The 72,089-nt window shown below is 41.9% G+C and overlaps 4 protein-coding genes across 4 annotated transcripts; 2 read left to right on the top strand and 2 right to left on the bottom strand.

Annotated features, from left to right (window-relative positions):
• Positions 1–5,482: 5,482 nt before the first annotated feature.
• On the bottom strand, positions 5,483–7,637 carry LOC140198424 (probable G-protein coupled receptor 139). Its single transcript, XM_072259514.1, has 2 exons — positions 7,481–7,637; positions 5,483–6,360 (listed from the first exon to the last, which is right to left on the bottom strand). Exons 1-2 carry the CDS (start codon positions 7,635–7,637, stop codon positions 5,483–5,485), a joined length of 1,035 nt encoding a protein of 344 aa, XP_072115615.1.
• A 14,835-nt stretch (positions 7,638–22,472) lies between these two features.
• On the top strand, positions 22,473–23,411 carry LOC140198425 (probable G-protein coupled receptor 139). Its single transcript, XM_072259515.1, has one exon. The coding sequence runs from the start codon at positions 22,473–22,475 to the stop codon at positions 23,409–23,411; it is 939 nt and encodes a 312-aa protein (XP_072115616.1).
• A 21,531-nt stretch (positions 23,412–44,942) lies between these two features.
• LOC140198426 (probable G-protein coupled receptor 139) lies at positions 44,943–47,097 on the bottom strand. Its single transcript, XM_072259516.1, has 2 exons — positions 46,941–47,097; positions 44,943–45,820 (listed from the first exon to the last, which is right to left on the bottom strand). Exons 1-2 carry the CDS (start codon positions 47,095–47,097, stop codon positions 44,943–44,945), a joined length of 1,035 nt encoding a protein of 344 aa, XP_072115617.1.
• A 14,834-nt stretch (positions 47,098–61,931) lies between these two features.
• On the top strand, positions 61,932–62,870 carry LOC140198427 (probable G-protein coupled receptor 139). Its single transcript, XM_072259517.1, has one exon. The coding sequence runs from the start codon at positions 61,932–61,934 to the stop codon at positions 62,868–62,870; it is 939 nt and encodes a 312-aa protein (XP_072115618.1).
• Positions 62,871–72,089: the final 9,219 nt, after the last annotated feature.

The raw sequence follows: 72,089 nt of genomic DNA on the forward strand, positions 1-72,089 counted from the left end.
TGATTGGAGAAAGGGTAACTTTGAGGAGATGCGAAAGGATTTAAAAGGAGTGGATTGGGACAATTTGTTTTATAGGAAGGATGTGATAGAGAAATGGAGGTCTTTTCAAGGTGAAATTTTGAGGGTACAGAATCTTTATGTTCCTGTTAGGTTGAAAGGAAAGGTTAAAACGTTTGAGAGAGTCATGGTTTCCAGGGGATATTGGAAACTTGGTTCGGAAAAAGAGAGAGATCTACAACAGAAATACGCAGCTTGGAGTAAATGACGTGCTCGAGGAATATAAAGAGTGTAAAACGAATCTGAAGAAAGAATTAGAAATGCTAAAAGAAGCCATGAGGTTGCTTTGTCAAATAAGGTGAAAATGAATCCAAAGGGTTTCTACTGTTATATTAATAGCAAAAGGGTAGTGAGGAATAAAATTGGTCCCTTAGAAAGTCAGAGTGGACGGCTATGTGCGGAGCCAAAAGAGATGGGGGAGTTTTTGAACAATTTCTTTTCTTTGGTTTTCACTGAGGAGAAGGATATTGAATTCTATAAGGTAATGGAAACAGGCAGAGAAGTTATACAAACTAGGATGATTGAGGAAGAGGGAGTACTGGCGCTTTTAAGGAATATAAACGTGCATTAGTATCCGGGTCCTGTCAGGATATTCACTTGGAACTTGGGGGAAGTCAATGTGGAAAATAGCAGGGAGTCTGACAGACATGTTTCAAATGTCATTAGAAACTGGATGGTGCCAGAGAATTGGCGTATTGCTCATGTTGTTCCATTCTTCAAAAAGTGTTCTAAGAGTAAACCTAGCAATTATCGGCCTGTGACTTTGACATCAGTGGTGGGTAAATTGATAGAAAGTATTCGTAGACATGGTATGTATAATTATCTGAATAGACAGGGTCTGATTAGGAACAGTCAACATGGATTTGTTTCGTGGAAAATCATATTTGACAAATCTTATTGAATTCTTTTGAAGAGGTTACCAGGTAAATTGGCGAGGGTAAAGCGGTAAACGTTGTCTATATGGACTTCATTAGGGCCTTTGACAAGGTCCCACATAGAAGTATAGTTAGGAAGGTTCAATCATTAGGTATTAATATTGAAGTAGTAAAATGGATTCAGCAGTGGCTGGATGCGAAACGCCAGAGAGCAGCAGTGGATAACTGTTTGTCAGACTGGAGGCTGGTGACTAGTGGTGTGTCTTAGGAATCTGTACTGGTTCAATATTGTTTGTCATATATATTAATGATCTGGATGATATGGTGGTAAATTGGATTGATAAGTATGCAGATGGTACGATGATAGATGGAGCTGTGGATAATGACTTAGGTTTTCAAAGCTTGCAGAAAGATTTAGTCCAGTTAGAAGAATGGGCTGAAAGATGGCAGATGGAGTTTAATGCTACTAAATGTGAGGTGCTACATTTCGGTAGGACTAATCAAAATAGGACATACCTGGTAAATGGCAGGGCTTTGAAGAATGCAGTAGAACAGAGGGATCTAGGAAAAATGGTGCATAGTTCCCTGAAGGTGGAATCTCATGTGCATAGGGTATTGAAGAAAGCTTTTGGTATGCTGGCCTTCATAAATCAGAGCATTGAGTATGGTAGTTGGGAGGTAATGTTGAAATTGTATAAGGCATTGGTAAAGCCAAATTTGGAGTATTGTGTACAGTTCTGTTCACCGAATTATAAGGAAGCCGTCAACAAAATGGAGAGAGTGCAGAGAAGGCTTACTAAAATGTTACCTGGGTTTCATCTCCTAAGTTACAGAGAAAGGTTGAACAAGTTGCGTCTTTATTCTTAGGAGCCCAGAAGGTTGATAGGGGACTTGTTAGACGTACTTAAAATTATGAGAGGGATAGATAGAGTTGCCGTGGATAGGATTTTTCCATTGAGAGTAGGGGAGATTCTAACAAGAGGACATGAGTTGCGAGTTAAAGGGCAAAAGTTTAGGAGTAACAGGAGGGGGGACTTATTTACTCAGAGAGTGGTAGCTGTGTCGAACGAGCTTCCAGCAGGAGTGGTTGAGGCAGGTTCGATGTTGTTATTTAAAGTTAACTTGGATAGCTATATGGACTGGAAAGGAATGCAGGGTTATGGGCTGAGTGCAGGTCCGTGGGACTAGGTGAGAGTAAGAGTTCGGCACGGATTAGAAGAGCCGAGATGGTCTGTTTCCGTACTGTAATTGTTATATGTTATATGGTTATATGGTAACGGAGACGCATCTTTTTTCCCTTATTATGGAGAAAGAGAGCCTGTGGTATGTCGAATAACGGATGAACGAGCAGTTTTTGGAGTGCTGCAAGTCTGCGTCTTTGCTGTTGCTTTGGTCACGTTTGAGTACTCGGTGGCGGGTACCGATTTTTTGTTTTGCCGGTAGGGGGAGGTATGATCGTTGAATGCTGCCGCTTATACGCGGGAGAGAGTGGAGTTTGCGGCATTTTAGGTTTCCAATTAACTGTCATTCATTCTGTGGGCATTACCCTGCTTTCGTGGATGGTTGTGAAGAAAAACCACTTCAGGATGTACATTGTAGACAATTGTCTGACTTTAAATATACCTTTGAAAACCTTGAAAATAATTAATGAGGCTCAGTCATTGGATGATATATACATGGACGATTGGCAAAGTGCCTATTACAAGGGACTATCATAATGCGTTCATTTGAAAATTCACAGATTCGATTCAGAGTCTGTTTTTCCATAATGACAACGGATAATGGTGGAAGAGTATTATTCTGACTAAGTGTTCCGTCATGATCAGCGTTGTGGCCTCTGTAATTTGTGATGCATGTACGTCGCATGGACGAAATTTTAATTTGGGTTGATTCGTAAGTTTGAAGAAAGTATGGTTAGTAAGAAATGAATTGTCTGTAATGATTTGCTTCAGAGTGCTACCGTAAAGCCCCATCTAAGATGCCTCCAGTGTGCTTAAAAACATGGTGCACATACCGAGGATGGAGGGTTAAACCGAAATAACGGAAGGTTGATGACAATACCTTCAATATGCAGATAAAATCAGGCTGCTGTTGAATCCCAAGGGAGGAATTTCTAGACCTAGGAGATGTCTTTTAGAGAACCTTCAGGTTGAGCCCAGCAGGGGATTCCCGATTCTGGATTGAGTGTTGTGCAATGGACCAGAATTTATTAAAGAGTTTACGGTAAAAGAACCTTTAGGGCAAGTGATCCTTAATCGAATTCACACTTAAATCTCAGAAGGACGTATCAGATTTACGGTGGAATAAATAGAATCACGGAGGTATGAGAGAGGGGGTGGCCAAAATTAGTTCCAAATGGACAATGACAGTGATTACAGCTGAGCAATAATGGTTGGAATTTCTGGATGCAATTCGGAAGGCACAGGATGTGTACACCGCAAAGAGAAAGAAGACCGTTAAAGGCAATGTGACACAATGCTCACTAGCAAGAGCAGTCAAAGCCAACATATAAACCAAAGAGATGGCATAAAATAAAGAAAATGTTCATGGGAAGTTAGAGGATTGGAAAGGTTTTTAAAAAACAACAAAGAGAAAGTAAAAAGGCATTAAGAAGAAAAAATGGAAAACGAAATTAAGCGAGATAATACTACGACAAAGGATATCAAACGCTCCTTCAGAAAAATAGAATGTAAAAGAGAGGCGAGGGGATATATCTGGCCACTTGAAAATGGTGCTCGAGGGCTAGTAATGGGGGTGGAAGAAACGAGCAGATTGGTCAACGTTATAGAGTGTCACGGGTAAACAGAGTGTGAAGCTGCCATTACTCGGGAGAAGGTGACAGGGAACTTGAAAGGTCAGAATGTAGATAGGTCACCAGGACCATAGGTGTACATCGCAGGGTTCTGAAAGCGTTTGCAGAAGAGATTGAGGAGGCATCAGTAATAATCTTTCAATAATAACTAGATTCCTCAATGGTACCGGAAGAGTGAAAGATTGTAAATGTCTCCCCACACTCTAAGACGGGAAAGAGACAGAAGAAAGTTAATTGCAAACCAATTGGTCTGCCCTCAGCTGTGCAGAACATGGTGGAGTTGAATGTTAAGGATATAGTTTCGGGGTACCTAGAGACACACAATAAATTTGACCATAGTCAGCATTGTTGACTGACTGGAAACTCTTGCCTGACAAACTTGTGGGAATATTTTGAAAAAAAAGTAACGACCAGGATAGACAAAGGAGGATTGCCTGATGGTGTGTACTTCTATTTTCAGAAGACACTTCACAAAGTGGCACATATGAGTGCGTTTAAGAAGTTAAGAGCCAATTTTATTACAGGAAAGATAACAGCGTGGATAAAGGTAGTGACTGAATGGCAGGAGGGAATAAAGGGAACATTTTCTGAGTGGGAATCAAGGGGTCCTTTTCTGATTGGCTGCTGATGACTAGTGGTGAACCACTAGTCTCACTGTGAGTACCTTTCGCCTTTATCTTAGGAAGGATGTGCAGACACTAGAGACGGTTCAAAGGATGCTCAGGAAAATGATGCCTGGCTTGAGTTGCTTGTCATATGAAGAGCTAATAGTGGCACTGTTCCTGTATTCACTGCAGTTCAGCAGAATGAGAGGTGTCTTCACTGGAAACTATCGAATGCTGAAAGGCCTTGATCGGGTGGATATGGAGAGTATGTTTACTATGGTGGGATGGTGTAAGTTAGAAGTTCACATTGCAGTGCTAATTGTGGGGAATATTCCAGTGCTGCAGGGAGAGGAGGTTCTGAGTCAGTAAGGGAATGAATCTGTCGATCTAGGCAGAACACAATGCATGAGTGATCCCAGCAAAGACTATTATTTAGGCCTGTAATTAGTGTGAAGGATATTGAAGTAAATGTTTGCAGCAATCCCGAAGATGGGTATAGTAATTGTAATCGGCGAATTTATTAATATAAACATGCGATCTGACGGCAGTAACATCTGGTGCAATAAGGGGGAGACTCTGTAATGTGTTCCGGATAAAAAAAAACCTTGATTATCATTTCTTTCTTCAACGTGCAAGTGAAGATTACTACGCTGTTTTTCTGGCAAATGATCCAAGCCACGAAGATTCAATGTGAATGGGAGCACCTGGAAACAGGGGTGAATTTCTCAAGAAGTGCTGAGATTATTATAAGGTGGGTAAAGAAATAACCGATTTAGTCTTGTAATAGACACATCGAAGATTGGGACAATCCAGTTAAATGCGATGAGCCAATTGCAGACATGTCAGATTCATCGCGAACAGGTTTAGAAAAGAAAGGTGCACGGCACCTATCTTTTAATTTATTGCAACATATAAAACACCAATAACGAAATAATGCTTTCAGGTGTTGAATAACAAAGAGGAAGAAGGTCCAAAACGTGTAAGATCTGTTTCCACGAAGAATCCTCTTCAATTCATGGTCTGTGCTACGACGAAAAGCGCAGACTGGCGGCAACTTGTGAAGCATTTATGCGAACGACAACGTCATATTCGTCCTCCGGTTCAAGCTCCACTGCCACGTCCGTGGCATCGGATCAGCAACAAACAAGATTTAAGCAAGTAAGCGTGTTCTTCACCTCCTGCCTGAACTTGCTCTGGGTCATTCCATAGATCCACGTGTTTGCGCAGGAGCTGAAGAGCATCAGTAAGACCCCTACCTCATTGGCGATGAAAGAGGGGCTTGTGAGATCCTTGTCCGAGAAATTGACTGTGACTCGAGTGCAGATGAAGGTTACAGTTTGCGTTGTCCACATCAGTATGTAAGTACCGGACACGGTGAAGAGTAAGATGATGGACTTACGCCGACTCTCCATCTCACTGTCATTTCCATCATGTCCCTTCAGGCGCCGTCGAACCCTACTGAACACTACAATGTTCCGGACCGTCAGCCCGTTCAGGACTACGATCAGTACGAATGGAATTAAGGACAGAGAGCTGCTACAAATCCAGGAGTAAACCACCCACCAAATGTAGGTGAAATACGCGACTATAGGCTGACACCCATAGTTCACGTTATCCATAACGTAGCGTGGCTCGTACATGAAGTGAAAAGGGATGTATTTTAAGCAGCTCAGCACGCATAACAACACAACAACCACGACGGCCGTCCTCTCCGTATAATATCTGAGTCTCAGTTTCGGACAGGAAATGCTGACAAAGCGGTCAAAGGTAAAAGAAACGGTTAACCAGACGGAATAATCCAACGTAACGATTCGCAGGTAAATATCAGATGGACACACTGTGCTGCGGGTCAGGAAGGAATGAGGGTGATAGCACGTGTAGATCTTTTGCAGTAACACGTGGAGTATGAGAACGAACAGGTCGGAGATCGTCATCGCCATCATGTAACGCGTCATTCCTCCAGTCAGACCACACTTTCCCCGGTACAGAATCGTTGCGGTGAGCAGACCTACTGTTCAATACAGAAAGACACAGGAAATTAATGTGTAGACAGAAGTACCATATACATTAAGGCTGGATATTCTGTTGGCAGTGATGGAGACATACCACATTATTTAGACAGATAATGATTAAATAGAATTCAAAGAGCTCAGCCCCTCCATCACACTGGCCTACCGGTTCTATTAGCAGAGTCGTGCTCAGTTCAACGGATTATATAAGGATTTCATACTTGGAAATATGAATTTATGATTCAAATTGTTCTTTCTGTAACATTAAAGATAATTCTGTTCCCTACAAAAACGTGACTGGTACGTCCTGGAAAAACGCATCAAGCAAGGCAGCATCCATGCAATGTTTTCATGTTTCAGGATCATTAGTTTCCAACAAAGTTGATGATGAACTTCAAAGACTCCATAAGCGATCCTAGTCCTGAAACAACTTCCATATATAGCGTTTGATTGTGTTTTGGAATATGTTTCAGTTATCACAATTAGAGCATTAGTAAGAAATATTTCGTATTGATTCAATTCAAAAACGATCGTGCAATGTTCTAAGTGTCCATTAATCTTATCGGTTCAGGGTAAGATTCCCTCTAACTCCCACAGCTGGCCCCATCATTTTCGTGTTCTTCAGTCTCGTATGGCAGCTACCACCTCCCTGATCATCCCGTCCCCACCTCTGCAACGAATATATGCCTGATACATAGTAGTTTTCTCTCTGTTATTGAAAAATCCCTCTTTATCTTTAACTATCTCCATCATTTCCCCCGACGCTGCTGATATCAGATCCCCATTCTTTCAATATAGTATCGCCATTATCAAACTAATTTAATTACATTAATATTCATTACTCATTTCACAATGACCAATATTAATTCCTCCTTTTCAATGCTTTTTAAAATTCCATTTAATTCCACCTATAGTTACCCAAACTTCGGCATCTATGTAAATTACCTTCAAATTTGTTTCCTGTCAGTTTAGTTGTGTATTGTCACGTTCCCGTAATGGATTTTGAATATTCTTGCATTATTAATTGCAATTCACGTTGCTGCTAGAAGAAAGAGAAAGAAATCACCATCGCAAAGAATTGTTGGAACTGATCAAAAAGACATTAGTCTAATTAAGACTTACCGGGGATACCAAACGCCGCCAGAATCGGATAAATCATTTCATTGACATACAGAATTGGAGCACGTCCCATGCTTGAAAAGCCGCAGTACTGACAACAAACTGTCAGTCCGAGTGGAGTTTGAGCAAGCAGCCCGACTCGGATCACATTAATACCCATGCCTATCCTCCTGTGGGTTCATATTAGTCACGGTGTTTTTAAAAACAATTTTTAGTACTGCAAAGTGAAGTGGTTACACCTATTTCTCCACGGAATACTCGTGGCAAAAATATGAAAAGTTGTAGTTCCGTTGCTGCATCTGAATCCGAGCTGCAGTTTTCTGGGCTTCATAATGCCAGCGAGTGGTTTCACAGACACAGCGGTCGACATAGATGAACTTTATGAATTTAACACAGGGAAATCTGAAATAGAATCTTTTAATCACATTTGCATGAACAGATAGGGGATTGCGACATTTCGCAGTGATTTGTTTAAATGCTGTTTCGATTTCAAAGGCGAATTTTTAACGTCAACTCAATGGGGTAAACTGTGCACTACTAGTGATGGGCGCGGGGTTGCTCAATTCTATGTCATCTTTCGGTGATATCTCTCAAGTATTCAGCTGAGCAATAACTTCTGTATAGTCGCTTTACTACACTTATATCCCGCGTATATTTGTTCAAAAAAGCAAAATTTAAGAACTGTGATATTGGAGCAACAGAGAAAAAAAGTCAAAAATAGTCAACAGATCAGGTGGCGTCTCTGAAAATGATGAGATTTTAAGTGTATAACGGTCCATTCGATAGAATAGAAAGTACAAGTACTGGATTTTCAATTACAGATAACGTGGAACAACGTAAAACGTGTGAGGATTTGGAGATGAAATAAATCTGAATGATACACGCGGTGTGGTGTCAGTGAAGAGAATGCTGCAAGGCACTGTTCAGCTCAGATGCATAATCGTTTGATCGATCACTGAGGAAGTCGAAGCTCTGCAGAGGGTATTTTTGATGCAAGAGTTCAGGACATTAAGTGTTTTTTAAAAATATCCTACAGGCATTTAAAATGTTGGTTCCATTTATAGTAGAATCGAAGATATTTTAAATATCATATCAATGTTCTTTGTTGGTTAATTAGTTAAAGTTGACGAAAGTAAAAGTATCGCTGAGCGCCCCTTGCAATAAAAAAAGGCATGTCACTTAGCACGACAAGCAAAATGCTGTCTCCGGACACTCCCGGGCAATTTATCCGGCGCTTTACATGTTGCACATTTAGATGGACCAAAGTGACCTGCTTCCAAACTTTTTCACCTGCCACCACTGATATGTTATAGTCATAGTCATATTTTATTGAGCCCGGGGGAAACTGGTTTTCCCCATAAATAATAAATAAATAGTTGCACCATAAATAATAAATAGTAATAGAACCATAAATAGTTAAATAGTAATATGTAAATTATGCCAGTAAATTATGAAATAACTCCAGGACCAGCCTATCGGCTCAAGGTGACTGACCCTCCAAGGGAGGAGTTGTAAAGTTTGATGGCCACAGGCAGGAATGACTTCCTATGATGCTCTGTGCTGCATCTCGGTGGACTGAGTCTCTGGCTGAATGTACTCCTGTGCCCACCCAGTACATTATGTATTGGATGGGAGGCATTGACCAAGATGGGATGCAACTTAGACAGCATCCTCTTTTCAGACACCACCGTCAGAGAGTCTAGTTCCATCCCAACAACATCACAGGCCTTACGAATGAGTTTGTTGATTCTGTTGGTGTCTGCTACACTCAGCCTGCTGCCCCAGCACACAACAGCAAACATAATAGCACTGGCCACCACAGACTCATAGAACTTTCTCAGCATCATTCGGCAGATGTTAAAGGACCTCAGTCCCTCAGGAAATAGAGTCGGTTCCGACCCTTCCTGTAGACAGCCGCAGTGTTTTTTGACCAGTCCAGTTTATTGTCAATTCGTATCCACAGGTATTTGTAATCCTCCACCACGTCCACACTGACCCCCTGGATGGAAACAGGGATCACCGATACCTTAGCTCTCCTCAGGTCTACCACCAGCTCCTTAGCCTTTTTCACATTAAGCAGCAGATAATTCTGCTCACACCATGTTGCACCTGCATTGGATTCTCTGATCAGTAACTCTGGTTTATTTGTTTCTCAACGAAATATTGCCTTCACGATTGTCACTGCTTGAACTCTGACGAAGGACAATCCTACCTCGTCCGTACTTTTCCTGAACTACACTGGTCTGGTATCCGTGCCTATTAGATCAAAGCTTCTTTTCATTAAAAATTTGAAGAGCAAATCCATTTCTCTCGCACAACTTCCCCCATTTCTCACCTGTCCAAGGCTAAGTCAGATTATTTATTACATGAACGCCGTGTCTGCCCCAGAGAAAACATATCAGGATTTGCGGCCTATTACCCATTGCTCAATATGTTTCGATATATGATATCTAAATGATAACTTCTTGTGAGACATAGAGACCATCGGCTAGGTGCAGAAAGATACTTGAAAGGTGTAGAGGCGACAGGGTTATATCGTGTATAATGTTTAAATTCTCAATGTGATTGCGACTCCTTTCGTGGAAAGGGTCTCAATGGGGAAGAATTTGACTGGTATATCCAGAAGCCTTACTTGCTACAATATGGAAATAGTCCAGCCAAGACTAATGATACAAACACTTATGTGTGGAAATGAACATTTGCAGTTGATCAAAATTTTCATTGATGGAACACACAGGTCTCGCAAGACTAACGGATGCCTTAAAAAAATTGAACTGTTGTGTTCAACTCTGGTCGTCTCATTACCGGAAAGAAGTGCAAAATTTAGAGAGGGTACAGACTTGTTTTATCAGGCCACTGCCTATAGATCATGTCTTTTGTGGTAAGGGTCAGCAACCTGTTGCTTTTTTTTGGAGCAAAAAGGGTGAGAGGCAACTGAATAAAGGTGAATAAGATGGTAAGATGCACATATTAGGTAAACAACGTCTTTTACAATTGCAGCAATAGATAATACAAGAGGGCATACTTTTATGACAGTGGTGGAAGGTATACGGTGATTTTAGATTGGCAAAATCGATTAAAGGAAATCGTCGGGCTGAGTGGCTAGGAACTTAAAATTTAGACATAACAACGAAGGTTGAAGCGCCTGTACTCTGCTATCTTGCTCTGTGTTCTATTTTTATATAGAGTGGATATTGCGATTCACTTTTGCACAGCATCTAAACGACGTATATTATTTAATTCAAATACTTAAGTACAAACTAACAGGACAGATGACAAGCAACATTGACAGAAAGTTTCTGAAATGTTTTCATGAGACCGCACCTGATTAGTATGAGTCAGGTAACGGATAATGCTGTATTTTCACAAAGATCTTTTGAAGTCATGCTAAGAGGCATGCTCCCTTCTAAGTAGAGTAGCACGTAGTAACTGAAATGGTCTTACGCGCCTTGCCTTTCTTCCGATGCAGCTGGAATCTTCTTGCATATAAATTTAATATACTTTGAAATTATGTTAGTGTAATGTGGAAATATAGCTAACCCATCAGTTGGTTAAATTATACTTTACACAACGTTTCAATTGAAGCATCTTAGAGCTTCAGCGTATTTACTTTTTCAGAGCTTCAAGTTACAGCTCTATTACAAATTGTAGCAATAAACACAGAGATGGAAATCGGTAACTCATTAGTAATCAACCAGACTTAATCAGACACTCGATAACTTGTCGTTGGGCATTGTTCCACACCATCGGCATTGCGCATGGCCCATATGCACAGCACACCTCTCCTTCACCCCCGAGAAACAGGACGTCCCTTCTATGTAAGTAGACATGATATTAACCATGTTTCCTATAGCTCCTGTACAATTGCACACCAAATTTTTTCGCATCAACACAGAGCAAACCTGAGTTCCAGCCATCGGCCACTCCATCCGCCAACATATCCAAGGTCAGCCATCATAATAAGCACCGTTTGTCATCAGAATTCGCCAAAAGACTCAACTTTCATTTCCTCTCCGATCAGCTTTACAAGGAGACTTAGTTCTTTGTCATTCCGTATTCGGCCCTGCCATCAACAGCATCCATAACGCCATAAACCATACGATAAGGGAGTTGGGTAGGAGGCTCAAAAGCAGGACCTCCAAGGTAGTAGGCCTTGCTGCGTTTGCCACGTAATAACGAGAGCAAGAATCGCATGATCAGAGCTTCGGGTTCCTGGATCATTGGAGCCTCTTTTGAGAGAGGAACCACCTGTACAAAAAGGTCAGGTTACACCTGAAACCAAAGGAGTCTAATATCCAAGCAAGCAGGTTTAATAGAGCTGTTCTGGAGGGTTTAAACTAATTTGGCAGGGAGACGGGAACAGGAGTGATGGGGCCGAGGAAGGTGAAGGCAGCAGTAGATCAAAGATAGCGTGCAACAGAAATGATAGAAATGACAGGCTGGAGAGTAGGCATAGTCACAGCTAGTAGGATGATTTACAAGACAATAGAGGCGTGGTGCAGCAAGAACAGAAAGCACCAAATACTGGACTGAAAATGTTATATCGGAATGCACGCAGCATTAGAAATAAAAAGGACGACCTTAAAATTCAGCTACAGATTGGCAAGTATGACGCTGTGGCCATCTCTGAATCCTGGCTAAAAGATGGCTGTCATAGGGAGTAGAACGTCGAAGAATGTACGGTGTATCGAAAAGATAGCTTTGTAGGCAGTGGGTTGTTGTGTCCCTGTGTGTAAGAAATACTATTAGACCATAAGACCATAAGACAAAGGAGCAGAAGTAGGCCATTCGGCCCATCGAGTCCGCTCCGCCTTTTTATCATGAGCTGATCCATTCTCCTATTTAGTCCCACTCCCCCGCCTTCTCACCATAACTGTTGATTCCCTGGCTACTCAGATACCTATCAATCTCTGCCTTAAATACACCCAATGGCTTGGCCTCCACTGCTGCCCGTGGCAACAAATTCCATAGATTCACCACCCTCTGGCTAAAAAAATTTCTTTGCATCTCTGTTCTGAAAGGGTGCCCTTCAATCCTTTAGTCATGCCCTCTCGTACCAGACTCCCCCATCATGGGAAACAACTTTGCCACATCCACTCTGTCCATACCTTTTAAAATTCGAAATGTTTCTATGAGGTCTCCCCTCATTCTTCTGAACTCCAAGGAATACAGTCCAAGAGCGGACAAGCGTTCCTCATATGTTAACCCTCTTCCTCCCGGAATTATTCTAGTGAATCTTCTCTGTACCCTCTCCAACGTTAGCACATCCTTTCTTAAATAAGATCAAAACTGCCCACAGTATTCCAAGTGAGGTCTCACCATCGCCTTATAGAGCCTCAGCATCACATCCCTGCTCCTATACTCTATTCCTCTAGAAATGAATGCCAACATTGCATTGGCCTTCTTCACTACTGACTCAACCTGGAGGTTAACTTTAACGGTATCCTGTACGAGGACTCCCAAGTCCCGTTGCATCTCAGAACTTTGAATTCTTTCCCTATTTAAATAATAGTCTGAAAGCATTAGAAAGGCTTGACATAAGATCGGGAGGTGTAGAGTCTCGATGTATTACGTTAAGAAAAGACAAGGGTAAAAGGACTCCAAAGGCAGCTCTATACAGACCTCTAAATAGCATCCCAGATGTGGTTTGCAAATTAAAGAATGATATAGAAAAGTCATGTCAGAAGGGCAATGTCATGATAATTGTTGGGGATTTTAACATTAAAGTGAATTGGGAAAACTAGGTCAGTCCTGGACCTTCAAGAGAGAGAACTTGTAGAAAGTCTAACGGATAGCTTTTCAGACATATTGTTGCTGAGCCCACTAAGGGATCGGCTGTGCTGGATTGCGTGTTGTCCAATAATTCGGAGGTGATAAGTGAGCTTAAGGTTAAGAAAGCCTTAGGCAACAGTGATCACAATATGATCGAGTTTACTTTGAAATTTGAGAAGGAGGAACTAAATTCCAATGTGTCGATATTTCCCTGGAGTAAAGGACATTACAATGGCATGAGATGGGATCTGGCCAAGGTTGAATAGAAAGAAACACTAGCAGGAAGCACAGCGCAGCAGCAATGGCAAGAGTTTCTGCGAAAAATGAGGGAAGTGCAAGACAGATATATCCTAAATAAGGAGAAATTTTAGAACGGATGGACACTGCCGTGGCTGACAATTGAAATCAGAGCCAAAGTAAAAGCTGAAGAGAGTGCAGACAAAGAAGGCAACACTAGTAGGAAGATGGAAAATTGCGGAGCTTTTAAAAACTTGCAGAAGGATACTAAGGAGGTCATTTGGAAGGAAAGATGAATTGTGAAAGGAAACTAGCAAGGGACCAATATTAAAGAAGATACTAAAAGCTTTTTGAAATGGTGGTGGCTTCCGTTAGTCTCGCGAGACCATGAATCTGCAACTGGAAAGTCTTGCTTCAGTCTGTGTTAGAGCAGCGTCTGCTTTGGCTGTAGAGTCCTACACGGGAGTGACAGTCTTGGCTGCAGCGAATGCACTTGAGGGCACTGTCCTCCAGTGTTGTCTTGGTCCTGTTTTTCCGATGAGTGCCCTTTTCATCAGCAGCAAGCCTCACTTTTTCTTCTCCTCTTTTTTAGATCTCTGCGTAGTTCTAGCCTCCAGTGAGAGCGATCGCTTGCGATGTCCTCCCACAGCTCGACGTTCATTTTCAGTGACTTCATGTCTCTCTTGCAAACGTCATTCCAACGAAGATGGGGCCACCCTTGTGCTCCCTTGCCGGAGGGCAGTTCCCCGTACAGCAGGTCTTTCGGGATCCTCCCGTCTGACATGCGGTGTACGTAACCCAGCCAGCGGAGACGGCATTGTTGGAGCAGGGTGAAGAGGCTGGGTATCCGGGCGCGGGCCAGGACCTCATTGTTGGTGACTCGATCAGTCCACGTGATATCCATGATGCGTCTCAGGCTGCGAAGGTGGAAAGCGTTGAGACACCGCTCTTGTCTGTAGTAGAGGCTCCAGGTCTATCTGCCGTAAAGCAGTGTGCTGAGAAGGCAGGCCCTGTAGACTGCAACTCTGTTGACAGTCGTCAGTTCTCTGTTCTCCCAGGCTCTCTCTGAGGCTGCCCGTCCGATCCTTCTATTGATCTCGGGGTCTAGGGAGAGGCTGTCCGTGATGGTGGAGCCAAAGTATGTAAACTCGTGAACTACCTCCAGCTCGTAGTTGTTGATGGTAATGGCAGGGGAGTGCACAACGCTTTGGCCCAACACGTTGGTTTTCTTCAGGCTAATGGTCAAGCTGAGGTCCTGGTAGGCTCCTGAGCAGCTGTCTATGAGGCGTTGAAGTAATTCAACTGTAAAAGAGAGTTAGGGGTAGAAATAGGACAAATAGAATATTGCTACGAGATATTGTAATCAGAGACGCAGAGATGGCAAAGGAAATGAATGCGTATTTTTCATCAGTCTTCACAAACGAAAGCATCTGCCGTATACCGGATATTTAGGAGTGTGAGAGAAGTGAAGTATGTGCAGTGAAAATTACGACTGAGAAGGATTTTGAGAAGCTTAATGGTCTAAGTGTGGATAAATCTCCTGGACCTGATGGAACGCACCCTCGGGTTCTGAAGGAAGTTGCTGGGGAGACTGCGAAAGCATTAACAATGATCTTTCAAGAATCAGTAGATTCTGGCATTGTATTGGATGGTTGGAAAGTTGTAAATGCTGCTCCGCTATTTAGAATTTGTGGCAGCAGAAAGAAAACTGTAGACCTGTTAGTCTGACATCAGTGGTTCGGAAGTTGTTGGAATCGACTGTACGGGATGAGGTTTCGGAGTATCTGGAGGCATATGACAATAAAGGCCAAAGCCAGCATGGTTTCCTGAAAGGGAGATCCTAACTGACTAACCCATTGCAATTTTTTTGAGGAACTTACAAGCAGGATAGACGAAAGAGATGTTATAGATGTGGTGTACTTGGATTTTCAGAATTTGACAAGGTGCTGCACGTCAGGTGGTTAGCATGATAAGGTCCCGTGGAATTACTGAATAATTATCGGAATGGATGCAGCATTGGTTGTTCGGCACAAAACAGAGTGGGAATAAATGGATCCTATCCTGGCTGGCTGTCAGTTACCAGTGGAGTTCCACAGAGGTCGGTGATGGGAATGCTGCTTTTTACGATGTATTTCAATCATTTGGAGTACGGGATCAAAGGGTTTGTGGCTGAATTTGACGATGCTACAAAGATAGTTGGAGGAGCGGATAGTGTTCAGGAAACGGAGAGTCTGCAGTGAGACTTAGATAGTTCAGGAGAATGGGCAAAGAAGTGGCAAATGAAATAAAATGTTGGAAGATGTATGACATGTACTCTGGTGGAAGAAATAAACGAGCATGCTATTACTTAGATGGGGAGAGAATTCAAAATGCAGAGATGCAAAGAGACTTGGGACCCCTTGTGCATGGTAAAACGGTTTTCTCCAGGTTGCATCAGTAGATAAGAAGACAAATGTAATGTTGCTATTCATTTCTAGATGTACAGAATATAAGATCAGGGATGTGATGTTGAGGCTCTATAAGGCACACGTGAGACTACACTTAGAATATTGTGTGCAGGTTTGGGCTCATTATTTTAGAAAGGAAATACTGACATTGGAGAGGGCTCAGAGAAGATTCACGAAAATGATTCCAAGAATGAAAGGGTTACCGTTTGAGAAATCTGGCGGCTCTTGGGCTGTATTCCCTGTAGTTCAAAAGAATGAGGTGGGTGGGGAGGATTCTCATAGAAGCATTCAGAATGTTAAAAGGCCTGAACAAATTAGATATGGCAAAGTTATTTCCCATGGTATGGGACTCCAGGACGAGAACCGCTTTTAAGACGAAGAAGAGAATTCAGACAAGCTGAAACCATTCATTTCAACTGTTCATATGCTTTAAAATGGAACTTCAAAGAATCCTGCTGCATGCCGAAAAATGAGTGCTCCAGAAGTTGATGAACGTTAAGTGACTCTCATTTGTATACTGAACTCTGTATACTTACTTACTCAGCAACAGGTTGAAAGGTGAAGGCGGGTGCTGTACGGAGTCAAACTGACCAAAACAGCACCAAGCTGCACACGTAGCTTACATTGATTCAGATGTTCTCTACCCGGGTTGAAAGGATCCCGCCAAGACGATGGGCTCTAAGGCAAAAAACAACTTGCTTGTCGTGATCAGGGATTATAATGCCCGTAATTGCGTTTCCTGAGGGGTAAAACGCAGGTGAATTGGTGGAGGGTCAGGTGGTGTTGAAGGACTTAAACAAATCAAAAGAACGGGCAAGAAATTGGTAAATGAAATACAATGTTCGAAAATGCATGATCATGCACTTTGGTAGTAGAAATAAATTTCCAGACTATTTGCTAAACGTGGAGAAAATCCAAATACCAAAAGAACTTGGAAATCTTTATGCAGAATACGGTAAAATGCGACTTGCAGTTGAGTGCGAGATGAGGAAGGCAGATGTAATGTCGGCATTCATTTCAAGAAGTTTTAAATGCAAGAGCGAGGATGTAATGCTGAGGGTTTATAAGGCACTGATGAGGCCGCACCGTGAGTATTTTCATCAGTTATTGCCTCCTCATCTAAGATAAGGTAGGCTGGCATTGCAGAGACTCTAGAGGCGGTTTATAGGGATGATTCTGGAAACGAACAGGTTTTCATACGAGGAACGATTGATGGCTCTGTGACTCTACTTACTGGAATTTACAAATATGATGAGAATAGGATGTTTCCCATGGCCGGTGAGTCTAATACAAGAGGGCACAGACTCAGGATAGAGGGGCGATCATTTCAGAGTGAAGCGGAGAAATCTTTATTTAGCCAGAGTCTGGTATATTTGTGGTATTTGATACGACAGGCAGCTGTGGAAGCCAGGTCGTTGAGTGTATTTAAGGCAGAGATTGATTAGTTCTTGTTTGGACATGGTATCCAAGGTGAGGGGGAGACGGCCGAGAAATGGTGTTGAGGACAGGAAGAAAAGGATCAGACATGATTAAGTGTCATTGCAGACACGATGGACCCAATGGCCTAATTCTGCTCCGATGTTTTATGGTCCTCTGAATACCTATGAGAATAATGAAGAAATGAGCTAATATAATTGATAGAGTGTCTATGTAACTAGGATAATGCATGGGAAAGGCGAGGAGAAAAGAGAGAAAGACTATCTACTGTAACGTGATCGGCAACAATGAATTATCAATTGAAGCAGGTTTTATAAACAAACATAAACGTTTATTAAACTCTGCTCAACAAATAGCGAAAAGTATTCCGTGATTAACTTCCCATTCCTCACTTGCAGGAACTGTAGGTGATCGCCACTTCCTCATTAATAATTCCTTTTCAAAATAATATCCTAATGGCACCTTCTCAATTTCACTATCTGGAAGAGCTTGGTCGTTTAATTTGATAATATCGGGGTATCTACTCTGATCTGCTATAATATCCTTCCGAGATAAAGATAAATCTTCATGTCAGACTTACTACAATAATCTTGTTCAAACAATGAAGGTAAGAAAGTTTCTGACACATCCTTAAAATTTGAACCCCGAGTTGAACAGTCATGGGTAACAGACCCATCCTGCACATCAATCTTTTTAACCATAGATTGGGTTACAACACAGGAAGAAATTGTGTTAGAATCCATCTTTGTTTTCTCGGAAATGGGCTTTATTGTCAAATGCACTGCAGGAAAAACGTGTCCATCTGCTATGTTATTTCCTAACAACAGAAAAACATCATTCACGGGCAAACTGGGTTGTAGTCCTACTTTAACAGGCCCTGTAATTAACCCTGACCTTAAATTTACTTTATGCCAATGTACCGGCATAAGGGCACTCCCAACTGCTCGTATATAGCTTACCGCACCAATGTCAGACTCATCACTAAACTTTAGAACACTGTCTAATATTTGTGATTGAGAAGCTCCAGTATCTCTGAGTATTTTTATTGACACAGGAGTGGATCCCTCTTGCAAGGATACAAATCCCTCCATTATAAAATGTTCATATGCCCTCTTAACCTGGTCAGACTCTAACGAAACTTCATTTGTATTTATCGAACTCTGTGGATTTACAGGAGTTTCAATCTGCTGCACACAAGCATCCGGGTCTGCTTCCTTCTCTTTGTTTTTCAATCAATAGCAGTTAGCTATTACATGCCCAGGTTTATTACAATAATTACAAATAGGACCAGAATATCTTTCCTTCACGTGACTCCCTTCATTCCTACCTTTCTCACTAATTTCTGATCTAATTTCTGGTTTACCTTGACTCTCTGTGCTATTATTCCTTTTAAAAGTTCTACCTGGAGAATATTTACTCTTATGAATTCAAGCATACTCATCAGCTAATTTAGCAGACTCCTGTAATGTATCAGTGTCCCTCTCATTTAAGTATGCCCTTACTTCAGCAGGATTGTTCCTTTTAAATTCCTCCAGTAAAATCAACTCTTTTAATTTATTATACTCCCCATTCACATTTTTAGAGGAAACCCATCTCTCAAAACGCACAGATTTATCGTAGGTAAATTCCACGTAAGTTTTGTCCACGGATTTCTTCAAATTTCTAAATCTTTCTCTATAAGCTTCTGAACCAGTTCATACCCTTTCCGTATATGCTGCTTCACAATATCATAATCAAGTGCCTGTTCAGCAGTTAAAGCTGTACACACTTGTTGTGCCTTACCTCTAATTATACTTTGTAACATCACTGGCCGTTGATCTTTCGGCCACCCTGAACTCAAAGCATCAATTTCAAAATGTTGGAAATATTTGTCTACTTCTATCTCATTAAACGGAGGAGGCAAAATAACTTCTCGACAAGCAAAAAACTGTTTGATAGAAACAGAGGACTGATTTTCCATCCTTAATTTCTCCACCTCCAACTCAAAATTCCTCTGCTTATTAGCTTCTGTTTCTTTAAATTCCGTTACTTTATTTGCCTCTCTTTCGGCAATTTCCGCTTTAAATTGTTCAAAATTTATCTGTTCAAGATGTAACTGCATTTCCAGTTTACTCATTGGAAACCTCCCTAAGACCTCATCCTCAACCTTTCCCGAAATTTCCCTTGCTCCGCGATTTTCTCTGAATTTCGGGTTTCGTTGTAACCTTCGTATTTACTTTAAGATTCCAACTTTCTAGCAATCTCGGATACATCACTCTTTCTCGCCTTCGCACATAACTCGGGGTCCGGAGATTCCATAAAGTCGTCAATATTCATTGCTGCCGAATATCACCCACAGACCAATCAAACAAAAGAACTGGGTATTTCCCTTTTCCAAATCAAATGATAATTAAACAAGCACTTAAGCTCAAAATCGGAAGATCCCGGGCGAGCTCCCAGTTTATGTCACTTGATCGGAATCAATGAATATAAATTGAGGCATGTTTTATAAACAAACATAAACATTTATTAAACTCTGTTCAACAAATAGGGAAAAGTATTCAAGCGACTAACTTAACCGGAAGTTAACTGCTATACAGAAACTCTCGAACAGCTCTTTAAAGGGTAAATACGAAAACAGTTCTTAAAGTGGTAAATTCGAATGTCCAAGCAATCCACACAGTCAATAAGGATGGACTTCTCTGGAAACAGATTTATTCAAACACGTGACGTTACTGCTGATTCTCCAAAGGATTCATGATGAAGGAAATAATACGTGTTAAAGGAACTGACCTTTTCCTGGCAAGCAGACACTGCAGAACTTCCCTGCTCTTGCAGGAGGTATCTCAGATGCAGGTCGCTATATTGTGAACGAATCCTCAATAAGGTCGATCCTTTATAAAGACGCCGAACGACTCAAACTTTATTCCGATCCTTCAGGTTCCCGTCCTTTAATAAAGTCTTCTCTCTCCAATACTACAGTCAAGGGAAGATTATAGATGCAACACGCAAACCTGGCAGCAATTGGCGAACTGCCAGCACCAATCTTTGCACCTTAAAATAGAAAAGAAAGCTCCGTTTCAAAACGAAACTGCGTCATAACAAATACGCAGCATAACGGTGTAGCTAACGAAGCAAACAACAACTCAACTGAAACCAGACTAAATACTAACTGCGTCACACCAGGGGTCTCTGTTATATACCTGTTATGAACAGGTCATCATGTGACCTCACACTGGCGGGAAAATTACATCATGCGACCTCCACAGGACTATTACATCATGCTCATAAGACAGTCACAAGATACCCACGGGGAATCTAACACTACGCATTGATGGGAGACAGAAAGGATGACAGATTGTTTGGATTACGTGACATTGGAAAACGATATCTTCATACCAGAGAGTAGTTGGCCACGCAACTGGAATATGAGGGGTTATGGAATTATTATTTTTTTAAAACATCCTTGCACTTTTGCTCATTCTGATTCCTGGACTGCTTACTGAACTGCGAGGAAACACAATATCGGAATGAACAGCAATCCACATTTGAGAGGCAACGTTAACGTTCCCGTGACCTTGCAGTTAAATTAAGAATTTCGCAATTCCATTTTTCTTCTCCTTTTGTTTTCATCCCAGCAACATCTTTTTCTGCTTCAGATTTCCAGCGGTTCTTCTTTGGTCTAACAGAGGGATCTCATGGCCACAGCAAAGCTTTCGTTTTCCCTCCTCCTATTTTCAGTTACCTCATACTAAAATATCTGCGATCAACTATTTAATTTCTCTTAATTCTGAAGAATACAATCAATATGAAATATTAATTGTTCCTCTCTCCATAGAGGCACAGCACTAGATGTATTTTAACTATTCTTTCACTTCCAAATTTTTCTTTTTTTCTTTTAGCTAAATATAGTAGTCTTTATCTTAACATAACCTAAATATCTAATGACAGCATTGGTGGGAGAGTTACTTTGTTCCCTGGACTGAGAAACAAGACTTTCATCAGAAGCGTCAAGCTGACACCCACCACATTTGCTTAAAAACCATCACGGTGAATACAAATTTTGATAATTCACCATAGAATTAGAAATATCAGTAATAATTGAATCGAATAAATATGCTATCGCTACCTGTTCTGTGTGCATGCAGTATTCCTGAGTCATAAGTGAATTTTTTCAATTCTGTGAAAACAAAAATGTTTGTTCAAGAAGCTATGAATAATTTTGTTGTTCTCTCACTCGCCGAATTCACTAGAGGATTCGGTTTGCGCGTGTTTTAATGAAAATTTGTGCAGAGCTACTTGCTCATACTCTCCCAGGTTTGCAGCCCTTACTGCGATTCTTCTGGAATGGGAAGGCCTCTAATTCTATACGTGAAGGAGATTTGCTATCCGATACTAGCGACGTTTGGCATCCCGGGTAAATTTGCCTATACCTTTCATTGGGTTGCTGCACTGTATCAAGGTTATCAAGGGCTCTGTGATCTGAGGTTTCTTTTTCATCTCTCTCTATCTCTCTCTCTCTCTCTGTCTGTCTCTGTGTCTGTCTCTGTCTCTCTCTCTCTCTCTCTGTCTCTCTCTCTCTCTCCCTCTCTCTCTCTCTCTCTCTCAAACTGGTTAAAGGGCGGGAGCGGTAAGGTTTAATAGAAACCTGATCAGCATATGCGAATAGATTGTTGCTGGATTCTTCTGAAGGGAGCCGAGTTTTTGCCTCGTATTAGAAGGCGGAAGGATATGTTTCTGCGCTGCATGACATTATTTTTGGCAATGAATTTCTCACAATGCAGCCTGCTATGTTGTTATCAGAAGCCCTTTTATTAAGCTTTATTAGCTTTATTTGTTACGTGCATCGAATCATACAGTGCATAGTGTCCTTTGAGTCAACGACCAACACAGTGCATGCAGAATGCTGCCCACAAGCGCTGCCATGCTTATTGCGCTCATAAGAGCTCATAACTTACTAATCCTAACCCTTAATTCTTTTTCATGCTGCCTCATAATGAATGTTGTTACTTTCTTGAAAAACACTTCGACAGAATGCCTGCAGTAATTTGTCTCCATATTTGTTAACGTGAAGCTAGCCTCGTTCACCACTGACACATTTGGCGGTTGTTTAATTGGTCATTATGTTGCTTACTTTCTTTCTGGTTCTTTCAGCGAACGTGGTGACGGCTGTGATACTCTACCGGGGAAAGTGCGGTCTCTCCAAAGGAATCACGCGGTACATGATGGCGATGGCGATCTCAGACCTGTTCGTGCTCATTGTTCACGTGTTACTCCGAGAAATCTACACTTACTATACACCTGGTTCTTTCCCCTCCCTCAGCGCAGTGTGCCGTTCATATGTACACTTGCGACTCCACAGCCTAGACTATTCCGTCTGGCTAACTGTGTCCTTTACCTTTGACCGTTTTGTCAGCATTTGCTGTCCAAAAGTGAGGCACAGATATTGCACGGAGAGGACGGCCACCGTGGTGATTGTGCTTTTGTGCATGCTGAGCTGCTTAAAATACATTCCCTTTCACTTCATGTACGAGCCTAGTTACACCATTGACAACGTGAACTGGGGGTGTCGGCCGAAATCCGTATACTTCACCTCCAACTGGTGGGTGGCTTTCACCTGGATGTGCAGCATATCTGTGTCGTTACTCCCCTTCGCTATCATTCTTCTCCTTAACGGACTGACGGTCAGACACATCATAGTAACCAGCAGGGTCCGACGTCGCCTAAAGGGCCAGGATGGTAAAGACAGCGAGACAGAAAGTCGGCGCAAGTCCATAGTTTTACTCTTCACAGTTTGCGGCACTTCAGTACTACTCTGGGCGACGGCATCGGTAACTAACATCTGTACTCGAGTCACAATTAACTTTCAGGGCAAGGATCTCACAAGTCCCTCTACTGTAGCCAATGAAGTGGGAATACTGCTTATGCGTGTAGGCGTAGGAGCCAACACGTGTATCTACGCAATGACCCAAAGTAAATTCAGACAGGAGCTGAAGAACGGGATTAAAAGTCTAAATTGTTTCAGCATTATACCTATGTATCGGACATGGCAGTCAGCCTAAAGCTGGAGACCGACTAGAAGACTGACACAGTTTATCGTATTTCAAAGTCAAATAAATTGATTATCGAAGTACGTATGTCACCATATACCGCCCTGCGATACATTTTCTTGCAGTCAGTCACAATGGATCAAAGAAATACAGTGGAATTAATGAGAAACTGCACATAAAGAAAAACTGATAAACTCTGTAAATCCAAAAAAAGAAACAAGTATTAGTAATAATAAATAAATTTTAAAGAATGATATCGAGAACGTAAGTTGTAGAGACCTTGAAAATTAGTCCATAAGTTGCATTCAATGATTATTCTAGTGTTGTGGTGTGTGAGAATGTCTGTGCTGGTCCAGGGCTCTTTCTGTTCCTATAGTTTGTGGTGTGGTATCTAAGGCTCGTATACATTCCTCCTGATGGTAGCAGCAAGAAAGGAGTTTAACCCAGATGCCGGGTGTTTTTGATGAGCACTTGCTTGCTTGTGGCAGCACTCTTTGATCAACTGTGGTCATAGCTGTTTCCTGTGATGAATTGGCCTGCACCACCCAATTGCTGTATTTTGTTTCTCTTTAGGCATTGGTGTTTCCATATTAGAGAATGTTGCAACCAGTTAGGATGCTCTGTCCAGGAACCTTCCCCAGCCCTGACGAAGGGTCTCCGCCCGAAACATCGATTATACTCTTTTCCATAGATGCTACCTGCTGAGCTCCGCTAGAGTTTAAGTATGCTGCTTGGATTTTGAGCATCTACAGATTTTCTCTTGCTTGCAAGTTCATCTACCTTTTTTTATATGTTGTGTGCATTCAGATGGGACACCTTTAGTCCTGTATTCACCCTTTTCTATTTTGACTGCCTTGTAACTCTTCGCAATTTCTTCTGTTGACTGCAATGTTGCACTATCAACTTTCTTCCTCACTTCACATTGCTCTGTTTGTAAACCAGCTACCTAATCTTCAGCGCTATGATCTGCCTTTCCTATGATACTTTTTGATTTGAATATACAGATTTTAATGGTAGATTTTTAATTATTAAAGGAGTAATCTGTAACAGAAAAGTTGTTCTGGTCAATTTGTACGGTCCTAACTTAGATGATCCTTCTATTTTACGAAATGTATTTGCATTACTGCCTGATTTAAATGAATATATGTTGATAATGGGCGGAGATTTTAACTGTTGTTTAAATGCTTTGATTGACAAGAGCTCAACCAAATCAGCGACTTCCAAATCGCTCCGCATCACTTATTAACTCCTTTTTAACCGATATTGGATTGATTGAACATGGAGATATTTATACCCTGATGACAGGGAATATTCTTTTTTTCACATGTTTGTAAAAATATTCGAGGATCGATATATTATAGTCGATCCTCGCTTCTTGCCTAGTGTTAAGAACTGTGAATATGACGCTATTGCAATATCTGATCATGCACCTCTGTGTTTGTCTTTCGAATTTGATGATGTCATTCTTGCCCGCCCACCATGGCGTCTGTGTCAGACACTACTGCAGAACACCGACTCTGTCAGCTTCATTGAAACCAAGATAAAAGTTTTTTTTCTTTCTAATGATATAGGGGGGACGTCTAACTTAATTATATGGGATATTTTTAAAGCATTTTTACGTGGTCAGATCATTTTTTATTTCTCTAAGCTTAAAAAACAGACTAAAGTAGAATTAGATAAGATTTCAAAACAAATTAAAGACTTAGATAATATTAATACGAACCCCCCCCCCCAATAATGATTTATTCAAACAAAGGTTGGAACACCAATCACAATATAAGTTACTAAGCTAAAGAGACAATTTTATATGTTTGGAGATAAAAATTAACAAACTGATTCCACTTCAATTAAAAACGGCCAGAGCCAAAAGACAAATTTTGAAAATCCGTAGGAAAGATGGTACCCTGCTTTGGAAATATGAAGAAATTAATAGGGTTTTTCAAGATTTTTATAATGAACATTATAAATCTCAATTTCCAGTAGATTCTTCTAAAATGAATGCTATCTTACGAAAGATTGCTTTTCCTCACGTTTCGGTTGAATATCAATAAAATATTGATGTCCAAATTACTGAAGCCGAAATTCATAAAGCTTTTTTTTCAATGCAATCTGTTAAGGCCCCTGGACTTGATGGCCACCCTGTAGAAATTTATAAAAAATTTGGAAAAATGCTTTCTTCGTATACGTTGGAAAAGTGTAAGGACTCTTTTGAGAAAGGTGATTTACCCTCTACTTTTTATGAGGCTTCTATTTCTTTAATTCCTAAAAAGGAAAAGGATCCTACGTGCTACGTGCCAGTGAGGGTAGGAATAGGATGCTCTGGAGGATGAACAAGTGGCTGAGGAACTGGTGTAGGGAGCAGGGTTTCAGATTTCAGGATAATTGGGACTTCTTCTGGGGCAGGTGGGACCTATACAAGAGAGACGGGTTACACTTGAACTACAGGGGGACCAATATCCTTTCAGAGAAGTTTGTTAATGCTATTGGGGGGGCTTTAAACCAGATTTGCAGGGGGATGGGAACCACAGTACCAGAGATGACAGTGTGGCTGGGGTGAAAATAAATGATGTTAAAAGTTCAAGCAAATCCGCTAATAGAAAGGTTGTGACTGGTGGTAAAATTCTTCTGAGGTGTATATATTTCAATGCAAGCAGTATTGCGGGGAAGGCGGATGAGTTGAGCGCGTGGATTGACACGTGGAATTATGACGTTGTAGCAATTAGTGAAACTTGGCTACAGGAGGGGCAGGACTGGCAGCTTAATATTCCAGGCTTCCGATGTTTCAGATGTGATCGAGGCAGAGGAATGAAAGGTGGGGGAGTGGCATTGCTTGTTAGGGAAAATATTACAGCAGTGCTCAGGCAGGACAGATTAGAGGGCTCGTCTACTGAGTCCTTGTGGGTGGAGCTGAGAAACAGGAAAGGTATGGCCACAGTAGTGGGATTGTATTACAGACCACCCATTAGTCAAAGAGGATTGGAAGTGCAAATCTGCAGAGAGATAGCAGGCAACTGCAGGAAACATAAAGTTGTGGTGGTAGGGTATTTTAATTTTCCATACATTGATTGGGTCTTCCATACTGTTAGGGGCCTAGATGGTTTAGAGTTTGTAAAATGTGTTCAGGAAAGTTTTCTAAATCAATATATAGAGGGAACAACTAGAGGGGATGCAATATTGGATCTCCTGTTAGGAAATGAGTTAGGACAAGTGACAGAAGTCTGTGTAAGGGAGCACTTTGGTTCCAGTGATCATAACACCATTAGTTTCAACTTGATCATGGACACCGATAGATCTGGTCCTAGGGTTGGAAAAAGGCCATTTTTGAAGAAATGAGAAAGGATCTAAAAAGCATGGATTGGGACAGGTTGTTCTCTGGTATGGATGTGATCGGTAGGTGGGAAGCCTTCAAAGCAGAAATTTTGAGAGTGCAGAATTTGTATGTTCCTGTCAGGATTAAAGGCAAGGTGAAGAGGAATAAGGAACCTTGGTTCTCAAGGGATATTGCAACTCTGATAAAGAAGAAGAGGGAGTTGTATAATTTGTATAGGAAGCAGGGAGTAAATAAGGTGCTTGAGGAGTATAAGAAGTGCAAGAAAATACTTAAGGAAGAAATCAGGAGGGCTAAAAGAAGACATGACGTTGCCTTGGCAGTCAAAGTGAAGGATAATCCAAAGAGCTTTTACAGGTATATTAAGAGCAAAAGGATTGGAAGGGAGAAAATTGGTCCTCTTGAAGATCAGAGTGGTCGGCTATGTGCGGAACCAAAGGAAATGGGGGAGATCTTAAATAAGTTTTTTGCGTCTGTGTTTACTAAGGAAACTGGCATGAAGTCCATGGAATTAAGGGAAACAATTAGTCAGATCATGGAAACTGTACAGATCGAAAAGGAGGAGGTCCTTGCTGTCTTGAGGAAAATTAAAGTGGATAAATCCCCGGGACCTGACAGGGTGGTCCCTCGGACCTTGAAGGAGACTAGTGCTGAAATTGCAGGGGCCCTTGCTGAAATATTTAAAATGTCGCTGTCTACAGGTGAGGTGCCGGAGGATTGGAGAGTGGCTCATATTGTTCTGTTGTTTAAAAAATGATCGAAAAGTAATCCGGGAATTTATAGGCCAGTAAGTTTAACGTCGGTAGTAGGTAAGTTATTGGAGGGAGTACTAAGAGACAGAAGCTACAAGCATTTGGATAGACTGCGACCTATTAGGGAGAGTCAACATGGTTTTGTGCGTGGTAGGTCATGTTTGACCAATCTATTGGAGTTTTTCGAGGAGGTTACCAGGAAAGTGGATGAAGGGAAGGCAGTGGATATTGTCTACATGGACTTCAGTAAGGCCTTTGACAAGGTCCCGCATGGGAGGTTAGTTACGAAAATGCAGTCGCTAGGTATACATGGAGAGGTGGTAAATTGGATTAGACATTGGCTCAATGGAAGAAACCAGAGAGTGGGGGTAGAGAATTGCTTCTCTGAGTGGAGGCCTGTGACTAGTGGTGTGCCACAGAGATCAGTGCTGGGTCCATTGTTATTTATCATCTATATCAATGATCTGGATGTTAATGTGGTAAATTGGATCAGCAAATTTGCTGATGATACAAAGATTGGAGGTGTAGTAGACAGTGAGGAAGGTTTTCAGAGCCTGCAGAGGGACTTGCACCAGCTGGGAAAATGGGCTGCAAAATGCAAATGGAGTTTAATACAGACGAGTGTGAGATATTGCACGTTGGAAGGACAAACCAAGGTAAAACATACAGGGTTAATAGTAAGGCACTGAGGAGTGCAGTAGAACAGAGGGATCTGAGAATACAGATACAAAATTCCCTAAAAGTGGCGTCACAGGTAGATAGAGTCGTAAAGAGAGCTTTTGGTACATTGGCCTTTATTTATCAAAGTATTGAGTATAAGAGCTGGAATGTTATGATGAAGTTATATAAGGCATTGGTGAGGCCGAAACCAGAGTATTGTGTTCAGTTTTGGTCACCAAATTACAGGAAAGATATAAATAAGGTTGAAAGAGTGCAGAGAAGATCTACAAGGATGTTACCGGGACTTTAGAAACTCAGTTACAGAGAAAGGTTGAATAGGTTAGGACTTTATTCCCTGGAGCGTAGAAGAATGAGGGGAGATTTGATAGAGGTATATAAAACTATGATGGGTATAGATAGAGTGAATGCAAGCAGGCTATTTCCACTGAGGCAAGGGGAGAAAAAAACCAGAGGACATGGGTTAAGGGTGGGTGGGGGGAAAGTTTAAAGGAAATATTACGGGGGGCTTCTTCACACAGAGAGTGGTGGGAGTGTGGAATGAGCTGCCAGACATGGTGGTAAATGCGGGTTCTTTTTTTAACATTTAAGAATAAATTGGACAGATACATGGATGGGAGGTGTATGGAGGAATATGGTCCGTGTGCAGGTCAGGTGGACTAGGCAGAAAACGGTTCGGCACAGCCAAGAAGGGCCAAAAGGCCTGTTTCTGTGCTGTAGTTTTTCTATGGTTTCTATGGTCTCTAACCTTTCATTTGAAGCATCTTAACTTCAGCGTATTTATTTTTCAAGGCCTCAAGTTGTAGCAGTGTTACAAACTGTAACAATAAACACAGAAGCGGAAATCGATAACTCATTATTAATGAACCAGACTTAAATCAGACACTCGGTACCTTGTCGTTGGGCATTGGTTCCACACCATCGGCATTGCACATGGCCCATAGGCAGAGTATACCTCTCCTTAACCGCCCAGAAACATGACGTCCCTTCTATATAAGTGGACACGATATTAACTCTGTTTCCTATATTTCCTGTACAATTGCCCGCCAAGTACTTTAGCAGGAATGACAGAGGAACCCTGGAGTAAAGCCATCGACCATTCCATCCACCTTCAGATCGAATAGATCATCCATCACAATAACCGCTGTTTGCAATCAAAATCCGCCAACAAACAAAACTTTCTATTTTCTCTCGGATCAGCCTTACAAGGAGATTTATTTCTTTGTCATTTCGTGTTCGGCCCTGCCAGCTACAACATGCATAATGCCATAGATTTCCGTAGGTTCACCACCATCCGGCTAAAGAAACCCACCCTCATCTCCGATCTAAAATGACGCACATCTATGTTGACGCTCCGTCCACTGGTCCTCGTTTTCTTTCCATAAGAATTATCCTCTCCACATCCACTCTATCAAGGTCGTTTACCTGGTGTTCTTCTGAATGCAGTCGCGGAGCTACCAAAAGGTCTTCATATGACAAGTCATTCTCACTTGGAATCATTTTCCTGAACCTCCTTTGAAACATCTCCGGTTTCAGCACATTGTTTCTAAAATAAGTAACTTAAAATTGCTCTCAATACTCCAGGTGTGGCATCGTCTGTGCTTTATGAAGTCTCAACATTACGTCCTTGCTTTTGGATTCTATTCCTCTTGAACTCAACGGTAACATTGCATATACCCTCCTCACCACAGACTGAACCTGCATATTAACGTTTAGGAAATCCTACGCAAAGCCTCCCGTGTCCCGTTGCTCCTCGTTGTTTTCTGCATTTTCTCTCCATTTGGAAAATAATGAACCCTTGAATTTCTTCTACCAAAGTGCATGACCATACACGCCCAACAATGTATTCCATATGCCTTCTTTGCTCATTCTCCCGAAATGTCTACGTCCTTCTGTAACCTGTATACGACATCATATTTACCGCCTACTCCACCTATCTTATAGTCTGCACACATGCAATAAAGTCATCAATTCCATCATCCAATAAGTGGCATACAACGTAAAAAGAACCGGCCTCAACACAAACCCAACTGAATCACCACCAGTCACAGGTAGCCAACCGGAAGTGGCTCCCTTTATTACCATTCTTTGCCACTTTCCAGTCAGATTGCAACTGGTTTATCATGCTGGAATCTTTCCTGTAAGAGCATGGGCCGTAGCTTGTTAAGCAGCCCCATGTGTGGCACCTTGTCAAAGACCTTCTGAAAATCCAAGTACACGACATCAACTGATTCTCCTTTGTCTATCCTGGGTCTTATTTCTTCAAAGAATTCCAGCTGATTTCTCAGGTAAAATTTTTCCAAAGAGAAACTATACTGACTCTGACCTATTTAATATGTGGTTCTAAGTACCCTGAGACTTCATCTGCAATAACTGAATCGAACATCTTCCTTACCATCCAATCATCGACTACAGTCGTTATTACTCTTCCTTCGCACTTTGTCATGTCACAGGCAAGACAGAATATTTCGCTGCACCATCTCACCATCAATGACCCAAGCAGTACATAGATGAAGCAACGACTCACGTGTGTCTTTTCCAATATGTGTCAATGCAGTGGTTATTTACTTAGCGATCTCCACTACACAAGACAAAACAAGTACAGATTAAGGACTACTTAACAGATCACATTTGTGCCGTATACAGTTCCAAACAGGAGGACTGATGCACATCCCATCATTTCGCTTTAATTTCAAAAAAATTTCATTTCTTTCTCGGTTTGGAAGAACCCGGTGGTGGACCGTGATTCGAAGGAGCAAAATGCCGCAGTCGGCTGCGGATCGGTGAATATTACTTTCGGAAGAGTTGAACTCCAACTTGACCACATTTGGCTGTTCAAATATAATGGAATATTTTTGGGTCTTTTGGTCTTTCTATGAATAAGATAAAATCTGCAGATGCTGGAAATACAAGCGTCACACACAAAATGCTGGAGGAACTCAGTAGGCCAAGGCAGCATTGTACTGCCGACGGGTTTCTGCCCGAAACATCCACAATACTTTGTTCCATAGATGCTGCCTGGCCTGCTGAGTTCCTCCAGTACTTTCTGTCTGTTGCTTGCTATTTTTTTTTACCTTTTGTTCCTTTACAAACCCTTCAGTTAAGTTCAAATTCATGAATATAATTCCTTTAATCATATGCAGTGTGATGCCTCTTATTTCATGGCACTGATTTGTAACAGGGTAGCAAATGAAATGGTATCCACACAAACGGAGGATTGGGGTGGAGGAACCGTTTCAATCTCACGGTTTTAGCAGAACCGGAGTGTGTATTCCCTGGACATGCGCAGCCAGGGACACCACCGGGGTTTCACCCAGATTGGATGGGAGGAGTAAATTGCTAAATGTGGAAACGTACTATTTGTCCATTGTGTGACTGTCAACAAGTGTCAGGTATTTATGAACACTTGTAAAGCATTATGAGCGGAGGCGGTTTACCTTCAAATTTAGACCATTCTTAAATGCTGTCAGCGACTGCTTCCACCGCACGGTCGATTTGGGCATTCTGCTTACGCAGCACTGTCTGGATGAAAACCCCACAGTTATATCCAAACGATATCGCGTAACACTAATCCTAAATATGTGTCCTCCATCTGTATAAACCCACAACGAAATATATCGTACATTCCACACTGTCTATAACCTTACTGAATGTACAGTATACAACGTAGTCATGCCTTCTGAATGTTATTTCTTTTTCTGCTGTATTGCTCTGAAAAGAGAAAGGGTGTCAGCTTAGATTAAATTAAAGCCAACGACACGATGCTGTGTGAGGTCTATTGGTTTACCTCCAGTACATAGTCTTCTGTGTGCTCAGTAAGGTTTTGGGAAATTACTGGAGGACCGAGTAGGGGAAGGTGAGCGGAGCTAAACACAGAAATACTTTTTTCAAGATCGGGAACAGATATATTTTACCCGAGTATCGGTGAGTGTGACATGCAAGGTCGCCTCGGAAATGGACTGGTATTTATGTTTCATGCGCCATGTTAACAATTTTCTAGTCGGGAGGGATATTTTTTATTACAACATATTCATTGATTTCTGAGAATAAAATCAGGCCTATGAGGTGTTATGTAGTTAAACCAGTTTTCCCAGTCTGAATCAAATTGTTCCAGTTTATGGTTAACAGATGCTGTTATCTTCTGCATTTTGTAAATGTCCATTTGAATTCCCATCCATGCATTTAAAGTTGGGCTCTCCTGTGATAGCCATTTCCTGGAAAGAGTCTTTTTTGCTGGTCACCAGCCACATATTCATTGCTTATTTATCACTTTTCAGCTATTCTTGAGGTACTGCATATACCCAAAATATATGGTCTTACTTTCTAAGGGCATTTTACACTTAAAGATATCTTGATAGGGCATTGTGTATCCCACTCCAATAATCTTTGATAACGGGGAATTCCCAGAAAATATGATAATCGTTTGCATTTTGATTTCCACAATTACTCCAGCAAACAGGGAGCTTACTATCATCCAAGTTGCTGGTGAACGCAGCAGGCCAGGCAGCATCTCTAGGAAGAGGTACAGTCGACGTTTCGGGCCGAGACCCTTCGTCAGGACTAACTGAAGGAAGAGCTAATAAGAGATTTGAAAGTGGGAGCAGGAGGGGGAGATCCAAAACGATAGGAGTAGACAGGAGGGGGAGGGATGGAGCCAAGAGCTGGACAGGCGATTGGCAAAAGGGATATGACAGGATCATGGGACAGGAGGCCCAGGAAGAAGGAACAGCGGGAGTGGGGGAAACACAGAGGATTGGCAAGTGGTATAGTCAGAGGGACAGAGGGAGAAAAAGGAGAGAGAAAGAGAGAGAATGTGTGTATATAAAGAAATAACGGATGGGGTATGAGGGGGAGGTGGGGTATTAGCGGAAGTTAGTGAAGAATGTTCATGCCATCAGGTTTGAGGCTACCCAGACGGAATATGAGGTGTCGTTCCTCCAACCTGAGTGTGGCTTCATCGTTACAGTAGAGGAGGCCGTGAATAGACATATCAGAATGGGAATGGGATGTGGAATTAAAATGTGTGGCCGCTGGAAGATTCTCCTTTCTCTGTTGGAGAGAGCGTAGGTGCACAGCGAAACGATCTCCCAGTCTGCGTCGGGTCTAGCCAATATATATAAGGCCACATCGGGAACACCGGACGCAGTATATCACCCCAGCCAACTCACAGATGAAGTGTCGCCTCACCTGGAAGGACCGTCCGGGGCCCTGAATGGCGGTAAGGGAGGAAGTGTAAGGGCATGTGTAGCACTTGTTCCGCTTACAAGGATAAGTGCCAGGAGGGAGATCAGTGGGGAGGGATGGGGGGGACGAATGGACAAGGGAGTCTCGTACGGAGCGATCCCTGCGGAAAGCGGGGGTGCGGGGAGGGAAAGATGTGCTTAGTGGTAGGATCCCGTTGGACGAGGCGGAAATTACGGAGAATAATATGTTGGACCCGGAGGCTGGTGGGGTGGTAGGTGAGGACAAGGGGAACCCTATTCCTAGTGGGGTGACGGGAGGATGGAGTGAGAGCAGATGTGTGTGAAATGGGGGAGATGCGTTGAGAGCAGAGTTGATGGTGGAGGAAGGGAAGCCCCTTTCTTTAAAAAAGGAGGACATCTCCCACGTCCTGGAATGAAAAGTCTGCTCCTGAGAGCAGATGCGGCGGAGACGGAGGCATTGCGAGAAGGGGATGGCATTTTTGCAAGAGACACGGTGAGAAGAGGAATAGTCCAGATAGCTGCAAAGAGTCAGTAGGCTTATAGTAGACATCAGTAGATAAGCTGTCTCCAGAGATAGAGACAGAAAGATCTAGAAAGGGGAGGGAGGTGTCGGAAATGAACCAGGTAAACTTGCGAGCAGGGTGAAAGTTGGAGGCAAAGTTAACAAAGTCAACGAGATCAGCATGCGTGCAGGAAGCAGCGCCAATGCAGTCGTCGAGGAAGCGAAGGAAAAGTGGGGCACCGATACCAGAATAGGTTTGGAACATAGATTGTTCCACAAAGCCAACAAAAAGACAGGCATAGCTAGGACACATACGGGTGCCCATAGCTACACCTTTAGTTTGGAGGAAGTGGGAGGAGCCAAAGGAGAAATTATTAAGAGTAAGGACTAATTCTGCTAGACGGAGCAGAGTGGTGGTAGAGAGGAACTGATTAGGTGTGGAATCCAAAAAGTAGCCGAAAGCTTTGAGACCTTCCTGATGGGGGATGGAAGTATATAGGGACTGGACATACATGGTTATAATAAAGCGGTGGGGGCCAGGGAACTTAAAATCATCAAAAACTTTAACAGCGTGAGAAGTGTCACTTTCTCTCTCACTCCTTTTTCTCCCTCTGTCCCTCTCACTATCCCCCTTGGCCATCCTCTGGGTCCCCCCACCCCCAACTTTTCCTTCTCCCTGGGCCTCCTGTCCCATGATCCATGATCCGCACATATCCCTTTTGCCAATCACCTGTCCAGCTCTTGGCTCCATCCCTCCCCTTCCTCTCTTCTCCTATCATTTTGGAACCCTACTTCCCCCTCCCACTTTCAAATCTCTTACTAGCTCTTCTTTCAGTTAGTCCTGACGAAGGGTCTCGTCTTGAAACGTCGACTGTACCTCTTCCTAGAAATGCTGCCTGGCCTACTGCGTTCACCAGCAACTTTGATGTGTGTTGCTGGAATTTCCAGCATCTGCAGAATTCCTCCTGTTTAGATTACTATCATAATGGGATTTCTGACAGGGTGCAATAAAATACCTTATCAAGTTTTTCCATCCGAACTCCCTCTATTTCTGTGAGCTGGTAAACTTCCATTGATACTTCCATATTATTTTCCATTCTTCCTCAGATATAATTATTCCTCCTTCCTTCTCCCATTTTGTTTTAATGTATGAAGACGAACATATTTTAAGATTTGACCAACCCTTATACACGCTTGAAATGATTCTACTACCGTTATCTGAATTATATACTTTTCTAAATAATGCTATCAAACATGTACTTGCCTTGGTTACATTTTAATCGTCCTACTAACATACTGTCGCAACTGTAAAAACCGATAAAAGTCTTGTTTTCCTAATAAGTGTTTCTCTTTAAGCATTTTAAAACTGAACAGTGTTCCATCTTTCATTATATTGCAAGAGCTGTTATTCCATTGGCTGCCCAGTCTTTAAATATAGCATCCAGCTTATTCGGCGTAAAAACCGAGTCATAAGCACACCATTTAAGAATTACAATATCTCCCTCTAGTATATAATCTTTTATAACAATTTCCCATATTTTAACAGTCCATTTGACCCATGGGTTATCAATGGTATTTGTGTACTTTTGTAGATTGTTATCAGCCAACATTGTCTGTATGAGGATGGAAGTATCCCCTCATCAATGGTATTCCATTGAGCCTCATGTGATGGGTTGCACCAACGTATAACAGCTCTCAACTGTGCTGCAAAATAGTAATCTCTAAGAGAAGGTAGGTCCCATCCCCCCACCCCTGTCCCTGGCAAATTGGAATGTTTTGAGCCGTACTCTAGGCCTTTTTTCTTGCCATATATAACTTAATAACATTTTGTTCCATTCATTGAATTGATTTTGATTAATCTCTATTAGTAGGGTCTGAAAAAGATATAATAGTCTGGGAAGTTTATTCATTTTAATTGATTCAATCCTTGAACTGAGACTAAAAAAGATTAGGTTCCATCTTGTTATATCTTCCTTAATTTTCTTATATATATGCTGGTAATTGCATTCTGATTATTTTGCCAAATCTTTAGGTATAATGATGCCCAAATTTTTAAAAGACTCTGTCATGCCCAGGGATATCTACTTTCAATTTCTGTACAACTAGGGTTTGTCTCCAGTTGCTACCGGGTAAGGTTATGGAATACTAAAAATAGAAAGACTGCTGCCTCTATTTTAGGATTTCTACCCGCGCTGACTCAATAGACAATCGCTCCAAGACGACCTCTCTGTCTGCATTTCTCTTTATCCCTTATTAGCAACGGCTGCCTCTTCATCTTTTGATCCTTTCCCCAACCGTATGGGAACATTAACACTCTGGAAAATCAAGAAGCCAATCCAAAACTTCCGACGACCGCGACAACCATATCCTTGTAATAGAAATAACATCGTAATTTCTTGCAATGATCCATGCTCTGTGTACATCATCCTCATTCGTAATACTGCTCAAATTGATGCAAACATACTTCCATCCATCTGACTGACGAACGTTCTACCCTATCCTGTCCCAAAAGTCACTCTGCACATTGTCTCTACCTTTGCACCAACTTCAACGTCATCGAACTTAACACTCATCGTCCCATCTTTCTGCCAACCAAGAGTAAGCCTTCCCCATCATCTCTAGCAAACGTGTCCTTAAGGGCAGTGGTCGCTCGGGAGATTAGTAGTAAGGGATCTATTTTATGCAGAACATACCTTACTCACAAGAGGCCGCAAATGATTAACAAATCTGAAAAACTACCTGTGGCTCTCACTTCTGCAACACCATGTTTCCAACACTGCCACCGCCTTCACTTATGAGCCAGTAACCTTTCAAGTAACAGAAAATCAATCTCACCTAACAGCTATTAGAGAAGTTCCTGCAGTTCTTGACCAGAGCCAGGAAAGTAAAATGCCGGAAGTTGTATCTGTCTGAGAAGGTCCGTTGTATATTAGGATAAGAACATATAGGTGCCTTGTGCGAAGCAAGAGTAGGAAGTAAAATGAAAGGTCTGTGGATGAACATTGCTGGATATTTCAACGGGCAGTTCGAAAACAGAATTAAAATATGTTCAGTCCCAGATATGCATCAGAGGTATGGAAATTATTGAATAGGATGCTAATGGAAGGTATCAATTCGCATCTGGAAAGAAAACCAGCACGGCATGGTGTAGCGGAAGACTTAACAGAAAACTCCGTTTGAGTTCTTTGAAAAACTAATGGAGGAGGAAGAGGATCGTAGGAGGATCAATGGCGCCTGATGACGACTCCTTTACTTGCTTCTTCGCAAACAGCTTGATTTCCATTTTTACTATCTCTATTTTTCTCTTTCAGGGCTCTTTTCAAAACCCTGACCTGGAGTTACACTCTGACTACGGTTCTTTGCGGAAGTAGGACTAGCTCTCGGGGTTACAGGACTGGGTGTTATTCGGCACGCCAAGTGCGCGGGCTAAGAGCCAGCTCGCCTTCGGAAGGCCGAGAGCTCATGGCTCTGCAGACGGGCGGATCGAAGGCCGTTATCCAGGCAGAAGATCGGTGTGTCATGGGAGATGGAAAATCTAAGTTTGTGTGCCCAGCGACCCGAGATCTTTGGGCACAGCGCTCGGAAAAAGCGACGCTACGGACTTCTAACATCATAAACCAGTGAGTTGTCTGTTATGTTTCCCCTCTCGCTGTGTAACAGAGGAGAAAGGAGTCTGAGAATCGGAGCCGGAGTGCGGCGGGAGCCATTTTGATTTTTTCTACTTATCATCTGAGTTAACAAAGGCGGCACCGCGCAGGCGTGTGACGTCTGGCAGTGAAGCGCGAAAGATTTAAAAGGAACACAGCCTTATACAGCGGGCAGCGCAATGAGCCGGGAGCAGAGAGAAGGCTTATGGACGTTGGCTCAACGGGATTAGGAGGAGACGGGAGAGGCAAAGTAGGCTTAGTTTTCTTTTTTTTCTGTTATTTGAAGAAAGGGGGAGAAATGATTATGAGCATTTAAACCCTGCCTTGACTAGCATTCTCTGCCAGTTCGTCCCAGATTCTGACCTGTGTCGTTGAACCCTATCATTGTGACTTCTGCCACCCGATTTTTGCCTGATTCTGCGTTTTGGATTTTGCCTGTTCCTGGACCTGATTTTTGCCTGCGCGCTCTGGATTGTCTGCCCTGGCCTAACTGCTTTTCCTGGTAAGACCTCAGCCTGCCATTTCGGATTCGTGTCTGCCTTCTGCTTTTGAATGACTGTTGTCTTTGTGCTCCCTAAAATACCCTGGTGAAAAAGTATTCGTTGCTCTGCACTTGAGTCCTGCCGAAACCCGACAGTTTCTGATTGCGTCCAAGGTATCCTGAAGTGGGAGGGTGAGCAGTCAGAGGCCGTGGTACATATAGGTACTAATGACATAGATAAGAAAAGGGAAGAGGTCCTGAAAGGAGAACATAGGGAGTTAGGAAAGAAGTTGAGAAGAAGGACCGCAAAGGTAGTAATCTCGGGATTACTGCCTGTGCCACACTACAGTGAGAGTAGGAATGCAATGAGGTGGAGGATAAATGCGTGGCTGACGGATTGGAGCAGGAGACAGAGATTCAAGTTTCTGGATCATTGGGAAGTCTTTTGGCGCAGGTCTGACCTGTACAAAAAGGACGGGTTGCACTTGAATCCTAGGGGGGCAAATATCCTGGCGGGGAGATTTGCGAAGGCTGCTGGAGAGACTTTAAACTACAATGGCTGGCGGGGAGGGTCGGTGGGAATCAAATTGAAGAAACTAGGATACAGGAGGTTAGTTCACAAATAGAGAAAGCTAGCAGACCGTGTTTGAGGGAGGATAGGCAGGGGATGGAGAACGGGAGCGCTCAGACCGATGATGTAGGGGAGAAGGAAGAAAAAGTTAACAAAGTTCTTTGCAACATTAGAGATAATCAAAGAGTAAAAGGTGGAGAGTTTCTTAAATGCATCTATTTTAATGCTGGGAGCATTGTAAGAAAGGTGGACGAGCTTAGAGCGTGGATTGATACCTGGAAATATGATGTTGTAGCTATTAGTGAAACATGGTTGCAGGAGGGGTGTGATCGGCAACTAAATATTCCTGGATTTAGTTGTGTCAGCTATGATAGAATCGAAGGGGCAAGCAAGAGCGGGAGGTGCTGCATTGCTTGTGAGAGAAAATATTACAACGGTGCTTTGGCAGGACAGATTAGTGGACTCGTCTAGGGAGGCTATTTGGGTGTAATTAATGAATGGGAAAAGTGTAGAAACGCTTATAGGGGTGTATTATAGACCACCTAATGGGGAGCGAGAACTGGAGGAGCAAATTTGTAAGGAGATAGCAGATGATTGTAGTGAGCACAAGGTTGTGATTGTGGGAGATTTTAATTTTCCACACATAGACTGGGAAACCCAATTTGTAAAAGAGCTGGATGGATTGGAGTTTGTAAAATGTGTGAAAAATAGTTTTTTTGCAGCAATACATAGAGGTACCAGCAAGAGAATTGGCAGTGTTGGATCAACTGTTAGGGAATGAGATAGGTCAGGTGACGGAGGTATGTGTTGGGGAGCACTTCGGGTCCAGTCAACACAATGCCATTAGTTTCAATATAATTATGGACAAGGATAGGACTGGACCCAAGTTTGGGATTTTTGATTGGAGAAAGGGTAACTTTGAGGAGATGCGAAAGGATTTAAAAGGAGTGGATTGGGACAATTTGTTTTATAGGAAGGATGTGATAGAGAAATGGAGGTCTTTTCAAGGTGAAATTTTGAGGGTACAGAATCTTTATGTTCCTGTTAGGTTGAAAGGAAAGGTTAAAACGTTTGAGAGAGTCATGGTTTCCAGGGGATATTGGAAACTTGGTTCGGAAAAAGAGAGAGATCTACAACAGAAATACGCAGCTTGGAGTAAATGACGTGCTCGAGGAATATAAAGAGTGTAAAACGAATCTGAAGAAAGAATTAGAAATGCTAAAAGAAGCCATGAGGTTGCTTTGTCAAATAAGGTGAAAATGAATCCAAAGGGTTTCTACTGTTATATTAATAGCAAAAGGGTAGTGAGGAATAAAATTGGTCCCTTAGAAAGTCAGAGTGGACGGCTATGTGCGGAGCCAAAAGAGATGGGGGAGTTTTTGAACAATTTCTTTTCTTTGGTTTTCACTGAGGAGAAGGATATTGAATTCTATAAGGTAATGGAAACAGGCAGAGAAGTTATACAAACTAGGATGATTGAGGAAGAGGGAGTACTGGCGCTTTTAAGGAATATAAACGTGCATTAGTATCCGGGTCCTGTCAGGATATTCACTTGGAACTTGGGGGAAGTCAATGTGGAAAATAGCAGGGAGTCTGACAGACATGTTTCAAATGTCATTAGAAACTGGATGGTGCCAGAGAATTGGCGTATTGCTCATGTTGTTCCATTCTTCAAAAAGTGTTCTAAGAGTAAACCTAGCAATTATCGGCCTGTGACTTTGACATCAGTGGTGGGTAAATTGATAGAAAGTATTCGTAGACATGGTATGTATAATTATCTGAATAGACAGGGTCTGATTAGGAACAGTCAACATGGATTTGTTTCGTGGAAAATCATATTTGACAAATCTTATTGAATTCTTTTGAAGAGGTTACCAGGTAAATTGGCGAGGGTAAAGCGGTAAACGTTGTCTATATGGACTTCATTAGGGCCTTTGACAAGGTCCCACATAGAAGTATAGTTAGGAAGGTTCAATCATTAGGTATTAATATTGAAGTAGTAAAATGGATTCAGCAGTGGCTGGATGCGAAACGCCAGACAGCAGCAGTGGATAACTGTTTGTCAGACTGGAGGCTGGTGACTAGTGGTGTGTCTTAGGAATCTGTACTGGTTCAATATTGTTTGTCATATATATTAATGATCTGGATGATATGGTGGTAAATTGGATTGATAAGTATGCAGATGGTACGATGATAGATGGAGCTGTGGATAATGACTTAGGTTTTCAAAGCTTGCAGAAAGATTTAGTCCAGTTAGAAGAATGGACTGAAAGATGGCAGATGGAGTTTAATGCTACTAAATGTGAGGTGCTACATTTCGGTAGGACTAATCAAAATAGGACATACCTGGTAAATGGCAGGGCTTTGAAGAATGCAGTAGAACAGAGGGATCTAGGAAAAATGGTGCATAGTTCCCTGAAGGTGGAATCTCATGTGCATAGGGTATTGAAGAAAGCTTTTGGTATGCTGGCCTTCATAAATCAGAGCATTGAGTATGGTAGTTGGGAGGTAATGTTGAAATTGTATAAGGCATTGGTAAAGCCAAATTTGGAGTATTGTGTACAGTTCTGTTCACCGAATTATAAGGAAGCCGTCAACAAAATGGAGAGAGTGCAGAGAAGGCTTACTAAAATGTTACCTGGGTTTCATCTCCTAAGTTACAGAGAAAGGTTGAACAAGTTGCGTCTTTATTCTTAGGAGCCCAGAAGGTTGATAGGGGACTTGTTAGACGTACTTAAAATTATGAGAGGGATAGATAGAGTTGCCGTGGATAGGATTTTTCCATTGAGAGTAGGGGAGATTCTAACAAGAGGACATGAGTTGCGAGTTAAAGGGCAAAAGTTTAGGAGTAACAGGAGGGGGGACTTATTTACTCAGAGAGTGGTAGCTGTGTCGAACGAGCTTCCAGCAGGAGTGGTTGAGGCAGGTTCGATGTTGTTATTTAAAGTTAACTTGGATAGCTATATGGACTGGAAAGGAATGCAGGGTTATGGGCTGAGTGCAGGTCCGTGGGACTAGGTGAGAGTAAGAGTTCGGCACGGATTAGAAGAGCCGAGATGGTCTGTTTCCGTACTGTAATTGTTATATGTTATATGGTTATATGGTAACGGAGACGCATCTTTTTTCCCTTATTATGGAGAAAGAGAGCCTGTGGTATGTCGAATAACGGATGAACGAGCAGTTTTTGGAGTGCTGCAAGTCTGCGTCTTTGCTGTTGCTTTGGTCACGTTTGAGTACTCGGTGGCGGGTACCGATTTTTTGTTTTGCCGGTAGGGGGAGGTATGATCGTTGAATGCTGCCGCTTATACGCGGGAGAGAGTGGAGTTTGCGGCATTTTAGGTTTCCAATTAACTGTCATTCATTCTGTGGGCATTACCCTGCTTTCGTGGATGGTTGTGAAGAAAAACCACTTCAGGATGTACATTGTAGACAATTGTCTGACTTTAAATATACCTTTGAAAACCTTGAAAATAATTAATGAGGCTCAGTCATTGGATGATATATACATGGACGATTGGCAAAGTGCCTATTACAAGGGACTATCATAATGCGTTCATTTGAAAATTCACAGATTCGATTCAGAGTCTGTTTTTCCATAATGACAACGGATAATGGTGGAAGAGTATTATTCTGACTAAGTGTTCCGTCATGATCAGCGTTGTGGCCTCTGTAATTTGTGATGCATGTACGTCGCATGGACGAAATTTTAATTTGGGTTGATTCGTAAGTTTGAAGAAAGTATGGTTAGTAAGAAATGAATTGTCTGTAATGATTTGCTTCAGAGTGCTACCGTAAAGCCCCATCTAAGATGCCTCCAGTGTGCTTAAAAACATGGTGCACATACCGAGGATGGAGGGTTAAACCGAAATAACGGAAGGTTGATGACAATACCTTCAATATGCAGATAAAATCAGGCTGCTGTTGAATCCCAAGGGAGGAATTTCTAGACCTAGGAGATGTCTTTTAGAGAACCTTCAGGTTGAGCCCAGCAGGGGATTCCCGATTCTGGATTGAGTGTTGTGCAATGGACCAGAATTTATTAAAGAGTTTACGGTAAAAGAACCTTTAGGGCAAGTGATCCTTAATCGAATTCACACTTAAATCTCAGAAGGACGTATCAGATTTACGGTGGAATAAATAGAATCACGGAGGTATGAGAGAGGGGGTGGCCAAAATTAGTTCCAAATGGACAATGACAGTGATTACAGCTGAGCAATAATGGTTGGAATTTCTGGATGCAATTCGGAAGGCACAGGATGTGTACACCGCAAAGAGAAAGAAGACCGTTAAAGGCAATGTGACACAATGCTCACTAGCAAGAGCAGTCAAAGCCAACATATAAACCAAAGAGATGGCATAAAATAAAGAAAATGTTCATGGGAAGTTAGAGGATTGGAAAGGTTTTTAAAAAACAACAAAGAGAAAGTAAAAAGGCATTAAGAAGAAAAAATGGAAAACGAAATTAAGCGAGATAATACTACGACAAAGGATATCAAACGCTCCTTCAGAAAAATAGAATGTAAAAGAGAGGCGAGGGGATATATCTGGCCACTTGAAAATGGTGCTCGAGGGCTAGTAATGGGGGTGGAAGAAACGAGCAGATTGGTCAACGTTATAGAGTGTCACGGGTAAACAGAGTGTGAAGCTGCCATTACTCGGGAGAAGGTGACAGGGAACTTGAAAGGTCAGAATGTAGATAGGTCACCAGGACCATAGGTGTACATCGCAGGGTTCTGAAAGCGTTTGCAGAAGAGATTGAGGAGGCATCAGTAATAATCTTTCAATAATAACTAGATTCCTCAATGGTACCGGAAGAGTGAAAGATTGTAAATGTCTCCCCACACTCTAAGACGGGAAAGAGACAGAAGAAAGTTAATTGCAAACCAATTGGTCTGCCCTCAGCTGTGCAGAACATGGTGGAGTTGAATGTTAAGGATATAGTTTCGGGGTACCTAGAGACACACAATAAATTTGACCATAGTCAGCATTGTTGACTGACTGGAAACTCTTGCCTGACAAACTTGTGGGAATATTTTGAAAAAAAAGTAACAACCAGGATAGACAAAGGAGGATTGCCTGATGGTGTGTACTTCTATTTTCAGAAGACACTTCACAAAGTGGCACATATGAGTGCGTTTAAGAAGTTAAGAGCCAATTTTATTACAGGAAAGATAACAGCGTGGATAAAGGTAGTGACTGAATGGCAGGAGGGAATAAAGGGAACATTTTCTGAGTGGGAATCAAGGGGTCCTTTTCTGATTGGCTGCTGATGACTAGTGGTGAACCACTAGTCTCACTGTGAGTACCTTTCGCCTTTATCTTAGGAAGGATGTGCAGACACTAGAGACGGTTCAAAGGATGCTCAGGAAAATGATGCCTGGCTTGAGTTGCTTGTCATATGAAGAGCTAATAGTGGCACTGTTCCTGTATTCACTGCAGTTCAGCAGAATGAGAGGTGTCTTCACTGGAAACTATCGAATGCTGAAAGGCCTTGATCGGGTGGATATGGAGAGTATGTTTACTATGGTGGGATGGTGTAAGTTAGAAGTTCACATTGCAGTGCTAATTGTGGGGAATATTCCAGTGCTGCAGGGAGAGGAGGTTCTGAGTCAGTAAGGGAATGAATCTGTCGATCTAGGCAGAACACAATGCATGAGTGATCCCAGCAAAGACTATTATTTAGGCCTGTAATTAGTGTGAAGGATATTGAAGTAAATGTTTGCAGCAATCCCGAAGATGGGTATAGTAATTGTAATCGGCGAATTTATTAATATAAACATGCGATCTGACGGCAGTAACATCTGGTGCAATAAGGGGGAGACTCTGTAATGTGTTCCGGATAAAAAAAAACCTTGATTATCATTTCTTTCTTCAACGTGCAAGTGAAGATTACTACGCTGTTTTTCTGGCAAATGATCCAAGCCACGAAGATTCAATGTGAATGGGAGCACCTGGAAACAGGGGTGAATTTCTCAAGAAGTGCTGAGATTATTATAAGGTGGGTAAAGAAATAACCGATTTAGTCTTGTAATAGACACATCGAAGATTGGGACAATCCAGTTAAATGCGATGAGCCAATTGCAGACATGTCAGATTCATCGCGAACAGGTTTAGAAAAGAAAGGTGCACGGCACCTATCTTTTAATTTATTGCAACATATAAAACACCAATAACGAAATAATGCTTTCAGGTGTTGAATAACAAAGAGGAAGAAGGTCCAAAACGTGTAAGATCTGTTTCCACGAAGAATCCTCTTCAATTCATGGTCTGTGCTACGACGAAAAGCGCAGACTGGCGGCAACTTGTGAAGCATTTATGCGAACGACAACGTCATATTCGTCCTCCGGTTCAAGCTCCACTGCCACGTCCGTGGCATCGGATCAGCAACAAACAAGATTTAAGCAAGTAAGCGTGTTCTTCACCTCCTGCCTGAACTTGCTCTGGGTCATTCCATAGATCCACGTGTTTGCGCAGGAGCTGAAGAGCATCAGTAAGACCCCTACCTCATTGGCGATGAAAGAGGGGCTTGTGAGATCCTTGTCCGAGAAATTGACTGTGACTCGAGTGCAGATGAAGGTTACAGTTTGCGTTGTCCACATCAGTATGTAAGTACCGGACACGGTGAAGAGTAAGATGATGGACTTACGCCGACTCTCCATCTCACTGTCATTTCCATCATGTCCCTTCAGGCGCCGTCGAACCCTACTGAACACTACAATGTTCCGGACCGTCAGCCCGTTCAGGACTACGATCAGTACGAATGGAATTAAGGACAGAGAGCTGCTACAAATCCAGGAGTAAACCACCCACCAAATGTAGGTGAAATACGCGACTATAGGCTGACACCCATAGTTCACGTTATCCATAACGTAGCGTGGCTCGTACATGAAGTGAAAAGGGATGTATTTTAAGCAGCTCAGCACGCATAACAACACAACAACCACGACGGCCGTCCTCTCCGTACAATATCTGAGTCTCAGTTTCGGACAGGAAATGCTGACAAAGCGGTCAAAGGTAAAAGAAACGGTTAACCAGACGGAATAATCCAACGTAACGATTCGCAGGTAAATATCAGATGGACACACTGTGCTGCGGGTCAGGAAGGAATGAGGGTGATAGCAAGTGTAGATCTTTTGCAGTAACACGTGGAGTATGAGAACGAACAGGTCGGAGATCGTCATCGCCATCATGTAACGCGTCATTCCTCCAGTCAGACCACACTTTCCCCGGTACAGAATCGTTGCGGTGAGCAGACCTACTGTTCAATACAGAAAGACACAGGAAATTAATGTGTAGACAGAAGTACCATATACATTAAGGCTGGATATTCTGTTGGCAGTGATGGAGACATACCACATTATTTAGACAGATAATGATTAAATAGAATTCAAAGAGCTCAGCCCCTCCATCACACTGGCCTACCGGTTCTATTAGCAGAGTCGTGCTCAGTTCAACGGATTATATAAGGATTTCATACTTGGAAATATGAATTTATGATTCAAATTGTTCTTTCTGTAACATTAAAGATAATTCTGTTCCCTACAAAAACGTGACTGGTACGTCCTGGAAAAACGCATCAAGCAAGGCAGCATCCATGCAATGTTTTCATGTTTCAGGATCATTAGTTTCCAACAAAGTTGATGATGAACTTCAAAGACTCCATAAGCGATCCTAGTCCTGAAACAACTTCCATATATACCGTTTGATTGTGTTTTGGAATATGTTTCAGTTATCACAATTAGAGCATTAGTAAGAAATATTTCGTATTGATTCAATTCAAAAACGATCGTGCAATGTTCTAAGTGTCCATTAATCTTATCGGTTCAGGGTAAGATTCCCTCTAACTCCCACAGCTGGCCCCATCATTTTCGTGTTCTTCAGTCTCGTATGGCAGCAACCACCTCCCTGATCATCCCGTCCCCACCTCTGCAACGAATATATGCCTGATACATAGTAGTTTTCTCTCTGTTATTGAAAAATCCCTCTTTATCTTTAACTATCTCCATCATTTCCCCCGACGCTGCTGATATCAGATCCCCATTCTTTCAATATAGTATCGCCATTATCAAACTAATTTAATTACATTAATATTCATTACTCATTTCACAATGACCAATATTAATTCCTCCTTTTCAATGCTTTTTAAAATTCCATTTAATTCCACCTATAGTTACCCAAACTTCGGCATCTATGTAAATTACCTTCAAATTTGTTTCCTGTCAGTTTAGTTGTGTATTGTCACGTTCCCGTAATGGATTTTGAATATTCTTGCATTATTAATTGCAATTCACGTTGCTGCTAGAAGAAAGAGAAAGAAATCACCATCGCAAAGAATTGTTGGAACTGATCAAAAAGACATTAGTCTAATTAAGACTTACCGGGGATACCAAACGCCGCCAGAATCGGATAAATCATTTCATTGACATACAGAATTGGAGCACGTCCCATGCTTGAAAAGCCGCAGTACTGACAACAAACTGTCAGTCCGAGTGGAGTTTGAGCAAGCAGCCCGACTCGGATCACATTAATACCCATGCCTATCCTCCTGTGGGTTCATATTAGTCACGGTGTTTTTAAAAACAATTTTTAGTACTGCAAAGTGAAGTGGTTACACCTATTTCTCCACGGAATACTCGTGGCAAAAATATGAAAAGTTGTAGTTCCGTTGCTGCATCTGAATCCGAGCTGCAGTTTTCTGGGCTTCATAATGCCAGCGAGTGGTTTCACAGACACAGCGGTCGACATAGATGAACTTTATGAATTTAACACAGGGAAATCTGAAATAGAATCTTTTAATCACATTTGCATGAACAGATAGGGGATTGCGACATTTCGCAGTGATTTGTTTAAATGCTGTTTCGATTTCAAAGGCGAATTTTTAACGTCAACTCAATGGGGTAAACTGTGCACTACTAGTGATGGGCGCGGGGTTGCTCAATTCTATGTCATCTTTCGGTGATATCTCTCAAGTATTCAGCTGAGCAATAACTTCTGTATAGTCGCTTTACTACACTTATATCCCGCGTATATTTGTTCAAAAAAGCAAAATTTAAGAACTGTGATATTGGAGCAACAGAGAAAAAAAGTCAAAAATAGTCAACAGATCAGGTGGCGTCTCTGAAAATGATGAGGTTTTAAGTGTATAACGGTCCATTCGATAGAATAGAAAGTACAAGTACTGGATTTTCAATTACAGATAACGTGGAACAACGTAAAACGTGTGAGGATTTGGAGATGAAATAAATCTGAATGATACACGCGGTGTGGTGTCAGTGAAGAGAATGCTGCAAGGCACTGTTCAGCTCAGATGCATAATCGGTTTAATCGATCACTGAGGAAGTCGAAGCTCTGCAGAGGGTATTTTTGATGCAAGAGTTCAGGACATTAAGTGTTTTTTAAAAATATCCTACAGGCATTTAAAATGTTGGTTCCATTTATAGTAGAATCGAAGATATTTTAAATATCATATCAATGTTCTTTGTTGGTTAATTAGTTAAAGTTGACGAAAGTAAAAGTATCGCTGAGCGCCCCTTGCAATAAAAAAAGGCATGTCACTTAGCACGACAAGCAAAATGCTGTCTCCGGACACTCCCGGGCAATTTATCCGGCGCTTTACATGTTGCACATTTAGATGGACCAAAGTGACCTGCTTCCAAACTTTTTCACCTGCCACCACTGATATGTTATAGTCATAGTCATATTTTATTGAGCCCGGGGGAAACTGGTTTTCCCCATAAATAATAAATAAATAGTTGCACCATAAATAATAAATAGTAATAGAACCATAAATAGTTAAATAGTAATATGTAAATTATGCCAGTAAATTATGAAATAACTCCAGGACCAGCCTATCGGCTCAAGGTGACTGACCCTCCAAGGGAGGAGTTGTAAAGTTTGATGGCCACAGGCAGGAATGACTTCCTATGATGCTCTGTGCTGCATCTCGGTGGACTGAGTCTCTGGCTGAATGTACTCCTGTGCCCACCCAGTACATTATGTATTGGATGGGAGGCATTGACCAAGATGGGATGCAACTTAGACAGCATCCTCTTTTCAGACACCACCGTCAGAGAGTCTAGTTCCATCCCAACAACATCACAGGCCTTACGAATGAGTTTGTTGATTCTGTTGGTGTCTGCTACACTCAGCCTGCTGCCCCAGCACACAACAGCAAACATAATAGCACTGGCCACCACAGACTCATAGAACTTTCTCAGCATCATTCGGCAGATGTTAAAGGACCTCAGTCCCTCAGGAAATAGAGTCGGTTCCGACCCTTCCTGTAGACAGCCGCAGTGTTTTTTGACCAGTCCAGTTTATTGTCAATTCGTATCCACAGGTATTTGTAATCCTCCACCACGTCCACACTGACCCCCTGGATGGAAACAGGGATCACCGATACCTTAGCTCTCCTCAGGTCTACCACCAGCTCCTTAGCCTTTTTCACATTAAGCAGCAGATAATTCTGCTCACACCATGTTGCACCTGCATTGGATTCTCTGATCAGGAACTCTGGTTTATTTGTTTCTCAACGAAATATTGCCTTCACGATTGTCACTGCTTGAACTCTGACGAAGGACAATCCTACCTCGTCCGTACTTTTCCTGAACTACACTGGTCTGGTATCCGTGCCTATTAGATCAAAGCTTCTTTTCATTAAAAATTTGAAGAGCAAATCCATTTCTCTCGCACAACTTCCCCCATTTCTCACCTGTCCAAGGCTAAGTCAGATTATTTATTACATGAACGCCGTGTCTGCCCCAGAGAAAACATATCAGGATTTGCGGCCTATTACCCATTGCTCAATATGTTTCGATATATGATATCTAAATGATAACTTCTTGTGAGACATAGAGACCATCGGCTGGGTGCAGAAAGATACTTGAAAGGTGTAGAGGCGACAGGGTTATATCGTGTATAATGTTTAAATTCTCAATGTGATTGCGACTCCTTTCGTGGAAAGGGTCTCAATGGGGAAGAATTTGACTGGTATATCCAGAAGCCTTACTTGCTACAATATGGAAATAGTCCAGCCAAGACTAATGATACAAACACTTATGTGTGGAAATGAACATTTGCAGTTGATCAAAATTTTCATTGATGGAACAAACAGGTCTCGCAAGACTAACGGATGCCTTAAAAAAATTGAACTGTTGTGTTCAACTCTGGTCGTCTCATTACCGGAAAGAAGTGCAAAATTTAGAGAGGGTACAGACTTGTTTTATCAGGCCACTGCCTATAGATCATGTCTTTTGTGGTAAGGGTCAGCAACCTGTTGCTTTTTTTTGGAGCAAAAAGGGTGAGAGGCAACTGAATAAAGGTGAATAAGATGGTAAGATGCACATATTAGGTAAACAACGTCTTTTACAATTGCAGCAATAGATAATACAAGAGGGCATACTTTTATGACAGTGGTGGAAGGTATACGGTGATTTTAGATTGGCAAAATCGATTAAAGGAAATCGTCGGGCTGAGTGGCTAGGAACTTAAAATTTAGACATAACAACGAAGGTTGAAGCGCCTGTACTCTGCTATCTTGCTCTGTGTTCTATTTTTATATAGAGTGGATATTGCGATTCACTTTTGCACAGCATCTAAACGACGTATATTATTTAATTCAAATACTTAAGTACAAACTAACAGGACAGATGACAAGCAACATTGACAGAAAGTTTCTGAAATGTTTTCATGAGACCGCACCTGATTAGTATGAGTCAGGTAACGGATAATGCTGTATTTTCACAAAGATCTTTTGAAGTCATGCTAAGAGGCATGCTCCCTTCTAAGTAGAGTAGCACGTAGTAACTGAAATGGTCTTACGCGCCTTGCCTTTCTTCCGATGCAGCTGGAATCTTCTTGCATATAAATTTAATATACTTTGAAATTATGTTAGTGTAATGTGGAAATATAGCTAACCCATCAGTTGGTTAAATTATACTTTACACAACGTTTCAATTGAAGCATCTTAGAGCTTCAGCGTATTTACTTTTTCAGAGCTTCAAGTTACAGCTCTATTACAAATTGTAGCAATAAACACAGAGATGGAAATCGGTAACTCATTAGTAATCAACCAGACTTAATCAGACACTCGATAACTTGTCGTTGGGCATTGTTCCACACCATCGGCATTGCGCATGGCCCATATGCACAGCACACCTCTCCTTCACCCCCGAGAAACAGGACGTCCCTTCTATGTAAGTAGACATGATATTAACCATGTTTCCTATAGCTCCTGTACAATTGCACACCAAATTTTTTCGCATCAACACAGAGCAAACCTGAGTTCCAGCCATCGGCCACTCCATCCGCCAACATATCCAAGGTCAGCCATCATAATAAGCACCGTTTGTCATCAGAATTCGCCAAAAGACTCAACTTTCATTTCCTCTCCGATCAGCTTTACAAGGAGACTTAGTTCTTTGTCATTCCGTATTCGGCCCTGCCATCAACAGCATCCATAACGCCATAAACCATACGATAAGGGAGTTGGGTAGGAGGCTCAAAAGCAGGACCTCCAAGGTAGTAGGCCTTGCTGCGTTTGCCACGTAATAACGAGAGCAAGAATCGCATGATCAGAGCTTCGGGTTCCTGGATCATTGGAGCCTCTTTTGAGAGAGGAACCACCTGTACAAAAAGGTCAGGTTACACCTGAAACCAAAGGAGTCTAATATCCAAGCAAGCAGGTTTAATAGAGCTGTTCTGGAGGGTTTAAACTAATTTGGCAGGGAGACGGGAACAGGAGTGATGGGGCCGAGGAAGGTGAAGGCAGCAGTAGATCAAAGATAGCGTGCAACAGAAATGATAGAAATGACAGGCTGGAGAGTAGGCATAGTCACAGCTAGTAGGATGATTTACAAGACAATAGAGGCGTGGTGCAGCAAGAACAGAAAGCACCAAATACTGGACTGAAAATGTTATATCGGAATGCACGCAGCATTAGAAATAAAAAGGACGACCTTAAAATTCAGCTACAGATTGGCAAGTATGACGCTGTGGCCATCTCTGAATCCTGGCTAAAAGATGGCTGTCATAGGGAGTAGAACGTCGAAGAATGTACGGTGTATCGAAAAGATAGCTTTGTAGGCAGTGGGTTGTTGTGTCCCTGTGTGTAAGAAATACTATTAGACCATAAGACCATAAGACAAAGGAGCAGAAGTAGGCCATTCGGCCCATCGAGTCCGCTCCGCCTTTTTATCATGAGCTGATCCATTCTCCTATTTAGTCCCACTCCCCCGCCTTCTCACCATAACTGTTGATTCCCTGGCTACTCAGATACCTATCAATCTCTGCCTTAAATACACCCAATGGCTTGGCCTCCACTGCTGCCCGTGGCAACAAATTCCATAGATTCACCACCCTCTGGCTAAAAAAATTTCTTTGCATCTCTGTTCTGAAAGGGTGCCCTTCAATCCTTTAGTCATGCCCTCTCGTACCAGACTCCCCCATCATGGGAAACAACTTTGCCACATCCACTCTGTCCATACCTTTTAAAATTCGAAATGTTTCTATGAGGTCTCCCCTCATTCTTCTGAACTCCAAGGAATACAGTCCAAGAGCGGACAAGCGTTCCTCATATGTTAACCCTCTTACTCCCGGAATTATTCTAGTGAATCTTCTCTGTACCCTCTCCAACGTTAGCACATCCTTTCTTAAATAAGATCAAAACTGCCCACAGTATTCCAAGTGAGGTCTCACCATCGCCTTATAGAGCCTCAGCATCACATCCCTGCTCCTATACTCTATTCCTCTAGAAATGAATGCCAACATTGCATTGGCCTTCTTCACTACTGACTCAACCTGGAGGTTAACTTTAACGGTATCCTGTACGAGGACTCCCAAGTCCCGTTGCATCTCAGAACTTTGAATTCTTTCCCTATTTAAATAATAGTCTGAAAGCATTAGAAAGGCTTGACATAAGATCGGGAGGTGTAGAGTCTCGATGTATTACGTTAAGAAAAGACAAGGGTAAAAGGACTCCAAAGGCAGCTCTATACAGACCTCTAAATAGCATCCCAGATGTGGTTTGCAAATTAAAGAATGATATAGAAAAGTCATGTCAGAACGGCAATGTCATGATAATTGTTGGGGATTTTAACATTAAAGTGAATTGGGAAAACTAGGTCAGTCCTGGACCTTCAAGAGAGAGAACTTGTAGAAAGTCTAACGGATAGCTTTTCAGACATATTGTTGCTGAGCCCACTAAGGGATCGGCTGTGCTGGATTGCGTGTTGTCCAATAATTCGGAGGTGATAAGTGAGCTTAAGGTTAAGAAAGCCTTAGGCAACAGTGATCACAATATGATCGAGTTTACTTTGAAATTTGAGAAGGAGGAACTAAATTCCAATGTGTCGATATTTCCCTGGAGTAAAGGACATTACAATGGCATGAGATGGGATCTGGCCAAGGTTGAATAGAAAGAAACACTAGCAGGAAGCACAGCGCAGCAGCAATGGCAAGAGTTTCTGCGAAAAATGAGGGAAGTGCAAGACAGATATATCCTAAATAAGGAGAAATTTTAGAACGGATGGACACTGCCGTGGCTGACAATTGAAATCAGAGCCAAAGTAAAAGCTGAAGAGAGTGCAGACAAAGAAGGCAACACTAGTAGGAAGATGGAAAATTGCGGAGCTTTTAAAAACTTGCAGAAGGATACTAAGGAGGTCATTTGGAAGGAAAGATGAATTGTGAAAGGAAACTAGCAAGGGACCAATATTAAAGAAGATACTAAAAGCTTTTTGAAATGGTGGTGGCTTCCGTTAGTCTCGCGAGACCATGAATCTGCAACTGGAAAGTCTTGCTTCAGTCTGTGTTAGAGCAGCGTCTGCTTTGGCTGTAGAGTCCTACACGGGAGTGACAGTCTTGGCTGCAGCGAATGCACTTGAGGGCACTGTCCTCCAGTGTTGTCTTGGTCCTGTTTTTCCGATGAGTGCCCTTTTCATCAGCAGCAAGCCTCACTTTTTCTTCTCCTCTTTTTTAGATCTCTGCGTAGTTCTAGCCTCCAGTGAGAGCGATCGCTTGCGATGTCCTCCCACAGCTCGACGTTCATTTTCAGTGACTTCATGTCTCTCTTGCAAACGTCATTCCAACGAAGATGGGGCCACCCTTGTGCTCCCTTGCCGGAGGGCAGTTCCCCGTACAGCAGGTCTTTCGGGATCCTCCCGTCTGACATGCGGTGTACGTAACCCAGCCAGCGGAGACGGCATTGTTGGAGCAGGGTGAAGAGGCTGGGTATCCGGGCGCGGGCCAGGACCTCATTGTTGGTGACTCGATCAGTCCACGTGATATCCATGATGCGTCTCAGGCTGCGAAGGTGGAAAGCGTTGAGACACCGCTCTTGTCTGTAGTAGAGGCTCCAGGTCTATCTGCCGTAAAGCAGTGTGCTGAGAAGGCAGGCCCTGTAGACTGCAACTCTGTTGACAGTCGTCAGTTCTCTGTTCTCCCAGACTCTCTCTGAGGCTGCCCGTCCGATCCTTCTATTGATCTCGGGGTCTAGGGAGAGGCTGTCCGTGATGGTGGAGCCAAAGTATGTAAACTCGTGAACTACCTCCAGCTCGTAGTTGTTGATGGTAATGGCAGGGGAGTGCACAACGCTTTGGCCCAACACGTTGGTTTTCTTCAGGCTAATGGTCAAGCTGAGGTCCTGGTAGGCTCCTGAGCAGCTGTCTATGAGGCGTTGAAGTAATTCAACTGTAAAAGAGAGTTAGGGGTAGAAATAGGACAAATAGAATATTGCTACGAGATATTGTAATCAGAGACGCAGAGATGGCAAAGGAAATGAATGCGTATTTTTCATCAGTCTTCACAAACGAAAGCATCTGCCGTATACCGGATATTTAGGAGTGTGAGAGAAGTGAAGTATGTGCAGTGAAAATTACGACTGAGAAGGATTTTGAGAACCTTAATGGTCTAAGTGTGGATAAATCTCCTGGACCTGATGGAACGCACCCTCGGGTTCTGAAGGAAGTTGCTGGGGAGACTGCGAAAGCATTAACAATGATCTTTCAAGAATCAGTAGATTCTGGCATTGTATTGGATGGTTGGAAAGTTGTAAATGCTGCTCCGCTATTTAGAATTTGTGGCAGCAGAAAGAAAACTGTAGACCTGTTAGTCTGATATCAGTGGTTCGGAAGTTGTTGGAATCGACTGTACGGGATGAGGTTTCGGAGTATCTGGAGGCATATGACAATAAAGGCCAAAGCCAGCATGGTTTCCTGAAAGGGAGATCCTAACTGACTAACCCATTGCAATTTTTTTGAGGAACTTACAAGCAGGATAGACGAAAGAGATGTTATAGATGTGGTGTACTTGGATTTTCAGAATTTGACAAGGTGCTGCACGTCAGGTGGTTAGCATGATAAGGTCCCGTGGAATTACTGAATAATTATCGGAATGGATGCAGCATTGGTTGTTCGGCACAAAACAGAGTGGGAATAAATGGATCCTATCCTGGCTGGCTGTCAGTTACCAGTGGAGTTCCACAGAGGTCGGTGATGGGAATGCTGCTTTTTACGATGTATTTCAATCATTTGGAGTACGGGATCAAAGGGTTTGTGGCTGAATTTGACGATGCTACAAAGATAGTTGGAGGAGCGGATAGTGTTCAGGAAACGGAGAGTCTGCAGTGAGACTTAGATAGTTCAGGAGAATGGGCAAAGAAGTGGCAAATGAAATAAAATGTTGGAAGATGTATGACATGTACTCTGGTGGAAGAAATAAACGAGCATGCTATTACTTAGATGGGGAGAGAATTCAAAATGCAGAGATGCAAAGAGACTTGGGACCCCTTGTGCATGGTAAAACGGTTTTCTCCAGGTTGCATCAGTAGATAAGAAGACAAATGTAATGTTGCTATTCATTTCTAGATGTACAGAATATAAGATCAGGGATGTGATGTTGAGGCTCTATAAGGCACACGTGAGACTACACTTAGAATATTGTGTGCAGGTTTGGGCTCATTATTTTAGAAAGGAGATACTGACATTGGAGAGGGCTCAGAGAAGATTCACGAAAATGATTCCAAGAATGAAAGGGTTACCGTTTGAGAAATCTGGCGGCTCTTGGGCTGTATTCCCTGTAGTTCAAAAGAATGAGGTGGGTGGGGAGGATTCTCATAGAAGCATTCAGAATGTTAAAAGGCCTGAACAAATTAGATATGGCAAAGTTATTTCCCATGGTATGGGACTCCAGGACGAGAACCGCTTTTAAGACGAAGAAGAGAATTCAGACAAGCTGAAACCATTCATTTCAACTGTTCATATGCTTTAAAATGGAACTTCAAAGAATCCTGCTGCATGCCGAAAAATGAGTGCTCCAGAAGTTGATGAACGTTAAGTGACTCTCATTTGTATACTGAACTCTGTATACTTACTTACTCAGCAACAGGTTGAAAGGTGAAGGCGGGTGCTGTACGGAGTCAAACTGACCAAAACAGCACCAAGCTGCACACGTAGCTTACATTGATTCAGATGTTCTCTACCCGGGTTGAAAGGATCCCGCCAAGACGATGGGCTCTAAGGCAAAAAACAACTTGCTTGTCGTGATCAGGGATTATAATGCCCGTAATTGCGTTTCCTGAGGGGTAAAACGCAGGTGAATTGGTGGAGGGTCAGGTGGTGTTGAAGGACTTAAACAAATCAAAAGAACGGGCAAGAAATTGGTAAATGAAATACAATGTTCGAAAATGCATGATCATGCACTTTGGTAGTAGAAATAAATTTCCAGACTATTTGCTAAACGTGGAGAAAATCCAAATACCAAAAGAACTTGGAAATCTTTATGCAGAATACGGTAAAATGCGACTTGCAGTTGAGTGCGAGATGAGGAAGGCAGATGTAATGTCGGCATTCATTTCAAGAAGTTTTAAATGCAAGAGCGAGGATGTAATGCTGAGGGTTTATAAGGCACTGATGAGGCCGCACCGTGAGTATTTTCATCAGTTATTGCCTCCTCATCTAAGATAAGGTAGGCTGGCATTGCAGAGACTCTAGAGGCGGTTTATAGGGATGATTCTGGAAACGAACAGGTTTTCATACGAGGAACGATTGATGGCTCTGTGACTCTACTTACTGGAATTTACAAATATGATGAGAATAGGATGTTTCCCATGGCCGGTGAGTCTAATACAAGAGGGCACAGACTCAGGATAGAGGGGCGATCATTTCAGAGTGAAGCGGAGAAATCTTTATTTAGCCAGAGTCTGGTATATTTGTGGTATTTGATACGACAGGCAGCTGTGGAAGCCAGGTCGTTGAGTGTATTTAAGGCAGAGATTGATTAGTTCTTGTTTGGACATGGTATCCAAGGTGAGGGGGAGACGGCCGAGAAATGGTGTTGAGGACAGGAAGAAAAGGATCAGACATGATTAAGTGTCATTGCAGACACGATGGACCCAATGGCCTAATTCTGCTCCGATGTTTTATGGTCCTCTGAATACCTATGAGAATAATGAAGAAATGAGCTAATATAATTGATAGAGTGTCTATGTAACTAGGATAATGCATGGGAAAGGCGAGGAGAAAAGAGAGAAAGACTATCTACTGTAACGTGATCGGCAACAATGAATTATCAATTGAAGCAGGTTTTATAAACAAACATAAACGTTTATTAAACTCTGCTCAACAAATAGCGAAAAGTATTCCGTGATTAACTTCCCATTCCTCACTTGCAGGAACTGTAGGTGATCGCCACTTCCTCATTAATAATTCCTTTTCAAAATAATATCCTAATGGCACCTTCTCAATTTCACTATCTGGAAGAGCTTGGTCGTTTAATTTGATAATATCAGGGTATCTACTCTGATCTGCTATAATATCCTTCCGAGATAAAGATAAATCTTCATGTCAGACTTACTACAATAATCTTGTCAAACAATGAAGGTAAGAAAGTTTCTGACACATCCTTAAAATTTGAACCCCGAGTTGAACAGTCATGGGTAACAGACCCATCCTGCACATCAATCTTTTTAACCATAGATTGGGTTACAACACAGGAAGAAATTGTGTTAGAATCCATCTTTGTTTTCTCGGAAATGGGCTTTATTGTCAAATGCACTGCAGGAAAAACGTGTCCATCTGCTATGTTATTTCCTAACAACAGAAAAACATCATTCACGGGCAAACTGGGTTGTAGTCCTACTTTAACAGGCCCTGTAATTAACCCTGACCTTAAATTTACTTTATGCCAATGTACCGGCATAAGGGCACTCCCAACTGCTCGTATATAGCTTACCGCACCAATGTCAGACTCATCACTAAACTTTAGAACACTGTCTAATATTTGTGATTGAGAAGCTCCAGTATCTCTGAGTATTTTTATTGACACAGGAGTGGATCCCTCTTGCAAGGATACAAATCCCTCCATTATAAAATGTTCATATGCCCTCTTAACCTGGTCAGACTCTAACGAAACTTCATTTGTATTTATCGAACTCTGTGGATTTACAGGAGTTTCAATCTGCTGCACACAAGCATCCGGGTCTGCTTCCTTCTCTTTGTTTTTCAATCAATAGCAGTTAGCTATTACATGCCCAGGTTTATTACAATAATTACAAATAGGACCAGAATATCTTTCCTTCACGTGACTCCCTTCATTCCTACCTTTCTCACTAATTTCTGATCTAATTTCTGGTTTACCTTGACTCTCTGTGCTATTATTCCTTTTAAAAGTTCTACCTGGAGAATATTTACTCTTATGAATTCAAGCATACTCATCAGCTAATTTAGCAGACTCCTGTAATGTATCAGTGTCCCTCTCATTTAAGTATGCCCTTACTTCAGCAGGATTGTTCCTTTTAAATTCCTCCAGTAAAATCAACTCTTTTAATTTATTATACTCCCCATTCACATTTTTAGAGGAAACTCATCTCTCAAAACGCACAGATTTATCGTAGGTAAATTCCACGTAAGTTTTGTCCACGGATTTCTTCAAATTTCTAAATCTTTCTCTATAAGCTTCTGAACCAGTTCATACCCTTTCCGTATATGCTGCTTCACAATATCATAATCAAGTGCCTGTTCAGCAGTTAAAGCTGTACACACTTGTTGTGCCTTACCTCTAATTATACTTTGTAACATCACTGGCCGTTGATCTTTCGGCCACCCTGAACTCAAAGCATCAATTTCAAAATGTTGGAAATATTTGTCTACTTCTATCTCATTAAACGGAGGAGGCAAAATAACTTCTCGACAAGCAAAAAACTGTTTGATAGAAACAGAGGACTGATTTTCCATCCTTAATTTCTCCACCTCCAACTCAAAATTCCTCTGCTTATTAGCTTCTGTTTCTTTAAATTCCGTTACTTTATTTGCCTCTCTTTCGGCAATTTCCGCTTTAAATTGTTCAAAATTTATCTGTTCAAGATGTAACTGCATTTCCAGTTTACTCATTGGAAACCTCCCTAAGACCTCATCCTCAACCTTTCCCGAAATTTCCCTTGCTCCGCGATTTTCTCTGAATTTCGGGTTTCGTTGTAACCTTCGTATTTACTTTAAGATTCCAACTTTCTAGCAATCTCGGATACATCACTCTTTCTCGCCTTCGCACATAACTCGGGGTCCGGAGATTCCATAAAGTCGTCAATATTCATTGCTGCCGAATATCACCCACAGACCAATCAAACAAAAGAACTGGGTATTTCCCTTTTCCAAATCAAATGATAATTAAACAAGCACTTAAGCTCAAAATCGGAAGATCCCGGGCGAGCTCCCAGTTTATGTCACTTGATCGGAATCAATGAATATAAATTGAGGCATGTTTTATAAACAAACATAAACATTTATTAAACTCTGTTCAACAAATAGGGAAAAGTATTCAAGCGACTAACTTAACCGGAAGTTAACTGCTATACAGAAACTCTCGAACAGCTCTTTAAAGGGTAAATACGAAAACAGTTCTTAAAGTGGTAAATTCGAATGTCCAAGCAATCCACACAGTCAATAAGGATGGACTTCTCTGGAAACAGATTTATTCAAACACGTGACGTTACTGCTGATTCTCCAAAGGATTCATGATGAAGGAAATAATACGTGTTAAAGGAACTGACCTTTTCCTGGCAAGCAGACACTGCAGAACTTCCCTGCTCTTGCAGGAGGTATCTCAGATGCAGGTCGCTATATTGTGAACGAATCCTCAATAAGGTCGATCCTTTATAAAGACGCCGAACGACTCAAACTTTATTCCGATCCTTCAGGTTCCCGTCCTTTAATAAAGTCTTCTCTCTCCAATACTACAGTCAAGGGAAGATTATAGATGCAACACGCAAACCTGGCAGCAATTGGCGAACTGCCAGCACCAATCTTTGCACCTTAAAATAGAAAAGAAAGCTCCGTTTCAAAACGAAACTGCGTCATAACAAATACGCAGCATAACGGTGTAGCTAACGAAGCAAACAACAACTCAACTGAAACCAGACTAAATACTAACTGCGTCACACCAGGGGTCTCTGTTATATACCTGTTATGAACAGGTCATCATGTGACCTCACACTGGCGGGAAAATTACATCATGCGACCTCCACAGGACTATTACATCATGCTCATAAGACAGTCACAAGATACCCACGGGGAATCTAACACTACGCATTGATGGGAGACAGAAAGGATGACAGATTGTTTGGATTACGTGACATTGGAAAACGATATCTTCATACCAGAGAGTAGTTGGCCACGCAACTGGAATATGAGGGGTTATGGAATTATTATTTTTTTAAAACATCCTTGCACTTTTGCTCATTCTGATTCCTGGACTGCTTACTGAACTGCGAGGAAACACAATATCGGAATGAACAGCAATCCACATTTGAGAGGCAACGTTAACGTTCCCGTGACCTTGCAGTTAAATTAAGAATTTCGCAATTCCATTTTTCTTCTCCTTTTGTTTTCATCCCAGCAACATCTTTTTCTGCTTCAGATTTCCAGCGGTTCTTCTTTGGTCTAACAGAGGGATCTCATGGCCACAGCAAAGCTTTCGTTTTCCCTCCTCCTATTTTCAGTTACCTCATACTAAAATATCTGCGATCAACTATTTAATTTCTCTTAATTCTGAAGAATACAATCAATATGAAATATTAATTGTTCCTCTCTCCATAGAGGCACAGCACTAGATGTATTTTAACTATTCTTTCACTTCCAAATTTTTCTTTTTTTCTTTTAGCTAAATATAGTAGTCTTTATCTTAACATAACCTAAATATCTAATGACAGCATTGGTGGGAGAGTTACTTTGTTCCCTGGACTGAGAAACAAGACTTTCATCAGAAGCGTCAAGCTGACACCCACCACATTTGCTTAAAAACCATCACGGTGAATACAAATTTTGATAATTCACCATAGAATTAGAAATATCAGTAATAATTGAATCGAATAAATATGCTATCGCTACCTGTTCTGTGTGCATGCAGTATTCCTGAGTCATAAGTGAATTTTTTCAATTCTGTGAAACAAAAATGTTTGTTCAAGAAGCTATGAATAATTTTGTTGTTCTCTCACTCGCCGAATTCACTAGAGGATTCGGTTTGCGCGTGTTTTAATGAAAATTTGTGCAGAGCTACTTGCTCATACTCTCCCAGGTTTGCAGCCCTTACTGCGATTCTTCTGGAATGGGAAGGCCTCTAATTCTATACGTGAAGGAGATTTGCTATCCGATACTAGCGACGTTTGGCATCCCGGGTAAATTTGCCTATACCTTTCATTGGGTTGCTGCACTGTATCAAGGTTATCAAGGGCTCTGTGATCTGAGGTTTCTTTTTCATCTCTCTCTATCTCTCTCTCTCTCTCTGTCTGTCTCTGTGTCTGTCTCTGTCTCTCTCTCTCTCTCTCTGTCTCTCTCTCTCTCTCCCTTTCTCTCTCTCTCTCTCTCAAACTGGTTAAAGGGCGGGAGCGGTAAGGTTTAATAGAAACCTGATCAGCATATGCGAATAGATTGTTGCTGGATTCTTCTGAAGGGAGCCGAGTTTTTGCCTCGTATTAGAAGGCGGAAGGATATGTTTCTGCGCTGCATGACATTATTTTTGGCAATGAATTTCTCACAATGCAGCCTGCTATGTTGTTATCAGAAGCCCTTTTATTAAGCTTTATTAGCTTTATTTGTTACGTGCATCGAATCATACAGTGCATAGTGTCCTTTGAGTCAACGACCAACACAGTGCATGCAGAATGCTGCCCACAAGCGCTGCCATGTTTATTGCGCTCATAAGAGCTCATAACTTACTAATCCTAACCCTTAATTCTTTTTCATGCTGCCTCATAATGAATGTTGTTGCTTTCTTGAAAAACACTTCGACAGAATGCCTGCAGTAATTTGTCTCCATATTTGTTAACGTGAAGCTAGCCTCGTTCACCACTGACACATTTGGCGGTTGTTTAATTGGTCATTATGTTGCTTACTTTCTTTCTGGTTCTTTCAGCGAACGTGGTGACGGCTGTGATACTCTACCGGGGAAAGTGCGGTCTCTCCAAAGGAATCACGCGGTACATGATGGCGATGGCGATCTCAGACCTGTTCGTGCTCATTGTTCACGTGTTACTCCGAGAAATCTACACTTACTATACACCTGGTTCTTTCCCCTCCCTCAGCGCAGTGTGCCGTTCATATGTACACTTGCGACTCCACAGCCTAGACTATTCCGTCTGGCTAACTGTGTCCTTTACCTTTGACCGTTTTGTCAGCATTTGCTGTCCAAAAGTGAGGCACAGATATTGCACGGAGAGGACGGCCACCGTGGTGATTGTGCTTTTGTGCATGCTGAGCTGCTTAAAATACATTCCCTTTCACTTCATGTACGAGCCTAGTTACACCATTGACAACGTGAACTGGGGGTGTCGGCCGAAATCCGTATACTTCACCTCCAACTGGTGGGTGGCTTTCACCTGGATGTGCAGCATATCTGTGTCGTTACTCCCCTTCGCTATCATTCTTCTCCTTAACGGACTGACGGTCAGACACATCATAGTAACCAGCAGGGTCCGACGTCGCCTAAAGGGCCAGGATGGTAAAGACAGCGAGACAGAAAGTCGGCGCAAGTCCATAGTTTTACTCTTCACAGTTTGCGGCACTTCAGTACTACTCTGGGCGACGGCATCGGTAACTAACATCTGTACTCGAGTCACAATTAACTTTCAGGGCAAGGATCTCACAAGTCCCTCTACTGTAGCCAATGAAGTGGGAATACTGCTTATGCGTGTAGGCGTAGGAGCCAACACGTGTATCTACGCAATGACCCAAAGTAAATTCAGACAGGAGCTGAAGAACGGGATTAAAAGTCTAAATTGTTTCAGCATTATACCTATGTATCGGACATGGCAGTCAGCCTAAAGCTGGAGACCGACTAGAAGACTGACACAGTTTATCGTATTTCAAAGTCAAATAAATTGATTATCGAAGTACGTATGTCACCATATACCGCCCTGCGATACATTTTCTTGCAGTCAGTCACAATGGATCAAAGAAATACAGTGGAATTAATGAGAAACTGCACATAAAGAAAAACTGATAAACTCTGTAAATCCAAAAAAAGAAACAAGTATTAGTAATAATAAATAAATTTTAAAGAATGATATCGAGAACGTAAGTTGTAGACACCTTGAAAATTAGTCCATAAGTTGCATTCAATGATTATTCTAGTGTTGTGGTGTGTGAGAATGTCTGTGCTGGTCCAGGGCTCTTTCTGTTCCTATAGTTTGTGGTGTGGTATCTAAGGCTCGTATACATTCCTCCTGATGGTAGCAGCAAGAAAGGAGTTTAACCCAGATGCCGGGTGTTTTTGATGAGCACTTGCTTGCTTGTGGCAGCACTCTTTGATCAACTGTGGTCATAGCTGTTTCCTGTGATGAATTGGCCTGCACCACCCAATTGCTGTATTTTGTTTCTCTTTAGGCATTGGTGTTTCCATATTAGAGAATGTTGCAACCAGTTAGGATGCTCTGTCCAGGAACCTTCCCCAGCCCTGACGAAGGGTCTCCGCCCGAAACATCGATTATACTCTTTTCCATAGATGCTACCTGCTGAGCTCCGCTAGAGTTTAAGTATGCTGCTTGGATTTTGAGCATCTACAGATTTTCTCTTGCTTGCAAGTTCATCTACCTTTTTTTATATGTTGTGTGCATTCAGATGGGACACCTTTAGTCCTGTATTCACCCTTTTCTATTTTGACTGCCTTGTAACTCTTCGCAATTTCTTCTGTTGACTGCAATGTTGCACTATCAACTTTCTTCCTCACTTCACATTGCTCTGTTTGTAAACCAGCTACCTAATCTTCAGCGCTATGATCTGCCTTTCCTATGATACTTTTTGATTTGAATATACAGATTTTAATGGTAGATTTTTAATTATTAAAGGAGTAATCTGTAACAGAAAAGTTGTTCTGGTCAATTTGTACGGTCCTAACTTAGATGATCCTTCTATTTTACGAAATGTATTTGCATTACTGCCTGATTTAAATGAATATATGTTGATAATGGGCGGAGATTTTAACTGTTGTTTAAATGCTTTGATTGACAAGAGCTCAACCAAATCAGCGACTTCCAAATCGCTCCGCATCACTTATTAACTCCTTTTTAACCGATATTGGATTGATTGAACATGGAGATATTTATACCCTGATGACAGGGAATATTCTTTTTTTCACATGTTTGTAAAAATATTCGAGGATCGATATATTATAGTCGATCCTCGCTTCTTGCCTAGTGTTAAGAACTGTGAATATGACGCTATTGCAATATCTGATCATGCACCTCTGTGTTTGTCTTTCGAATTTGATGATGTCATTCTTGCCCGCCCACCATGGCGTCTGTGTCAGACACTACTGCAGAACACCGACTCTGTCAGCTTCATTGAAACCAAGATAAAAGTTTTTTTTCTTTCTAATGATATAGGGGGGACGTCTAACTTAATTATATGGGATATTTTTAAAGCATTTTTACGTGGTCAGATCATTTTTTATTTCTCTAAGCTTAAAAAACAGACTAAAGTAGAATTAGATAAGATTTCAAAACAAATTAAAGACTTAGATAATATTAATACGAACCCCCCCCCCCCCAATAATGATTTATTCAAACAAAGGTTGGAACACCAATCACAATATAAGTTACTAAGCTAAAGAGACAATTTTATATGTTTGGAGATAAAAATTAACAAACTGATTCCACTTCAATTAAAAACGGCCAGAGCCAAAAGACAAATTTTGAAAATCCGTAGGAAAGATGGTACCCTGCTTTGGAAATATGAAGAAATTAATAGGGTTTTTCAAGATTTTTATAATGAACATTATAAATCTCAATTTCCAGTAGATTCTTCTAAAATGAATGCTATCTTACGAAAGATTGCTTTTCCTCACGTTTCGGTTGAATATCAATAAAATATTGATGTCCAAATTACTGAAGCCGAAATTCATAAAGCTTTTTTTTCAATGCAATCTGTTAAGGCCCCTGGACTTGATGGCCACCCTGTAGAAATTTATAAAAAATTTGGAAAAATGCTTTCTTCGTATACGTTGGAAAAGTGTAAGGACTCTTTTGAGAAAGGTGATTTACCCTCTACTTTTTATGAGGCTTCTATTTCTTTAATTCCTAAAAAGGAAAAGGATCCTACGTGCTACGTGCCAGTGAGGGTAGGAATAGGATGCTCTGGAGGATGAACAAGTGGCTGAGGAACTGGTGTAGGGAGCAGGGTTTCAGATTTCAGGATAATTGGGACTTCTTCTGGGGCAGGTGGGACCTATACAAGAGAGACGGGTTACACTTGAACTACAGGGGGACCAATATCCTTTCAGAGAAGTTTGTTAATGCTATTGGGGGGGCTTTAAACCAGATTTGCAGGGGGATGGGAACCACAGTACCAGAGATGACAGTGTGGCTGGGGTGAAAATAAATGATGTTAAAAGTTCAAGCAAATCCGCTAATAGAAAGGTTGTGACTGGTGGTAAAATTCTTCTGAGGTGTATATATTTCAATGCAAGCAGTATTGCGGGGAAGGCGGATGAGTTGAGCGCGTGGATTGACACGTGGAATTATGACGTTGTAGCAATTAGTGAAACTTGGCTACAGGAGGGGCAGGACTGGCAGCTTAATATTCCAGGCTTCCGATGTTTCAGATGTGATCGAGGCAGAGGAATGAAAGGTGGGGGAGTGGCATTGCTTGTTAGGGAAAATATTACAGCAGTGCTCAGGCAGGACAGATTAGAGGGCTCGTCTACTGAGTCCTTGTGGGTGGAGCTGAGAAACAGGAAAGGTATGGCCACAGTAGTGGGATTGTATTACAGACCACCCATTAGTCAAAGAGGATTGGAAGTGCAAATCTGCAGAGAGATAGCAGGCAACTGCAGGAAACATAAAGTTGTGGTGGTAGGGTATTTTAATTTTCCATACATTGATTGGGTCTTCCATACTGTTAGGGGCCTAGATGGTTTAGAGTTTGTAAAATGTGTTCAGGAAAGTTTTCTAAATCAATATATAGAGGGAACAACTAGAGGGGATGCAATATTGGATCTCCTGTTAGGAAATGAGTTAGGACAAGTGACAGAAGTCTGTGTAAGGGAGCACTTTGGTTCCAGTGATCATAACACCATTAGTTTCAACTTGATCATGGACACCGATAGATCTGGTCCTAGGGTTGGAAAAAGGCCATTTTTGAAGAAATGAGAAAGGATCTAAAAAGCATGGATTGGGACAGGTTGTTCTCTGGTATGGATGTGATCGGTAGGTGGGAAGCCTTCAAAGCAGAAATTTTGAGAGTGCAGAATTTGTATGTTCCTGTCAGGATTAAAGGCAAGGTGAAGAGGAATAAGGAACCTTGGTTCTCAAGGGATATTGCAACTCTGATAAAGAAGAAGAGGGAGTTGTATAATTTGTATAGGAAGCAGGGAGTAAATAAGGTGCTTGAGGAGTATAAGAAGTGCAAGAAAATACTTAAGGAAGAAATCAGGAGGGCTAAAAGAAGACATGACGTTGCCTTGGCAGTCAAAGTGAAGGATAATCCAAAGAGCTTTTACAGGTATATTAAGAGCAAAAGGATTGGAAGGGAGAAAATTGGTCCTCTTGAAGATCAGAGTGGTCGGCTATGTGCGGAACCAAAGGAAATGGGGGAGATCTTAAATAAGTTTTTTGCGTCTGTGTTTACTAAGGAAACTGGCATGAAGTCCATGGAATTAAGGGAAACAATTAGTCAGATCATGGAAACTGTACAGATCGAAAAGGAGGAGGTCCTTGCTGTCTTGAGGAAAATTAAAGTGGATAAATCCCCGGGACCTGACAGGGTGGTCCCTCGGACCTTGAAGGAGACTAGTGCTGAAATTGCAGGGGCCCTTGCTGAAATATTTAAAATGTCGCTGTCTACAGGTGAGGTGCCGGAGGATTGGAGAGTGGCTCATATTGTTCTGTTGTTTAAAAAATGATCGAAAAGTAATCCGGGAATTTATAGGCCAGTAAGTTTAACGTCGGTAGTAGGTAAGTTATTGGAGGGAGTACTAAGAGACAGAAGCTACAAGCATTTGGATAGACTGCGACCTATTAGGGAGAGTCAACATGGTTTTGTGCGTGGTAGGTCATGTTTGACCAATCTATTGGAGTTTTTCGAGGAGGTTACCAGGAAAGTGGATGAAGGGAAGGCAGTGGATATTGTCTACATGGACTTCAGTAAGGCCTTTGACAAGGTCCCGCATGGGAGGTTAGTTACGAAAATGCAGTCGCTAGGTATACATGGAGAGGTGGTAAATTGGATTAGACATTGGCTCAATGGAAGAAACCAGAGAGTGGGGGTAGAGAATTGCTTCTCTGAGTGGAGGCCTGTGACTAGTGGTGTGCCACAGAGATCAGTGCTGGGTCCATTGTTATTTATCATCTATATCAATGATCTGGATGTTAATGTGGTAAATTGGATCAGCAAATTTGCTGATGATACAAAGATTGGAGGTGTAGTAGACAGTGAGGAAGGTTTTCAGAGCCTGCAGAGGGACTTGCACCAGCTGGGAAAATGGGCTGCAAAATGCAAATGGAGTTTAATACAGACGAGTGTGAGATATTGCACGTTGGAAGGACAAACCAAGGTAAAACATACAGGGTTAATAGTAAGGCACTGAGGAGTGCAGTAGAACAGAGGGATCTGAGAATACAGATACAAAATTCCCTAAAAGTGGCGTCACAGGTAGATAGAGTCGTAAAGAGAGCTTTTGGTACATTGGCCTTTATTTATCAAAGTATTGAGTATAAGAGCTGGAATGTTATGATGAAGTTATATAAGGCATTGGTGAGGCCGAAACCAGAGTATTGTGTTCAGTTTTGGTCACCAAATTACAGGAAAGATATAAATAAGGTTGAAAGAGTGCAGAGAAGATTTACAAGGATGTTACCGGGACTTTAGAAACTCAGTTACAGAGAAAGGTTGAATAGGTTAGGACTTTATTCCCTGGAGCGTAGAAGAATGAGGGGAGATTTGATAGAGGTATATAAAACTATGATGGGTATAGATAGAGTGAATGCAAGCAGGCTATTTCCACTGAGGCAAGGGGAGAAAAAAACCAGAGGACATGGGTTAAGGGTGGGTGGGGGGAAAGTTTAAAGGAAATATTACGGGGGGCTTCTTCACACAGAGAGTGGTGGGAGTGTGGAATGAGCTGCCAGACATGGTGGTAAATGCGGGTTCTTTTTTTAACATTTAAGAATAAATTGGACAGATACATGGATGGGAGGTGTATGGAGGAATATGGTCCGTGTGCAGGTCAGGTGGACTAGGCAGAAAACGGTTCGGCACAGCCAAGAAGGGCCAAAAGGCCTGTTTCTGTGCTGTAGTTTTTCTATGGTTTCTATGGTCTCTAACCTTTCATTTGAAGCATCTTAACTTCAGCGTATTTATTTTTCAAGGCCTCAAGTTGTAGCAGTGTTACAAACTGTAACAATAAACACAGAAGCGGAAATCGATAACTCATTATTAATGAACCAGACTTAAATCAGACACTCGGTACCTTGTCGTTGGGCATTGGTTCCACACCATCGGCATTGCACATGGCCCATAGGCAGAGTATACCTCTCCTTAACCGCCCAGAAACATGACGTCCCTTCTATATAAGTGGACACGATATTAACTCTGTTTCCTATATTTCCTGTACAATTGCCCGCCAAGTACTTTAGCAGGAATGACAGAGGAACCCTGGAGTAAAGCCATCGACCATTCCATCCACCTTCAGATCGAATAGATCATCCATCACAATAACCGCTGTTTGCAATCAAAATCCGCCAACAAACAAAACTTTCTATTTTCTCTCGGATCAGCCTTACAAGGAGATTTATTTCTTTGTCATTTCGTGTTCGGCCCTGCCAGCTACAACATGCATAATGCCATAGATTTCCGTAGGTTCACCACCATCCGGCTAAAGAAACCCACCCTCATCTCCGATCTAAAATGACGCACATCTATGTTGACGCTCCGTCCACTGGTCCTCGTTTTCTTTCCATAAGAATTATCCTCTCCACATCCACTCTATCAAGGTCGTTTACCTGGTGTTCTTCTGAATGCAGTCGCGGAGCTACCAAAAGGTCTTCATATGACAAGTCATTCTCACTTGGAATCATTTTCCTGAACCTCCTTTGAAACATCTCCGGTTTCAGCACATTGTTTCTAAAATAAGTAACTTAAAATTGCTCTCAATACTCCAGGTGTGGCATCGTCTGTGCTTTATGAAGTCTCAACATTACGTCCTTGCTTTTGGATTCTATTCCTCTTGAACTCAACGGTAACATTGCATATACCCTCCTCACCACAGACTGAACCTGCATATTAACGTTTAGGAAATCCTACGCAAAGCCTCCCGTGTCCCGTTGCTCCTCGTTGTTTTCTGCATTTTCTCTCCATTTGGAAAATAATGAACCCTTGAATTTCTTCTACCAAAGTGCATGACCATACACGCCCAACAATGTATTCCATATGCCTTCTTTGCTCATTCTCCCGAAATGTCTACGTCCTTCTGTAACCTGTATACGACATCATATTTACCGCCTACTCCACCTATCTTATAGTCTGCACACATGCAATAAAGTCATCAATTCCACCATCCAATAAGTGGCATACAACGTAAAAAGAACCGGCCTCAACACAAACCCAACTGAATCACCACCAGTCACAGGTAGCCAACCGGAAGTGGCTCCCTTTATTACCATTCTTTGCCACTTTCCAGTCAGATTGCAACTGGTTTATCATGCTGGAATCTTTCCTGTAAGAGCATGGGCCGTAGCTTGTTAAGCAGCCCCATCTGTGGCACCTTGTCAAAGACCTTCTGAAAATCCAAGTACACGACATCAACTGATTCTCCTTTGTCTATCCTGGGTCTTATTTCTTCAAAGAATTCCAGCTGATTTCTCAGGTAAAATTTTTCCAAAGAGAAACTATACTGACTCTGACCTATTTAATATGTGGTTCTAAGTACCCTGAGACTTCATCTGCAATAACTGAATCGAACATCTTCCTTACCATCCAATCATCGACTACAGTCGTTATTACTCTTCCTTCGCACTTTGTCATGTCACAGGCAAGACAGAATATTTCGCTGCACCATCTCACCATCAATGACCCAAGCAGTACATAGATGAAGCAACGACTCACGTGTGTCTTTTCCAATATGTGTCAATGCAGTGGTTATTTACTTAGCGATCTCCACTACACAAGACAAAACAAGTACAGATTAAGGACTACTTAACAGATCACATTTGTGCCGTATACAGTTCCAAACAGGAGGACTGATGCACATCCCATCATTTCGCTTTAATTTCAAAAAAATTTCATTTCTTTCTCGGTTTGGAAGAACCCGGTGGTGGACCGTGATTCGAAGGAGCAAAATGCCGCAGTCGGCTGCGGATCGGTGAATATTACTTTCGGAAGAGTTGAACTCCAACTTGACCACATTTGGCTGTTCAAATATAATGGAATATTTTTGGGTCTTTTGGTCTTTCTATGAATAAGATAAAATCTGCAGATGCTGGAAATACAAGCGTCACACACAAAATGCTGGAGGAACTCAGTAGGCCAAGGCAGCATTGTACTGCCGACGGGTTTCTGCCCGAAACATCCACAATACTTTGTTCCATAGATGCTGCCTGGCCTGCTGAGTTCCTCCAGTACTTTCTGTCTGTTGCTTGCTATTTTTTTTTACCTTTTGTTCCTTTACAAACCCTTCAGTTAAGTTCAAATTCATGAATATAATTCCTTTAATCATATGCAGTGTGATGCCTCTTATTTCATGGCACTGATTTGTAACAGGGTAGCAAATGAAATGGTATCCACACAAACGGAGGATTGGGGTGGAGGAACCGTTTCAATCTCACGGTTTTAGCAGAACCGGAGTGTGTATTCCCTGGACATGCGCAGCCAGGGACACCACCGGGGTTTCACCTAGATTGGATGGGAGGAGTAAATTGCTAAATGTGGAAACGTACTATTTGTCCATTGTGTGACTGTCAACAAGTGTCATGTATTTATGAACACTTGTAAAGCATTATGAGCGGAGGCGGTTTACCTTCAAATTTAGACCATTCTTAAATGCTGTCAGCGACTGCTTCCACCGCACGGTCGAGTTGGGCATTCTACTTACGCAGCACTGTCTGGATGAAAACCCCACAGTTATATCCAAACGATATCGCGTAACACTAATCCTAAATATGTGTCCTCCATCTGTATAAACCCACAACGAAATATATCGTACATTCCACACTGTCTATAACCTTACTGAATGTACAGTATACAACGTAGTCATGCCTTCTGAATGTTATTTCTTTTTCTGCTGTATTGCTCTGAAAAGAGAAAGGGTGTCAGCTTAGATTAAATTAAAGCCAACGACACGATGCTGTGTGAGGTCTATTGGTTTACCTCCAGTACATAGTCTTCTGTGTGCTCAGTAAGGTTTTGGGAAATTACTGGAGGACCGAGTAGGGGAAGGTGAGCGGAGCTAAACACAGAAATACTTTTTTCAAGATCGGGAACAGATATATTTTACCCGAGTATCGGTGAGTGTGACATGCAAGGTCGCCTCGGAAATGGACTGGTATTTATGTTTCATGCGCCATGTTAACAATTTTCTAGTCGGGAGGGATATTTTTTATTACAACATATTCATTGATTTCTGAGAATAAAATCAGGCCTATGAGGTGTTATGTAGTTAAACCAGTTTTCCCAGTCTGAATCACATTGTTCCAGTTTATGGTTAACAGATGCTGTTATCTTCTGCATTTTGTAAATGTCCATTTGAATTCCCATCCATGCATTTAAAGTTGGGCTCTCCTGTGATAGCCATTTCCTGGAAAGAGTCTTTTTTGCTGGTCACCAGCCACATATTCATTGCTTATTTATCACTTTTCAGCTATTCTTGAGGTACTGCATATACCCAAAATATATGGTCTTACTTTCTAAGGGCATTTTACACTTAAAGATATCTTGATAGGGCATTGTGTATCCCACTCCAATAATCTTTGATAACGGGGAATTCCCAGAAAATATGATAATCGTTTGCATTTTGATTTCCACAATTACTCCAGCAAACAGGGAGCTTACTAT

The sequence above is a fragment of the Mobula birostris genome, chromosome 5, assembly GCF_030028105.1.
Source record: "Mobula birostris isolate sMobBir1 chromosome 5, sMobBir1.hap1, whole genome shotgun sequence".
Lineage (NCBI taxonomy): Eukaryota > Metazoa > Chordata > Chondrichthyes > Myliobatiformes > Myliobatidae > Mobula > Mobula birostris.

Coding starts and splice junctions, on each gene's coding strand:
- LOC140198427 (XM_072259517.1), top strand. CDS start 61,932: ATGTTGCTTACTTTCTTTCTGGTTCTTTCAGCGAACGTGGTGACGGCT.
- LOC140198424 (XM_072259514.1), bottom strand. CDS start 7,637: ATGGGTATTAATGTGATCCGAGTCGGGCTGCTTGCTCAAACTCCACTC. Junction 6,361..7,480: donor GGCGGCGTTTGGTATCCCCG/GTAAGTCTTAAT, acceptor TGTATTGAACAG/TAGGTCTGCTCACCGCAACG.
- LOC140198425 (XM_072259515.1), top strand. CDS start 22,473: ATGTTGCTTACTTTCTTTCTGGTTCTTTCAGCGAACGTGGTGACGGCT.
- LOC140198426 (XM_072259516.1), bottom strand. CDS start 47,097: ATGGGTATTAATGTGATCCGAGTCGGGCTGCTTGCTCAAACTCCACTC. Junction 45,821..46,940: donor GGCGGCGTTTGGTATCCCCG/GTAAGTCTTAAT, acceptor TGTATTGAACAG/TAGGTCTGCTCACCGCAACG.